Source organism: Arachis stenosperma, chromosome 3 (assembly GCF_014773155.1).
Source record: "Arachis stenosperma cultivar V10309 chromosome 3, arast.V10309.gnm1.PFL2, whole genome shotgun sequence".
NCBI lineage: Eukaryota > Viridiplantae > Streptophyta > Magnoliopsida > Fabales > Fabaceae > Arachis > Arachis stenosperma.
Window position 1 is genome coordinate 156119248 of NC_080379.1, and position 66813 is coordinate 156186060.

At 36.7% G+C, this 66813-nt stretch overlaps 2 protein-coding genes and 2 non-coding genes across 4 annotated transcripts; all 4 read left to right on the top strand.

Moving 5' to 3' along the window:
- Positions 1-6992: 6992 nt before the first annotated feature.
- TRNAG-GCC (transfer RNA glycine (anticodon GCC)) lies at positions 6993-7063 on the top strand. The gene has a single exon. It is a non-coding gene; the product is annotated as a tRNA-Gly (tRNA).
- A 15342-nt stretch (positions 7064-22405) lies between these two features.
- LOC130972224 (small nucleolar RNA R71) lies at positions 22406-22513 on the top strand. The gene has a single exon (XR_009083417.1). It is a non-coding gene; the product is annotated as a small nucleolar RNA R71 (small nucleolar RNA).
- A 9014-nt stretch (positions 22514-31527) lies between these two features.
- Positions 31528-35521, top strand: LOC130966983 (uncharacterized). Its single transcript, XM_057891803.1, has 5 exons — positions 31528-31614; positions 31698-31968; positions 32032-32258; positions 32380-35134; positions 35193-35521. Exons 1-5 carry the CDS (start codon positions 31528-31530, stop codon positions 35519-35521), a joined length of 3669 nt encoding a protein of 1222 aa, XP_057747786.1.
- An 18258-nt stretch (positions 35522-53779) lies between these two features.
- Positions 53780-56246, top strand: LOC130967581 (uncharacterized). The gene is made up of 3 exons (XM_057892505.1): positions 53780-54289; positions 54573-54813; positions 55669-56246. Exons 1-3 carry the CDS (start codon positions 53921-53923, stop codon positions 56091-56093), a joined length of 1035 nt encoding a protein of 344 aa, XP_057748488.1. The 5' UTR covers positions 53780-53920; the 3' UTR covers positions 56094-56246.
- The last annotated feature ends 10567 nt before the right edge of the window (positions 56247-66813 follow it).

Below are 66813 nucleotides of genomic sequence, written 5' to 3' on the forward strand. Positions count from 1 at the left end.
GTTGGTAATTCTATTTAAAGTATTATGTTCTTATTTATTCTGTCCCTATTATTTATGGATAGTTTAAATATGATTACTTGGAATATTAGGATGCTTTTAATAAGTTAGCCTGGGTGCATTGTAAAGAACTTGTTAGAAAATTTAGACCAGCTTTTCTTATTGTGGTTGAAACTTATTCCCCTTTTCAGCATTTAAAATTGTTCTGGAAAAAGTTGAGGTATCACTCTATTGGTATAGTAGAAGCAGAGGTGCATAAGGGGGTATTTGGTTTCTATCCTCTATGCAAGGTATTTGTTGTAAGGTCATTGATGCCTTTGATAAAGGTGTTACTGTTGAGGTTAAATCTGATCATTTAATTTAGAGGGGTAGTGGTATTTATGGTAGCCCTCAATTTAATAAAAGGGTTCTCCTTTGCGATTATCTTGTTGCACAATCTATGGTTTTTCAAGGACCTTGGATTGTTTTTAGTGATTTTAATGAAGTCATATTTTTTCATGAATCTAAGGGCTGTCAATTTTCTCATCAAATAGTAGACAGGTTTGCTACTTTATTAGGGGATAGTGGTTTGTTTGATCTGAAGACTATTGGGAGACGATTTTCTTAGTACAAGAGGGTGAAAAATTATGTTGATGTGGCAAAAATGCTTGATCGAGTCTGTATAAATAGTGGTTGGTTATCTATCTTTTCAGAGGCTTATGCAGAAGTTTAAATAGGTTTCAGTCTGATCATTGCCCTATTCTAGTGCGTTGTAAATGTCATTCTTAGCCTAAAGAGAATCGGCCTTTCTGGTTTGTTACTGCTTGCGCTACTCATCCCGGGTATAAGGATATTGTGAATCAGTCATGGTGGTCAAGTAATAGAGGGATTCATGGCAAACTTTTAGAAGTGTAAAAGAATTCATTAGAGTTTAAGTTGAAGGTGTTTGGTAATATTTTTGCTAAGAAATATGAATTAGAGCAGCAGATTAATTATTTACAAAAGTGTTTGGAAGTGGTGGATAGCATTTATTTGTGTCAGAAAGAGCTACAATTGCTTGATGATTATAATAATATACTAGTGCAAGAAGAGCTCCTATGGTTCCAAAAGTCCAAAGAGCAGTGGGTAAGGTTCGAGGATAGGAATACAAGATTCTTTCATGTTCAAACTCTTGTGCGAAGGAAGCATAATAAGATTCATGGCCTTTTTCTCAAGGATGGAGTGTGAAAAACTAATCCGGAAGTTCTGAGTCGAGAAGCAGAGTCTTTCTACGAAAGTTTATTCTGTCATTTAGATGATGTTGATTTGAGTTGCCTTGGTGATGTGCCTTTTCCTTCTCTGAATGAGGAAGCTTGCAATAATCTTATGGCACCAGTTACTATGGGGAAGTCAGAACAGCTATTTTTCACATGAACTCTTTTAAAGCTCCGGGTCTTGATGGGTTTCAAGCTTTCTTCTTCAAGGAATATTGGGAGATCATTGGTCTTGATATTTGGAAGATGGTTAAGCAGGCATTCTCTGGTGTTGCTCTTGATCCGAGAATGATGGAGACTTTACTGGTTCTTATTCCAAAGGTTGAATCGCCGGTATCTATGAAAGATTTTAGGTCGATTAGTCTATGCAATGTAGTTTACAAGATCATCACGAAGGTCCTTGTTAATAGGCTTCGTTCTCATCTTGCGGAGATTGTTGGCCCGCTTCAAGAAGGACTTATTCCGGGACGAAGAACTCCTGACAACATCATTATTGCTCAAGAGGTCCTCTACTTTATGAAGAAGACTAAATCAAAGAAAGGCACACTGGCCTTTAAGATTGATCTAGAGAAAGTTTATGACAGAGTTTACTGGAGGTTTTTAGCCCATATCCTTAAGAGTTTTGGTTTTTCCAATTCTACAACTAATTTGATTATGAATTGTGTCTCTGCTTCCTCCTTATCTATTCTTTGGAATGTGAATCATCTGAATTACTTTACTCCTAGCCGAGGTCTTAGATAAGGAGACCCTATGTCACCCTATCTTTTTGTGTTGTGTATGGAGAGATTGGCATACTTTATTAGTCATAAGGTTTATTTGGGCTTGTAGGAGCTGGTTGCTGTTTCTAGAGGGGGACCAAGAATATCCCACTTAAAGTTTGCGGATGACTTGCTTTTATTCTGTAAAGCTACAAAGAGACAAGTTCAAAATGTTATGTTGGTTTTAGAGACTTTTTGCAAAGCATCTGGGATGAAGATTAATGTGGAGAAGTCTAAAGTGCTTTGCTCCAAGAATGTCTCTGCAACAAGGAAAGAGGTTTTCACTGGGGTGTCTTCTATCAGATTTGTCCAGGATTTGGGCAAGTATCTTGGAATTACCCTTAGCCATTCTAAGGTGACCCATTCAGCTTTCAATGGTGTCCTAGATAAGATTCAGGGTAGACTAGCAAGCTGGAAAGGGAGTTTACTCAATCGGGCTGGTAGACTCTGCTAGGTTAATTCCGTTGTAGTCGCTATTTCCACATACCAGATGCAGGTATCTATTTTTCTCAAAGGAATCATTAGTAAATTGGAGTCTATGATGAGGAATTTTCTTTGGAAAGGACAAGTTGATGGAAGAGGGTTGCATCTTGTTAGTTGGAAGGTACTGGTTACTCCAAAAACCCATGGAGACTTGGGAATTAGAGATCCTTATTGTGTGAATATTGCTCTTCTTGGGAAGCTAGTTTGAACTCTTTTCCAACAGTCTGGCAAGTTATGGGTCCAATTGTTGAATGCCAAATACCGATCATCTCTATATGACTGTTTTGGTTGTCCTAAGAACAAAGACTCTCCCATTTAGATGAGTCTTTGCAAGACTTGGGAAGTGTTGAAGGATGACTTTGCTTGGTGTATTGGGGATTTGAACAAGAATTTTTGGTTTTCTAGCTGGAGGAGAGAAGGGCAGTTATCTAATGAGATGGATTATGTTCACATTTCTGATTCGAACCTCCGGATACAAGATATCTAATCGGTTGGTAGGTGGCATTTGGATACTCTTTATTCTCCTTTATCTCAAAATATGAAAGCTAATATTATTTCTTACAATCCAGATGTGCAAGCAGGCTCGGAAGTGGGTTGGTATTGGTCTGGGTCTGCTGCCAAAGTCTATGATTCACACAATGATTACTTGTGGTTGTGTAAGCAGTTGTTTGGTTAGGAGAAGCCGGAGAATTGGCTTTGCCTTTGGTGCCAGCTTGTTCCGGAAAAGCACAAGTTTTTAGCTTGACTGTGTCTTAAGGAGGCTATTCCTACTGCAAGTTTTTGGTTTTTGGGATTATAACGTACGTCTCTTCCCTCTATTCTAAATGGTTTTTGGAATCCTCCATCCATTGGTACTTTCAAGATTAATTGTGATGCTAGTTATCCTGATTCGGGTGATAGTGTTGGTTTTGCTTGCGTTATTAGATATTGTAATGGGAGTTAGCAAAGGGGATGTTTGGCAATAACTGAGAGTAATAGTATTCTTCAAGAAGAATTGTTTGCTATTTGGAGAGGATATCTCTTAGTTTGGGATGTAGGCCAACGAGATGTTATTTGTGAGACGAATTGTGTGTAAGCGTTTAATCTTGTTATTAATCACCAAGATGGTTTTAGGTTTATTCATCTGTTGCTACTCAAAATAAGGGATATCATGCATTGAAATTGACGTGTTGACTTTCGTTTGATTATGAGAGATACAAATATAATGGTAGACACTATGACAAAGATGGCAATAAGATTACAACTTCATTATGTGAAACTTTTTTCTTTTTAAAAAAGATTTAAGAATAATCTTAAAAGAGACTATTATTCTATTTAAACAATTTTTTATTTTTATTAATTTTTTTTGTTTAGTTTATTTAAACAACAAGAAAATCTAATCTAACCTGTAATTGCTCCCAAATAGTGGTTAAATTGTGGTACAATACGGAAAGTCGGCAGGCTATCCTCATTTAATTAGGCTTGAGCTGCTACCAACTTACTAATTAATGTATTGAATTAAACATGTTGATGTCAATCACACATTAAAGAATGATGCATCAATGAAATTGAGTATAAAAGGGGCTATTATACAATTTCATAGGCTTCTGAATCTGTAAAATAAGGGTATTGCATTAAAGTTACTTAACATTAAAAAATAATATAGATTCATTTTTAAGAAACTTTTAGTCAACGTTTTAGGTTTTAATAAAATTTAATCATTTACCTTTAACTTTTTATTTCGTTAGACAAATTAATTTTATATAAAAAGATTCATATGAAAATTCTAAAATTTTTTACAAATTATTTATTTTTATTAAATAATAATAAAGATTAATTTGTCTATTTTTTATTAAAATATAATGTGATGATTAATTTATTTGATAAAATAAAATATTAAAGACTATATTAATTTGGTAACTAAAATTTATTAAAAAGTAAAGCATTTGATTTAAAAAATTAAGAATTAATTTGGAGTATTATTAAGGGGAAAAAAAGAAAGAAAGAAAGTCCCAAAAGGTCTTATAAATAGTAGTAAGACTTAGATAAAGTGTCCTTCAAGGGGTAAAGATAAAGAGAATAAAAGTAAATATTCTTTTTAATTATAATTTATATGTATTAATTTAATCTTTTATTTTCAAATAAATGTTTGTTATTTAATTGACTTTTTCTCATCTATCCTTAAAATAATTATCAAAATCTGCTAGATGTTGATATTATGGATAAATGACAAATGTGCGATATTCAAAGTTTGGGCTTTATAAAATTCAACACCAATTAATATGAACTTTTAGAAATAAAAATAAATGCTTCTGCAGTAAAACCGAATTTGATAAGTAAATAGTAAAGGTTTAATTATTTTATTCGTCATTATAGTTTTAAATTTTTATATTTTTTAATTAAATTAAAATATTAAAATTAACATAATATTTTTAAAAAAATATATAATTAAATATTTAATTAAATTTTTAATTGAAAATATTTTGAATTTATAAAAAAATATTCAGTTAATTTTAATATTTTTTTACAGTAAAAAATTTAATTATAAAATTAAAAATAGTATAAGAATTTAATTAAAAAATATAAATATCTAATTAAAAATTAAATAAATTTATAAAGAAATAGAATAATTAAACCAAAGATAAATCACCACGGGGGCGATTTTCACTCTGGCAGTTTGGCTTCCAAGCATCTACTTCATTATGTAATGTAACTAAACTACTAATAATATACTGAATATAAAAATGTATTAATAGACTGTAGACATGTAGACTACTAGTAAATTATAATTGTACTAGAATTAGTATTATTAATAAGCTAAAAAGGTTAAGTAAGGCAGATGTGAAATGTAAAAATGCTTTCTGACTTAGCTTGGCGAAAATTCAAAGCAACTGAATATTATATATACTAGCTACTAGCTAGTTCAATGGATTCTGACTTCGCTGAATATTGAGCATGGCATTATTGACCTTCACCAACCCAATATCACAGCTTCTTAATTTCTTCTCCTTCCATACTCGAGAACAATTAGTAATGTTGATGGAGGATCGATCCGGTGTTTTGAACTATATGTGATGTGTGAAATTTTGAAGATTCAGCAGTTGAGTCTATTTGAAGAGAGTCATAGAGAGTGCGATAAATTTTATCTCGTAAGGCCAGTATTATTATGAATCGGCAATCCAAAATTGCCGCATATACAATGTAAAATTCGAATTTTTTATATTTATTTAAACATATTAGTGAACTAACTACTAAATTAACCTAACTTATTGGCTAAGTGGATTAATTGTAGGGTTTCTTAGCTACACCGAGTCCCTTAGTTGGGCTTGAGTTTCAATTTTATTGGGCTTTAATCCTGTAATAATATTTTATTCGAAGTTTTGATTGTATAAGCTAATACAAAAAAAAAAAAAGCTGATCATGGAATCAATATAGCTATTGGCCTATAAGCCTATTGCCAGTTCGCACTTTGCAACATCAGTTTTTTTTTTAATATATATATAAACAAAATCAGTTAATATTATATGAAATTTTCGTCTTTCAGAAAGTATTGTATGTTGGCAGTTTTGATGGGACTTGTCGAAAAAAGATCCTCTTAATTTCTTTTTATAATAATTAATTAATTAATTATTAATATTTTTATTATTGTAAAATTATATTTAATAGTATAAAATTATTTATTTTTTATTAATTAAATACTCATCCTTTAAACTTTTTCTTATTTTAATTGTCGGATAAAATATAACTTTTCTTATTTTACTCATCCTAACTTAGTCAATCTAAGGGAGTTAATTGAACTATATTTTTTCTTAGCTATTAAATTAAACTTGCTCTAATCATGTATATTCAATAATAAAATATTACACTTTACTAAATAACTAAACAAAAAAATTGAAAAATTCACTCTCTCTTACTAACAGGGCTTTGGGATTTTGGATGGCATGATATGTCGGCCTGCATGACTTAGTAACGACTGACGTCCCACACAAAGACTAGACTTTGAAATGAAAATACATGATTAACCTTGACTAACAGCAACCGCTCAATATCTTCATTCTTCCTTGCAAAAGGTACTTACAGTTTCATAATATGAAGCGACATCATCAGGATTAAGTTGTACAACACATAAGGGGTTTTGCTTCACCACCTAGAAAATACAAGTACAGAAGCTACCATAACTTAGTAAGCGATGATTACAGCACGCACCAAAAGAAAACACAAACGGAAAAAGAGAACAAAATAACCAAGAGAACAAATATAACGTGATACTAGTGATGGTAAAAATTACCTAAAGAACTCTGTAGCTGTATCGTTAGTGTCCTTTGTAAGTTGAGACCCTCAAAAACATTACCACTATATTATGTGTACACTTTAGTTATTAATATAAATTATATGTTAAAATATAAATATACATTAAAAATAAATTAAATTACATATATATTTATACACAAATATATTTGATTTATTTTATTAGTTAATTTTGGTGTTTGGATAAAAACATTATAAGTTAATATAATATCCTTAAAAAAAGGGTGTCCATCAAGCACCAGTGGTCTAGTGGTAGAATAGTACCCTGCCACGGTACAGACCCGGGTTCGATTCCCGGCTGGTGCATATTTTTGCAGGTTCTCTTTTTTTTTTTCTGGGTTAACATAAGCTCTTGTTCGTTTTATTTTTTGAGTTTTTGGTGGTCAGAGCCTTTAACCATTTTGTAAATACAAAACTTCAGTTGGGCCAAATCATTTTTTCAAGCTTAGCTCCAACTGTAATTCGCATAGTAATTGGTCCAAGCCTTTCTTCCATTACTGATCCAAAGAAGAAGAATAATAAAAATCTAGTTATCATGTATTTTAAGGATATATTTTAATAGTATAATAATAGGTATTTTTTAATTTTTTTTACGTATTTAATACATTAAAAATATAAAAATTTATTTTAAATAACATTTAGCAAAATATTTTTTGTGATATTCTTAAAATATATCATTAAAACAGATGTAAGCAAGATTCTAGTAATAAATATGCTTATTAGGTGTTACTAAATACTAAGGTGATGGTGTGATGCAGCATATATAGAAACACTAGAAGTTACTTTGTAAAATATCTAATTAAGATTTTCTTTTATTGGTGAACGTGGACATAGTCCACAGAGTTCAGGATTACTCCATAAATGTTTAATATTTTGTTTCATATATTATGCACAGCATACTGAGATATATAGAATAATTCCAAAATATTTTGTTTCATAAATACCGTTTCTCTTTCGAAGATTATTTCAGTCGATTTCGAGACAGTCTCTTATGTTTAGAAGAATATATATAAAATTTAGAATCTTTTAAAAAATAATTTTATTTGGTGTGTTAGGAATTTAAACTAAAATTTTTATAATAGAAGTTGATAATAAGACTATTTAAAAATAATTAAGAATCATAATATTTTATAAAAAATTATTTATTATTTGAAGAAGATATATTTTAATTTGGGACCTGAAATAAAAAAAAAATATTATTTGTGAAATAAATTGCGTGAATATTTTTATTCTTGTCAATAATTTATAGAATAATTCTGATTTTATTGATCTTTTAGTAAAATTCTGGATATCACGTACTACAAGAGAACCTTCTTTTAGCTGCGCCAAATTACCAACGTTCTCAGAAAACGCCGCAGGTCAAGTGAGCTGCGCGGTTCTTGTTGCGTTTCCAGGCTCCGCTCCTAATGACTCCGAATTGGTGGCTGTTTTGAACCCCAACCGCATCTAATAACCTGTTGGGGGAGGGGTTGTTCCATTTAGATACCCCCACCAAAATAATTTGGCGGCCGAGAAATTAAAAAGGAAGGCAGTGGAGGATGAAGTAGCAGCCGAGAAGACAAAAAAACAGGCAATGGAGGATGAAGTAGCAGCTGGGAAGATAAGGATGCAGGCAATGGAGAGTGCTCTGATATGTCTACTTCAAGGATAAGGTGAGAAGCTTCCATAAGAAGTTGTCTCATGGATGAATTCGTTGGAGGGACAGATTAGAAAGTAGATCTTAGGATTGTGAAATTTCTTTTTTTTTTTTAAATATACACTTTTTTTGTGTTGACTATGCAACTCTTAGTGAGAAGTACACTTTATTGATATTTGGATAATTATATGAATTTTATATTTAGTTTTGCTAATGTCGTTTCCCCATTAGTTTATTTTTCATATATAAAATAATTTAACATACTAATATTAAAAAATATTCCAAAAATAACCAAAAAAAAATAAAAGAAAAATTCTAGTACATTCAAATTAAAAAGAGCATTGATTGCCAGCGTACAATACAATATTTTTGCGGCCATTTAACCGAAACATAGCAATGATTGTAAAATAACAGTAGAAAATTTGAAAAAAGTGATATGAGATAGCGGCGGTTTCTAACCGCCGCCAAATATATTTGAAGAAAACAACGGTTGTCAACTAGCAGCAGTTTCAAACTGCCGCCAAATTTGTGCTGAAATCAACCTTTAACAGATAGCGGCGGTTTTAAACCACTTCCAAACCCTGCGCCGCTATTTCATGGTTTTGCGGCGGTTGTGCCAGCGATTCTTTAGAATTGCCGCAAAATCAGATTACCACCCTCTAACAGGCGTCGCTTAACAAACCGCTGGAATTTCGTTTCACGGCGGTTTAATCCACAAAAGAACTGCTGCAATTTTGCACTTCCGTTGTCGTACGGTTGATCTTGAGAGATAAAAATAAAGTGATAAATATTATGACAAAGACTACAACGAAGACTCGTACTCATCAAACAAAATTTTTGTTGTCTTAAAAAGAATTTGAGAATAGCATCCAACGAAACTGTTTTACGTTTTAAGTAATTTTTTGCTTTTTTTTTTATATTTTATTTGTTTTGTTATTACTTTTCAATAAAAAAAACATAGTGATCTTGCCTGGGAAATAGATCGGCTTCAATTCCTCGAAATCAGCCGAGCTATGTGCTGCAAGGTTGAACGTCCGTCTCTTGGAATCCGAGCTTCTTGTGTTCGTTGTTTGTATGAGAGCACGAGCAATACAAAGGGGGTGGAATGTACCCGCAAAGGCACTCCGAAGCTTAAGTCAGTGTGTATTCTAGCTTACTTGAAAGAAAACCTAGGTATCTAGAGACGTTCTACTTCCCTTTTATATGATGAGTTCCTCATCTGTTACATTTCTCGGTACTAACGTTCGAGTAATTGATATCGTAACCAACCTTATTTTGTCGTTGGAACGTCGGTTACGATAGAAATATTAATATCGCCGAGTTATGGCTCATAATTCCGAATAGTAACAGAAAATGACGAGCTATATTGTACGTTGGTAATGGCTATGGGGCCGAGTTATAATCGTGCAATAATGACGACCATATCACAGGCCCCAAGCTTAGCCTGAGGAGAATTTTAATGAAGCAGGTTGAGCTTATGGATGAGTTATAACTCGGCTTACGTGGGTTAGAGGGTGAGCCCCCAGGTCAACTTACTTCATTAAAAGAGGGTGTTTTGTTTTATATTTTTATTTTGTACGTGGGGAGTCGTGTCCGTTAGTTTCTGATGAGAGAGAAAGAGTAATGGCTTTATTTAATTTTGCCGGTTTCCAATGTTGGGTTCGCTATTTGATGTGGCTTTGGGAGTGGGAGTTATCATTTGGAACATTTGTGGTTTTAATAGCTTTGATCTTTGGAGATTTTTGTTGGCTGTTTTTGGCGATTGGTTATCTGCTTGTTTTTTTGCAGAATGAATAAGAGATGTATGATTCTGCTTCTTCATTTCTGATCTGTTTCTTCATCCTTCTCCCTCTTCCCTCTTCTTTCTTTCGTTTGTATGCTGTTTGGTGGGATGATGGGGTTCGAGAAAGAGAAAAAGGATAAGGTGGATTGGTCTTATGATTGGGTAGGAGAGGATGTGAAATCGCGTGTGTCATTGTTCTCTGATGAAGCGACGGTGAAGGAGGTTGATGTGACTAAAATAGTGAGGGTGGGTTTTGGAGTTAAGGTAGAGTTGTTACCATGCAGTTTTGATGATAGAGTGTACCACCGGGAATGGGGGTTTGGATTTTTCTACATGCATAGTTGTGTGCTTGAAGAATTGCGGGTGAGGCTACCGTTTACGGAGTTTGAATGTCAGATTTTGAAGCAGTTAAACTGCGCTCCATCACAGCTTCACCCAAATGGGTGGGCTTTCCTTCGATCTTTTGAGGTTCTGATGGAATTCCTTGAGGAGGTGCCATCCGTTGATCTGTTATTTTCCTTATTCCAAGCTAAAGGGGTGTGGAAGGGGGGTTAGGTGAACTTTAACAGTACTCCGGGTTTTGGGATTTTCAAGCTATATAAGTCGTCATTTAAAGACTTTAAGGAGATGTATTTTAAAGTCAGAGGTTCGGAGAAGGATTTCCCGTTTTTCATTGATGAAAATCTCGCTGAGAAATTTCCACTGTTTTGGTGCTCGGAGCCCCAAAATATACTCGGCCCAAAGGTGATATCCCCGAGGAATGAATGTCTGATAGAGTTTTTAGTGGAAAATGTTGATCGTAAAAATTTAATATCGATGTATGAGTTGCTGAAGTGGGAGGAGGATAAAGATGCTGTTGTAGAGTACTTGGGTGAGTGTTAGGTTTTATGCCGATTTCTATGTTATTCTGTTAAAAATGTTTAACATGAATTGTTTTTTGTAGGCGGGAAGTATCCTGGTGTCTCGGCTGCATCTTTAAGGTCGCGTTTTAAGACCAAGAATTTGGACAAAGAAGTGTCTTCTTCTAATGCTGAAAAAGGAGCTGGAACTGGAGAGGTTACTCAACCTCCGCGTGGTCGGACTAAGGTAATTTTAAAAAAGAGGAAGTCGGATGTTGTTGAACTTTCTGAGAATTCTGATGAGAAGGAACATTTAGTTCCTTTAGAAGAAATACAAGCTTTTATGGGTAACCATAAAAAACTTCATGAGATATCTGAGCATAGTGAGTGCTTTTCTGTGTGGGGAAAGGAGTATCCGTATATGGCTGTGGTTGACGAGTATTGCCAGTCTTCCGCTGATGTTTCTCTTGCCAAGGAAGTTGGTGATATGGCTATTGGGCAGTATATGCAGGTAATTACCGAATTTGTTTTTGTTTTCATTTGTTTTCTGAGTTGGTGTAAGATTTATTTTTTATTGATTTTGTCTTAGGTTGTCGGACTGCGCCTTGCCAGTCTTGGACGGAGCCAAGAGTTGAAGTATAAGAAGGTTTCAGGGGAGAAGAGTGAAATTTCTTTGTTAAAGGAAGAGCTGAGCAAGGAAAAAGGTGCTTCTGCCGAGCTTCAGAGTCGGTTAACTGAGACCGAGAAATTATTAAAAGAGACAAAAGAAAGTTTTGTCAGAGACGTCGAAGATTTGAAGAAGAAGGAAAGTGATTTGGCGAGCATGCAATCTCGTCTTATTGAGGTCACTGCTCAATTTAAGGATATGGAGAAGAAAAAGGCGGATGAGATATTGGATTCTTTTGTTGAAGGTTTTGAAAGGGCAAGGTTGCATGTAGGGTTTTTGGTACCAGATGCCGATCTCTCTGGTATGGACCCCGGAAAGATAGTGTGGGATGGTCAGCTAATCGAGGATGATGGTGACGCAGAAGATGAAGCGAATAATGCTTAATGTGTGTTTGTTAAAAACTTTTTGAATTTGTTTTGCATATGTAATAGTTTGTGGTGGTGTAGAACTTTTGAATTGACTTGTTTGTTTGAATTTTGAATGTGGTACTTTTTATTTAAGAAAAAGCTGTTTCTGATTGTTCGGAAAGTGTTCCGAGTTTATTGGCTTTGCGGTTGATGAGATTGTCTGTTATTGGTAGTTCGTAGCTTAGACGAGTATTGGCGTTTGTCTGAGCTGTATGGATAGAGTTATGTTTGATTGACAATATCATTCACACAGTTATTTGATAGAGGGTAAGATAATATTCGTCTTATATTCAGAGTCTTTTTGAACCTTTAAATACAAAGGTGCAGGTAGGCTAGCCTCGTTAAAACCTCTCCAAGCAAAACCCCTTGGGATAAAATCTTGGTAGTAGGAAAAAGAGTACAAGCCTGTCCCTGCTTTTTAACTATAAAATTTCTTTAGGGAAGACACATTCCATGTATTAGGCAAGAGTTTACCATCTAGTGATTCTAGCTTGTATGCTCCTTGGCCGAGTACTTCTGATACTCGGTATGGACCGTCCCAGTTAGCTGCGAGCTTTCCATGTGTTGGTGGTTTCCGAGCAGTTTCTGTTTTCCGAAGTATCAAGTCTCCTTTTGAAAATGATCTATTCTTGACCGTTCTGTTGTATTGGCGAGCTAGTGCGTGTTGTGCCGCTCTTTGACGTAGTGTAGTGAGGTCTCGTATTTCTTCTATGGTATCGAGTTCGGCCTTCCGAGCTTCGTCATGATTGCCGAGTTGTGTTCTGAATGAGCTTTGGGATATCTCCAGAGGTACCATAGCTTCCGAGCCATATACCAGCTTGAATGGTGTTTCTTTTGTTGATATTTGTGGGGTGGTGTTGTACCCCCAAAGGACTTTAGGTATTAGCTCGGCCCAGAGCCCCTTGGCGTCATCTAGTTTCTTCTTTAGTGCATGTAGGATGACTTTATTTGCGGCCTCAGCTAGTCCGTTCGTCTGAGGATGCTCAACAGAGGCGAAATGCTGCTTTATTTTGAGATTCTGCAAAAAAGTTTGAAATTTCTGATCGGCGAACTGGCGACCATTGTCAATTATGATATGTTGAGGTATGCCGAAACGGCAAATAATGTTTTTCCAAACGAATGATATCATTTGCTGGGATGTGATTTTTGCCAAAGGTTGGGCTTCCATCCATTTGGAGAAATAATCAATGCCGACAATGAGAAATTTTACCTGGCCCGGTGCCGTAGGGAACGGACGAGTATATCTAAACCCCATTGGTTAAATGGCCAACTGATGTCTGAATGATGCAATTGCTCGGCGGGTATGTGTATCAGTGGTGCGTGTCTTTGGCAATTGTTGCAGGACCGGATTTTTTGTTGGCTGTCCTGTTTCAATGTAGGCTAGAAGAATCCAGCTCGGAGGATCTTGGATGCTAAGCTCCGAGCCCCTGTATGTGTGCCACAGATTCCTTCATGTGCCTCGGCTAATGCTATGTCAGCTTTTGACTTGTTAAGGCATTTGAGTAGAGGGCGAGTATGACCTCGTCGATACAGTATTCCATTGAATATTGTGAAGGAGGATGCTTGTCGTCGGAACTTTTTATTATTCTCAACCCCTTCTGGTATATCACCTGTTTGTAGATAGTGTATAAAGTCGTCCCTCCAATCTTTTTCCTGTGTAACACTTAACACGTTTGTCAGAGTAACAGTGGGTGATGTTATGGTAAACTGTTGTAGTGTAGATAACTCGGACTGTGTACTGCCGAGTTTAGATAAGATGTCGGCTCTTTGATTTTGTTCGCGTGGTATATGTTGTATTTCAAATTTGGCAAATTTTGTTGATAATTTCTTTACTAATAGCAGATATTTAGAGAGGAGAGGATATTTTACCTGAAAAAGGTCATTTACTTGCTGTACCACTAATAGTGAATCACAATATACCTTGATCGCCGAGATTTGGAGATCTAGACAAAGTCAGAGTCCGGCGATCAGTGCTTCGTATTCGGATTGGTTGTTGCTGGCTTTGAAAGCTAGGTGTATTGAATGTTCCAGTATGAATCCGTCCTCGGCCTCCAGACGGACTCCTGCTCCACAGCCCTCATTATTTGAAGATCCGTCTACATATAAGGTCCATTGTTTTGTATGATCTTCTTCTGATGGCATTGTAAGCTCGGCGATAAAATCTGCCAGAAATTGAGACTTGATCGGTCCTTTGGATTGGTATCTGATATCGAACTCAGATAATTCAACTACCCATTTTATAAGTCGTCCTGCAATTTCTGGTTTGTGTAATACTTGTCTTAGTGGGTGATTGGTTCTGACGTGTATAACATGGCTCTGGAAGTAAGGTCGGAGACGCCGGGCCGAGAATATTAGTGCTAGTGCGAGCTTCTCTATCCTCGGATAATTGAGCTCGGCATGCTGGAGAGTCTTACTAACAAAATATATCGGATGCTGAACTTTGTTTCTTTCTGTAACAAGGTCCGAACTTATCGCCCAGTCAGTAACTGACAGATATAGAAATAAATCTTCCCCTTGTAAAGGCTTTTGCAAAATCGGCAGTTGTGAGAGAGTTGTTTTTAATTTTGAAAAGGCTTTCTCACAATCGTCGTTACACTCAAATCTGTTTTTCTTTTTTGTTGTTTGGAAAAAAGGAATAGAAGTTGATGCTAGGCAAGGAACAAATCTGGAAAGTGCGGCAAGTCGTCCTGTGAGGCGCTGAACTTCTTTGACTGTTTTAGGGCTGGCCATGTCCAGCACTGCTCTGCATTTGTCTGGATTGGCTTCTATTCCCCTGCATGTTAGTAAAAACCCTAAAAACTTACCCCCTTAAACAGCGAATGCACATTTCTCGGGGTTGAGGCGCATGTTGTACTGGCGAATCTGGCCGAATATTTCTATAAGGTCGCTGATGTGATTATGTCCGATTTGTGTTTTGGCGACCATATCATCGACGTAGACTTCGATATTTCTGCCGATCTGTTTGGCGAACACTTTATCCATAAGGTGTTGGTAAGTTGCTCCTGCGTTCTTTAATCCAAATGGCATAACTTTATAACAATAGTTACCGAAGTCAGTGATAAAAGTTGTTTTATTTTGATCGGAGGGGTGCATGAGTATTTGATTATACCCCGAATACGCATCCATAAAACTTAAAGTAGCATAACCTGATGCGTTGTCTACTAAAGAGTCTATGGATGGTAGAGGGTAAGAGTCCTTTGGGCATGCTTTGTTTAAATCAGTGAAGTCGACGCACATGCGCCACTTACCATTTTGTTTTCTTACCATTACCACATTGGCTAACCAGGTAGTAAATCTGGTTTCTTTGATAAATTCTGCGTTGATGAGCTTTTGGGTTTCTTCTAGTGACGCTCTCTTTTTCTCCTCTCCGAGCTTTCTTTTCTTCTGCTGTACTGGTCGGACCGCCGAGTTTATTGCTAGTTTGTGACTGATAATTTGTGGGTCAATTCCGGACATGTCTGAAGGTGTCCACGCAAAAAGGTCGGCGTGTTCTTGCAGGAAGATCGTTATGGCCTGTAACTCAGATGTGTTGATCGATGTACCTACGTAAGTAAATTTGTTAGGATCATTATTTAAATACACTTTTTGTAGGTCATCGTAAGGTTTTGGGCGTTCGAGAAAATCAGCTCTTGGGTCAAGGTCGGCCAGTGCGTGGTCCTTTTGTTTGAGGTCGACATTGTTGACTTATAGCGTTGAGCGGTTTTGGAATTTCATGCTGATGTTGTAGCATTGTCGTTCCTCTTTATGATCTCCGTGGATTGTTACGACTTGATCGTCCTGTAGTGGAAACTTAACACACAGATGAACGGTAGAAACAATGGCGCCGAACTTGTTCAAAAAAGGTCAGCCAAGAATAAGGTTATATGAACTGAAACAATCAACTACTAAATATTGAATATCATTAGTTTTTGAAAGAGGATGCTCACTCAGTGTGGTTTGTAACCACACTGATCCGAGTATTGGAACTCGTTCTCCTGAGAAGCCGACTGGTGCATGAAATTGTGATCAATACTTTTCACAGCTCAAATAATCCCTAGTAATGGCTCCAAAGACTTGGTGCACAATACCATGGCATAAGCACAACTTCGCACAACTAACCAGCAAGTGCACTGGGTCGTCCAAGTAATAAACCTTACGTGAGTAAGGGTCGATCCCACGGAGATTGTTGCTATGAAGCAAGCTATGGTCACCTTGTAAATCTCAGTCAGGCAGACTCAAATGGGTATAGATGATGAATAAAGCATAAAGATAAAGATAGAGATACTTATGTATATCATTGGTGAGAGCTTCAGATAAGCGAATGAAGATGCCTTCCCTTCCGTCTCTCTGCTTTCCTACAGTCTTCATCCAATCCTTCTTACTCCTTTCCATGGCAAGCTCATGTAGGGTTTCACCGTTGTCAATGGCTACCTCCCATCCTCTCAGTGAAAATGTTCCCATGCTCTGTCACAGCATATGGCTAATCAGCTGTCGGTTCTCGGTCAGGCCGGAATAAAATCCATCGATCCTTTTGCGTCTGTCACTAACGCCCCGCCTGCTAGGAGTTTGAAGCACGTCACAGTCATTCAATCATTGAATCCTACTCAGAATACCACAGACAAGGTTAGACCTTCCGGATTCTCTTGAATGCCGCCATCAGTTCTCGCCTATACCACGAAGACTCTGATCTCACGGAATGGCTGGCTCGTTTGTCAGGCGAGCACTCGGTTGTCAGGCGATCAACCATGCATCGTGTATCAGGAATCCAAGAGATATTCACTAAGCCTCGGATGCTTGTAGAACAAGAGTGGTTGTCAGTCACTTTGTTCATAAGTGAGAATGGTGATGATCCGTGACAATCATCACCTTCATCAAGTTGAAGAATAAGTGATATCTTGGACAAAGAACAAGCGGAATTGAATAGAGGAACAATAGTAATTGCATTAATACTCGAGGTACAGCAGAGCTCCACACCTTAATCTATGGTGTGTAGAAACTCCACCGTTGAAAATACATAAGAACAAGGTCTAGACATGGCCGTGAGGCCAGCCTCCCAGTGATCTAAGATAGCATAAAACTCAAAGATAGCTACTAAGATGTCAAATACAATAGTAAAAGGTCCTACTTATAGAAAACTAGTAGCCTAAGGTGTACTAAGATGAGTAAATGACATAAAAATCCACTTCCGGGCCCACTTGGTGTGTGCTTGGGCTGAGCAAATGAAGCTTTTTCGTGTAGAGACTCCTCTTGGAGTTAAACGCCAGCTTTTATGCCAGTTTGGGCGTTTAACTCCCATTTGGGTGCCAGTTCCGGCGTTTAACGCTGGAATTTCTTGAGGTGACTTTGAACGCCGGTTTGGGCCATCAAATCTTGGGCAAAGTATGGACTATCATATATTGCTGGAAAGCCCAGGATGTCTACTTTCCAACGCCGTTGAGAGCGCGCCAATTGGGCTTCTGTAGCTCCAGAAAATCCACTTCGAGTGCAGGGAGGTCAGAATCCAACAGCATCTGCAGTCCTTTTGAGTCTCTGGATCAGATTTTTGCTCAGATCCCTCAATTTCAGCCAGAAAATACCTGAAATCACAGAAAAACACACAAACTCATAGTAAAGTCCAGAAAAGTGAATTTTGATTAAAAACTAATAAAAATATACTAAAAACTAACTAGATCACACTAAAAACATACTAAAAACAATGCCAAAAAGCGTACAAATTATCCGCTCATCACAACACCAGCCTTAAATTGTTGCTTGTCCCCAAGCAACTGAAGATCAAATAGGATAAAAGGAAGAGAATATGCAATGAACTCCAAAAACATCTATGAAGATCAGTATTAATTAGATGAGCGGGGCTTTTAGCTTTTTGCCTCTGAATAGTTTTGGCATCTCACTTTATCCTTTGGAACTCAGAATGATTGGCTTCTTTAGGAACTCAGAATCCAGATAGTGTTATTGATTCTCCTAGTTAAATATGATGATTCTTGAACACAGCTACTTATTGAGTCTTGGCTGTGGCCCAAAGCACTCTGTCTTCCAGTATTACCACCGGATACATACATGCCACAGACACATAATTGGGTGAACCTTTTCAGATTGTGACTCAGCTTTGCTAAAGTCCCCAATTAGAGGTGTCCAGGGTTCTTAAGCACACTCTTATTGCCTTGGATCACAACTTAATTTCTTTCTTTTTCTTTCTCTCTTTTTTTCTTTTTCGGTTTTTTTTTTCGGTTTCTTTTTTTTTTTGTATTCACTGCTTTTTTTCTTGCTTCAAGAATCATTTTTATGATTTTTCAGATCCTCAGTAACATGTCTCCTTTTTCATCATTCTTTCAAGAGCCAATATTCATGAACCACAAATTCAAAAGACATATGCACTGTTCAAGCATACATTCAGAGAACAAAAAGTGTTGCCACCACATCAAGATAATTAAACTGTTATAAAATTCAAAATTCATGCAATTCTTTTCTTTTTTAATTAAGAACAATCTTAAGAAAGGTGATGGATTCATAGGACATTCATAACTTTAAGGCATAGACACTAAGACACTAATGATCATAAGACACAAACATGGATAATATAAAGCACTAAAATCCGAAAAACAGAAAATTAAAGATCAAGGAGATTAAAGAACGGGTCCACCTTAGTGATGGCGGCTTGTTCTTCCTCTTGAAGGTCTTATGGAGTGCTTGAGCTCCTCAATGTCTCTTCCTTGTCTTTGTTGCTCCTCTCTCATGATTCTTTGATCTTCTCTAATTTCATGGAGGAGAATGGAATGCTCTTGGTGCTCCACCCTTAGTTGTCCCATGTTGGAACTCAATTCTCCTAGGGAGGTGTTTACTTGCTCCCAATAGTTTTGTGGAGGGAAGTGCATCCCTTGAGGTATCTCAGGGATCTCATGATGAGAGGGGTCTCTTGTTTGCTCCATCCTTTTCTTGGTGATGGGCTTGTCCTCATCAATGGGGGTGTCTCCTTCTATGTCCACTCCAACTGAATAACAGAGGTGACAAATGAGATGAGGAAAGGCTAGTCTTGCCAAGGTGGAGGACTTGTCCGCCACTTTGTAGAGTTCTTGGGCTATGACCTCATGAATTTCCACTTCTTCTCCAATCATGATGCTATGAATCATGATGGCCCGGTCTAGAGTAACTTCGGACCGGTTGCTAGTGGGAATGATTGAGCGTTGGATGAACTCCAACCATCCTCTAGCCACGGGTTTGAGGTCATGCCTTCTCAATTGAACCGGCTTGCCTCTTGAATCTCTCTTCCATTGTGCGCCCTCTTCACATATGACTGTGAGGACTTGGTCCAACCTTTGATCAAAGTTGACCCTTCTAGTGTAAGGATGTTCATCTCCTTGCATCATGGGCAAGTTGAATGCTAACCTTTCATTTTCCGGACTAAAATCCAAGTATTTCCCCCGAACCATAGTAAGATAATTCTTTGGATCCGGGTTCACACTTTGATCATGGTTCTTGGTGATCCATGCATTGGCATAGAACTCTTGAACCATCAAGATTCCGACTTGTTGAATGGGGTTGGTAAGCACTTCCCAACCTCTTCTTCGGATCTCATGGCGGATCTCCGGATATTCACCCTTTTTGAGTGAAAAGGGGACCTCGGGGATCACCTTCTTCAAGGCCACAACATCATAGAAGTGGTCTTGATGCACCCTTGAGATGAATCTATCCATCTCCCATGACTCGGAGGTGGAAGCTTTTGCCTTCCCTTTCCTCTTTCTAGAGGTTTCTCCGGCCTTGGATGCCATAAATGGTTATGGAAAAACGAAAAAGCAACGCTTTTACCACACCAAACTTAAAAGGTTTGCTCGTCCTCGAGCAAAAGAAGAAAGAAGAGAGTAGAAGAAGAAGAAATGAGGAAGAAGGAGATGGCTTTATGTTTTCGGCCAAGGAGGGGGGAAGTGGTGTTTAGGTTGTGTGAAAATGAAGGATTGAAGAAGGGTATTTATAGGAGAGAGGGGAGTTGGGGTTCGGCCATTATGGGTGGGTTTGGGAGGGAAAGTGGTTTGAATTTGAAGGGTGAGGTTGGTGGGGTTTTATGAAAGATGGATGTGAGTGGTGAAGAGAAAGATGGGATTTGATAGGTGAAGGGGTTTTGGGGAAGAGGTATTGAGGTGATTGGTGAATGGGGGGAGAAGAGAGAGAGTGGTGGTGGGGTTGGTGGGGATCCTGTGGGGTCCACAGATCCTGTGGTGTCAAGGAAAAGTCATCCCTGCACCAAATGTTGCTCAAAATCACGTTTTGAGCCATTTCTGGCGTTAAACGCCGGGCTGATGCCCATTCCTGGCGTTTAACGCCAGGTTCTTGCCCTTTTCTGGCGTTTAACGCCAGTCTGGTGCCCCTTTCTGGCGTTAAACGCCCAGAATGGTGCCAGACTGGGCGTTAAACACCCAACTGCTAGGTTTACTGGCGTTTGAACGCCAGCAACATCTTCCTCCAGGGTGTGCTGTTTTTCTTTCTGTTTTTCATTTTGTTTTTGCTTTTTCAATGGATTTTGTGACTTCTTATGATCATCAACCTACAAAAAACATAAAATAACAAAAGGAACTATATAAAATATAATCATTGGGTTGCCTCCCAACAAGCGCTTCTTTAATGTCAGTAGCTTGACAGAGGGCTCTCATGGAGCCTCACAGATACTCAGAGCAATGTTGGAACCTCCCAACACCAAACTTAGAGTTTGAATGTGGGGGTTCAACACCAAACTTAGAGTTTGGTTGTGGCCTCCCAACACCAAACTTAGAGTTTGACTGTGGGGGCTCTGTTTGTCTCTGATTTGAGAGAAGCTCTTCATGCTTCTTCTCCATGGTGACAGAGGGATATCCTTGAGCCTTAAACACATAGGATTCTTCATCCACTTGAATGATCAGTTCACCTCCATCAACATCAATCACAGCCTTTGCTGTGGCTAGGAAGGGTCTGCCAAGGATGATGGATTCATCCATGCACTTCCCAGCCTCTAGGACTATGAAATCAGTAGGGATGTAATGGTCTTCAACTTTCACCAAAACACTCTCTACAAGTCCATGAGCTTGTTTTCTGGAGTTGTCTGCCATCTCTAGTGAGATTCTTGCAGCTTGTACCTCAAAGATTCCTAGCTTCTCTATTACAGAGAGAGGCATGAGGTTTACACTTGACCCTAAGTCACACAGAGCCTTCTTGAAGGTCATGGTGCCTATGGTACAAGGTATTGAAAACTTCCCAGGATCTTGTTTCTTTTGAGGTAATTTCTGCCTAGACAAGTCATCCAGTTCTTTGGTGAGCAAAGGAGGTTCATTCTCCCAAGTCTCATTTCCAAATAACTTGTCATTTAGCTTCATGATTGCTCCAAGGTGTTTAGCAACTTGCTCTTCAGTGACATACTCATCCTCTTCAGAGGAAGAATACTCATCAAAGCTCATGAAAGGCAGAAGTAAGTCCAATGGAATCTCTATGGTCTCATTTTGAGCCTCAGATTCCCATGGTTCCTCATTGGGGAACTCATTGGAGGTTGGTGCACGCCCATTGAGGCCTTCCTCAGTGGCGTTCACTTCCTCCCCTTCCTCTCCAAATTCGGCCATATTGATGGCCTTGCACTCTCCTTTTGGATTTTCTTCTATATTACTTGGGAGAGTACTAGGAGGGAGTTCAGTAACTTTCTTGCTCAGCTGTCCCACTTGTCCTTCCAAATTCCTAATGGAGGACCTTGTTTCAGTCATGAAACTTTGAGTGGTTTTGATTAGATCAGAGACCATGGTTGCTAAGTCAGAGGGGTTCTGCTTAGAATTCTCTGTCTGTTGCTGAGAAGAAGATGGAAAAGGCTTGCCATTGCTAAACCTGTTTCTTCCACCATTATTGTTGTTGAAACCTTGTTGAGGTCTCTCTTGATTCTTCCATGAGAAATTTGGGTGATTTCTCCATGAAGAATTATAAGTGTTTCCATAGGGTTCTCCTAGGTAATTCACCTCTTCCATTGAAGGGTTCTCAGGATCATAAGCTTCTTCCTCAGATGAAGCATCCTTAGTACTGCTTGGTGCATTTTGCATTCCAGACAGACTTTGAGAAATCAAATTGACTTGTTGAGTCAATATCTTATTCTGAGCCAATATGGCATTCAGAGTATCAATCTCAAGAACGCCTTTCTTCTGACTTGTCCCATTGTTCATAGGATTCCTTTCAGAAGTGTACATGAATTGGTTATTTGCAACCATTTCAATTAGCTCTTGAGCTTCTGTAGGCGTCTTCTTCAGATGAAGAGATCCTCCAGCAGAGCTATCCAAAGACATCTTGGATAGTTCAGAGAGACCATCATAGAAAATACCTATGATGCTCCATTCAGAAAGCATGTCTGAGGGACACTTTCTGATTAATTGTTTGTATCTTTCCCAAGCTTCATAGAGGGATTCTCCATCCTTCTGTCTGAAGGTTTGGACTTCCACTCTAAGCTTACTCCATTTTTGAGGTGGAAAGAACTTTGCCAAGAAGGCATTGACTAGCTTTTCCCAAGAGTCCAGGCTGTCTTTAGGTTGTGAGTCCAACCATATTCTAGCTCTGTCTCTTACAGCAAAAGGGAATAGCATCAGTCTGTAGACCTCAGGGTCAACCCCATTAGTCTTGACTGTGTCACAGATTTGCAAGAATTCAGCTAAAAACTGATGAGGATCTTCCATTGGAAGTCCATGGAACTTGCAATTCTGTTGTAGTAGAGAAACCAACTGAGGCTTAAGCTCAAAGTTGTTTGCTCCAATGGCAGGGATAGAGATGCTTCTCCCATAGAAGTCGGGAGTAGGTGCAGTAAAGTCACCCAGCACCTTCCTTGCATTGTTGGCATTGTTGTTATTTTCGGCTGCCATGTCTTCTTCTTCTTTGAAGATTTCTGTTAGGTCCTCTACAGAGAGTTGTGCCTTAGCTTCTCTTAGCTTTCGCTTCAAGGTCCTTTCAGGTTCAGGGTCAGCTTCAACAAGAATGCCTTTGTCTTTGTTCCTGCTCATATGAAAGAGAAGAAAACAAGAAAATATGGAATCCTCTATGTCACAGTATAGAGATTCCTTGAGGTGTCAGAGGAAAAGAAAAATAGAAGAAAGAAGAAGGAGAAGAATTCGAACTTTAATTAGATGGAGTTCGAATTGTGCATTAAGAAGGAGTAGTACTCCATAAATAGAAGGATGTGAGAAGGAGGGAAGAGAATTTTCGAAAATTCAATTGAAAAGATTTTTGAAAACATTTTGAAAAATTGATTGATAATTTTCGAAAATTCAAAGTGAAAAAGAAATCAAGTGATTTTTGAAAAAAAAAATTTGATTGAAAACTTATTTTGAAAAAGATATGATTAAAAAGTCATGATTGAAAAGATATGATTTGAAAACAATTTTAAAAGATATGTTTTGAAAACAATTAAAAAAAAAGATATGATTTTAAAAAATGATGACTTGCCTAACAAGAAAAGATATGATTCAAGCATTAAACCTTTCTCAACAGAAAAGGCAACAATCTTGAGATGTTCAATCAAATCATTAATTGTTAGTAAGTATCTTTGAAAAAGGAAAGAAATTGATTTTGAAAACATTTGATTGAAAAGATATGATTTGAAAAAGATTTGATTTTGAAAAACTTTGAAAACTTGAAAAAAATTGATTTTGAAAACAAAATCTTCCCCCTTTGCCATCCTGGCGTTAAACGCCCAGAATGGTATCCATTCTGGCGTTTAACGCCCAAAATGCACCCTTTTTGGGCGTTAAACGCCCAACCAGGTACCCTGGCTGGCGTTTAAACGCCAGTCTGTCCTTCTTCACTGGGCGTTTTGAACGCCCAGCTTTTTCTGTATAATTCCTCTGCAGTATGTTCTGAATCTTCAATTCTTTGTATTATTGACTTGAAAAGACACAAATTAAAAATATTTTTGGATTTTTAATAATCAAAATGCAACAAGAATCAAATAACAATGCATGCAAGACACCAAACTTAGCAGTTTGTATACTACTGACACTATATGAGACACATAAACACTCAAGTCAAAAGAATTCAAAGATCAGAGTAAGAAATCATCAAGAATTACTTGAAGATCCTTTGAGACACATGAATGAATGTATGCAATTGACACCAAACTTAAGATGAGACACTAGACTCAAGCAAGAAACATCAAATATTTTTGGTTTTTATGATTTTGTGAATTTTTTTGTGATTTTCAAAAATTAAGTGGAAAAAGATATCAAAATTCTTAATGAGAATTCCAGGAATCAGTGCAATGCTAGTCTAAGACTCCGGTCCAGGAATTAGACATGGCTTCACAGCCAGCCAAGCTTTCAAAGAAAGCTTCGGTCCAAAACACTAGACATGGCCAAAGGCCAGCCAAGCCTTAGCAGATCACTGCTCCAAAAGCAAGATTGATAAAAAAAAATCAACAAGCTTCTGTGATGATAAGTTGAAACCTCGGTCCAATGAGATTAGACATGGCTTCTCAGCCAGCCAGATTTCAACAAATCATCATGAAACTCTAGAATTCATCTTCAAGAATTTCGAAAAAAATAAATACCTAATCTAAGCAACAAGATGAACCGTCAGTTGTCCATACACAAACAATCCCCGGCAACGGCGCCAAAAACTTGGTGCACGAAATTGTGATCAATACTTTTCACAGCTCAAATAATCCCTAGTAATGGCTCCAAAGACTTGGTGCACAATACCATGGCATAAGCACAACTTCGCACAACTAACCAGCAAGTGCACTGGGTCGTCCAAGTAATAAACCTTACGTGAGTAAGGGTCGATCCCACAGAGATTGTTGCTATGAAGCAAGCTATGGTCACCTTGTAAATCTCAGTCAGGCAGACTCAAATGGGTATAGATGATGAATAAAGCATAAAGATAAAGATAGAGATACTTATGTATATCATTGGTGAGAGCTTCAGATAAGCGAATGAAGATGCCTTCCCTTCCGTCTCTCTGCTTTCCTACAGTCTTCATCCAATCCTTCTTACTCCTTTCCATGGCAAGCTCATGTAGGGTTTCACCGTTGTCAATGGCTACCTCCCATCCTCTCAGTGAAAATGTTCCCATGCTCTGTCACAGCATATGGCTAATCAGCTGTCGGTTCTCGGTCAGGCCGGAATAAAATCCATCGATCCTTTTGCGTCTGTCACTAACGCCCCGCCTGCTAGGAGTTTGAAGCACGTCACAGTCATTCAATCATTGAATCCTACTCAGAATACCACAGACAAGGTTAGACCTTCCGGATTCTCTTGAATGCCGCCATCAGTTCTCGCCTATACCACGAAGACTCTGATCTCACGGAATGGCTGGCTCGTTTGTCAGGCGAGCACTCAGTTGTCAGGCGATCAACCATGCATCGTGTATCAGGAATCCAAGAGATATTCACTAAGCCTCGGATGCTTGTAGAACAAGAGTGGTTGTCAGTCACTTTTTTCATAAGTGTGAATGGTGATGATCCGTGACAATCATCACCTTCATCAAGTTGAAGAACAAGTGATATCTTGGACAAAGAACAAGCGGAATTGAATAGAGGAACAATAGTAATTGCATTAATACTCGAGGTACAGCAGAGCTCCACACCTTAATCTATGGTGTGTAGAAACTCCACCGTTGAAAATACATAAGAACAAGGTCTAGGCATGGCCGTGAGGCCAGCCTCCCAGTGATCTAAGATAGCATAAAACTCAAAGATAGCTATTAAGATGTCAAATACAATAGTAAAAGGTCCTACTTATAGAAAACTAGTAGCCTAAGGTGTACTAAGATGAGTAAATGACATAAAAATCCACTTCCGGGCCCACTTGGTGTGTGCTTGGGCTGAGCAAATGAAGCTTTTTCGTGTAGAGACTCCTCTTGGAGTTAAACGCCAGCTTTTATGCCAGTTTGGGCGTTTAACTCCCATTTGGGTGCCAGTTCCGGCGTTTAACGCTGGAATTTCTTGAGGTGACTTTGAACGCCGGTTTGGGCCATCAAATCTTGGGCAAAGTATGGACTATCATATATTGCTGGAAAGCCCAGGATGTCTACTTTCCAACGCCGTTGAGAGCGCGCCAATTGGGCTTCTGTAGCTCCAGAAAATCCACTTCGAGTGCAGGGAGGTCAGAATCCAACAGCATCTGCAGTCCTTTTGAGTCTCTGGATCAGATTTTTGCTCAGATCCCTCAATTTCAGCCAGAAAATACCTGAAATCACAGAAAAACACACAAACTCATAGTAAAGTCCAGAAAAGTGAATTTTGATTAAAAACTAATAAAAATATACTAAAAACTAACTAGATCACACTAAAAACATACTAAAAACAATGCCAAAAAGCGTACAAATTATCCGCTCATCACCGACCAAGTCTCCTCCTGTGGATTGTAGCATGTTGTCGCTGAGCTTCATTTTTTGAAATGTGGAGTAGAACAGAACATCAGCACTGCTTCCGGGATCCAAGAGTACTTTTTTTACTAACAGATCCCCTAGCTGAAGGGTGACTACCACAGGGTCGTCCAGATTTTGTATACTGGAGTTGAAGTCGGCGTGTGTGAAAGTGACTTCTAGTTGTTGATTAGTAATTGCTACATCTTGCTGTGGTCCGTTTACCGAGCATATTGCTCTGAACGATCTTTTCCTTGCCGAATTCGAGTATCCTCCACTAGCGTATCCTCCTGAAATGCAATTGATTATACCTCGTGGTCTTTCATATTGGCTTGAAGATGCCTTCTCTTTTCCTCGGTTTTGTTCAGAGAGGTCGGTTGTTGTGGAACTAGGGCCGCGTTTTTGGATGTGACCACCAATGTATTTGTCGAGGTGTCCTTGCCTTGCTAGTCGTTCTAAAAGGTCTTTGGCGACCACGCAGTCATCAGTATTGTGGCCGTGTTTCTGGTGGAAAGCGCAGTACTTCGACTTGTCCACGTTCTTTGCATCTTGGTAGGTACCGGCTTTTCTTGGTGGCTTGATCAGTTTTGAATTCAAGATCTCTTTGATGATGTCTTCTCTCTTAGTGTTAAACTGCGTATAAGAATCAAATCGAGGTGTTAGTTTAAAACTTTTCTTAGTAGTTAAGCTCTTATCATCTTCGCGGAGATGTGACTTGTCAGACTTCCGAGCTTGTCTGAGCTCCTCTATATCAATTTGTCCCTTTGCCTTCTCACGAAATTCTGCTAGAGTCTTCGGCTTGGCTACTGCGATTGTCTCCTGGAACTTTTCGGGTCGAAGGCCACTTTTAATTGCGTGTAGATGGACCTCGGGGTGAAGGTCTGGTATGCTGATTGCCACCTTGGTGAAGCGGGTCATGTAGTCCTTTAAGCTTTCGTTTGGTCCTTGCTTGATAGTATTCAAGTAATCGGAATCGTGCAAGTATATTGCGGATCCGGCGAAATGCTCTTCAAATAACTTCGCCAACTGGTGAAACCGCGAAATGGAACCTGCAAGCAAAGCACACAACCAATCAAGTGCAGGGCCGTCTAAATAATTCGGAAAACAACGACATAAAACTATATCTTATGCACCATTGAAGATCATTATTGATCGGAATTTTTTTAGAAACTTCCTCGGGTCTCCGAGTCCATCATAAGGCGTGAGGGTCAGCGGCAGTGTGAACCTCTTCGGTAGTTCGAAGTTCATCACTTCTTCTGTGAAGGGACCTACAAGGTCGTCGGCCTCTTCTTTTTCATCTTCGGGCTGTTGCTCTTCGCCTCGAGCAGTCTCCGAGACATGAGAAGGTTGGGACTAATGTTCCTCGTCTTCTGCTTGCTGGCGATGAGCAACGTTGTGCTCAATCCGAGCATGATTTAGTTCAGCGATTTGGGCAGCCATTATTTGGTTCTCGTCGGCCATTCGTTGATTAGCTTGTTATAGCTCAGCTACCATTCGCATGAGTTCAGACAGTGAAGGAGGCGGTACGTTAGCCATGGACGCAGATGGAGGTGATGGGACCAAAAGAAAAATATGATTTTCTCGGTCCCACGGTGGGCGCCAATTGATCTTGCTTGGGAAATAGATCGGCTTCAATTCCTCGAAATCAGCCGAGCTATGAGCTGCAAGGTTGAACGTCCGTCTCTTGGAATCCGAGCTTCTTGTGTTCGTTGTTTGTATGAGAGCACGAGCAATACAAAGGGGGTGGAATGTACCTGCAAAGGCACTCCGAAGTTTAAGTCAGTGTGTACTCTAGCTTACTTGTAAGAAAACCTAGGTATCTAGAGACGTTCTACTTCCCTTTTATATGATGAGTTCCTCATCTGTTATATTTCTCGATACTAACGTTCGAGTAATTGATATCGTAACCGACCTTATTTTGTCGTTGGAACGTCGGTTACGATAGAAATATTAATATCGCCGAGTTATGGCTCATAATTCCGAATAGTAACGAAAAATGACGAGCTATATTGTACGTTGATAAATGCTATGGGGCCGAGTTATAATCGTGCAATAATGACGACCATATCACATAGAATAACTCTAACAGACATGAGTTATTTACTTAATTAATAGCAAAATCATATATCAATTCAAATTTCAACATGATTTTCATGCCCATATATAATTGTAATTTTTTTAAGCTGTGGAATTATTTGAGTTTTATAGTTTTCACGATTGAAAAAATATAAGTGTTATTTGATAGCTAGAAAAATGTTTTTTTTTTTAATTTAAAAACAAAATCTCAATAAGCTAAGGCATGTACCTATATATCCTTGGTGAGTTGATAGCTGAATGCAACCACACATGTAAACAATTGCCCAAGCTATAGGCGTATATAGTATAACGTACCAGTAATCCAAATAAACTAATTAATATAAGTACATAAGTGATTGTTATGGTGCGTAAAAAAATAGTGTTTTTATTAAAAAATAAAAAATAAATATTTAATTTAAAAATAAAAAATAATTTTAAATATTTAAAATTTATTATAAAAAATAAATTAGAGTTAAAAAGGACCAGGTGTCCAATGTATGTTATCTGTTTTGTGCCATGTTATATATATCCTCTATATATTAAGAGTTATATCTTCTACCAGGTGGCAACTTATTTGATATACGCAAATAGATAGGTTCTAGTGTGAGATTCAGATATGCATCGTAAAAATGAAGAAAAAAGAGAGTTCTAGCTAGCATGGAACTCAGCATGAAACTCAGATATGTGTGTGAACTGTGATTTGATTACTCCATCAAATTAAATAAAGAAGATTGTTCCTTGCAATTCATCAACTAATAATTTTTCGTAGTGTAATAATAATAAAGGGACAAGTATGATATTCAATTGAACATACAATAGATAAAGACTATTTAATCAGTGAATTGACTACTGGCGTTGCTGATTTCAAAAATGCTCTCTCTGAATGCAGCAACAATTAGCCCTGAACTTGAAAAAAGATCACCAAAAGAGGAGGATCAGATAGAAAGGAGCACAAAGAAAGTAAAAATGAACGGTAAAGAGCTATCGAAAAACACTATGAAGGTTACTCAAGAAGAAGAGGCACCAGAAATTACTATGGAGGAATCAAAAGGTACACCTATGGGAGGGATACAGGTTGATAATATTGCAACAACCAGCATTAAACCTTCCTATAAGGATAGGCTTATGAGTGATGGCTTGGATAAGCTAAACCCGTATGAAATTGTTGAGATGATCACTGAAGATTACATCTCCGATGAAGACCCCATGGAGCATATGGAGAGCCAGCAGACTCCCTTCACTCCCAACCCAGTTATAGATATCTCTCTAGAAGAATATGATGAATGGTGTAGACCATGGAAGCAAGCACTCATCATCAAACCTCTAGGAAAGAATCTGAATCTTCAAACAATAGAGAGATGGATAAATAGGAGATGGTCAAAGAAAGAAGCAGTTCGAGTAATGGATCTTGTGGGGGGTTACTTCCTAGTTCGTTTCTCGAGTCAGGAGGACTATTCTCATGCCTTATTCGAGGGTCCCTGGATGATTGCTGATCACTACCTTTTGGTGCAAAGATGGAGACCCCTGTTTATTCCCCAAGAATGCGAGGTCCAGAAAGTGGCAGTCTGGGTAAGAATACCTAATCTTCCAGCAGAATTGTATAACAGGTATTTTCTATGGAAAGTAGGAAAAATGCTTGGAACAATGTTAAAAGTGGATGAACACACATCTATACACTCAAGGGGTAAATTTGCTCGTATTTGCGTGGAAATTGATTTGAGGAAAAAATTGGTGCCAACATTCACAGCTTTGGGAAAAGAATTCAGGCTTGAATATGAAGGTCTTCACCAAATCTGCTTCAAATGTGGAAGATATGGACACAAGAGTGATGGATGCCCTGAAACAGCAAAGAATGCTACGGAGAACAGCCAAAATCAGACAGCAACGACACATCAGAACGGCCGGAACACCAACGGTGCAGCCGCAGCACAGAACCAGACAACTCGGGAAGACCAGGGTAACCAAATCAGGAAAGATATTAATGGGATGGATCTTCAGGGATTAACAGAATCAGAGGGTAGTAATACTAATAATAGAAACAAACAACAATCAGGAGCCAAAATTTCAGGAATAAAATCTGATATTTATGAGGAAAGTCCTTATGGCCCGTGGATGGTTGTCAAAAAGCCTCCAAGAAGATACAAACAAGGATCAGGAAATATAAATGGAGAGAATAAAAAAGGCAACTTTAATACCAGATTTGACGCTCTACAGGGAGTGGAGGAAGATCAGGCAAGAGAAGAAAGTAAAGGAAACATCAATCAGGCGAGTCAAAAGAGTAGAGTACAAAAGAAAGAGGGGTTTCCTAAAGCAAATCAGTCTCATGACAGACTAGACACCAAAAATCAAAGCAAAAAAGGAGCACAAAAATCAAACCCTCCAAACAAGAACACAAAAGGAAAGGACCTAGAAATTCCCAAAAAACAGAACCAGGATAATCTGATTCCGTGGAGCAATAATCAAAACAAACAGAAAGCTATCATTATTGCGGAAGCCAACCAACACTCACATGAAACTAACAAAAAAGATCAAGAACAAAGACATCAGGAATACTGGAGGCAGTTCAATAGAATGGCCAAGGAAATCTACCTAAGCCACAAAGAAGGAAACTATATTTCTACAAATGGTTTTGGCAATGCAGTATCAGATGCTCTTATTGCGAAAATTATGGGTGGAGGAATTTCAACACAAGGCAATGATTATTCAAAGGATAAACCACCAGAAGATGGGAACATGAGCAGTGAAGCTAATAAAATGGCTATTGATATGTATAAAATTGAAGAATCTGCTATTAATGCAAATGCAGCTGGAAAGGCTGAGGAACCAAAGGACATGGAAGCCTAGACTGACCTTCTCTAAACCAGGGAGTTTTGGTTTTCTATATCTCCATGACTTTAATTTTTTTTTCTTGTTTTATTGTTATCCATGAATATTTTAATTTGGAATTGTCGAGGAGCCTCGGCTAAAGGCTTCAAATCTATTATTAATGACCTTAGGATCAGATATAAAACTGATTTCTGTGTTTTGTTGGAAACCCATGTCTCAGGTTCAAAAGCTGAATCAATTATTAGGAAATTGGGGTTTGACTCTTGGTGCATTAGTGATGCAGAAGGATATTCCGGGGGTATTTGGTGTCTCTAGAAACAAAATTATTGGAATATTAAGCCGTTGCTCATTCATAGACAATTTATTCACCTTGAAGTCCAGTGGCAAAATAGCAATCCTTGGTTCTATACAGCGGTTTATGGAAGTCCAAGGGTGGGAGAACGGAAAGAGCTTTGGACTAAGTTAAAAGATATTGCCACTAATTTAAGTGGTCCTTGGTGCCTAGGAGGGGACTTCAACTCTATTCTCTCCCTAAATGACATAGGAGGATCCTATAACCTATCTCTCGACACTGATAAGTTTAACGATTGTTTAAATTATTGTGATCTTAAAGATTTAGGCTTTATTGGACCCCCTTTCACTTGGCAAAGGGGTAACACAAAGAGAAGACTTGACCGTTTCTTAAGTAACGTTAAGTTTTCTGATGTTTTTTCAGATGTGGGTGTTAAGCACTTACCCAAGCTGAAGTCAGATCACTTGCCCATTTTGTTGGATTTTTGTTTGGCCTACAGGGATAAAGGACCTAAACCTTTCAAATTCCTTGCTCCTTGGGTTTTACATGAAGACTACAACAATTTGGTTAAAAAGAGCTGGTTGGAAGAAAGTGATTTCTTACATAATATAACAGGTTTCATTGAGAAGGCAAAGATATGGAACAAAGAGGTCTTTGGAAACATTTTCAAGAAAAAACAACGCATCCTATCAAGACTGGAAGACATCAACAATAAGCACTCTTTTAATCACAATCCCTTTTTGGATAAATTACAAAAAAAAATTGTGGAAGGAGTATGAGCTCATAGCGATTCAGGAGGAAACATATTGGCAGCAAATGTCTAGATGTGACACCATTCTCTTCGGGGACAAGAACTCAAAATACTTTCACTTAAAAGCTAACGGGAGGAGGAAGAGAAATAGAATAACCTCGCTTAAAAGTGAAGAAGGAGATTGGGTGGAAGATGCAGATACATTAAAAAATTGGGGTGTCGATTTCTTCAAGACTCTTTATTGCTCTGATTTTGTCTCTAATCCTTTTGGTATCTCTAACCAGTTTCCCAGATTGCAAGATAGGGATTATGAAGAAATTGCAAGAGAGGTGACGAACGAGGAAATTAAGAATGCTGTCTTTTCTATGGGAAGCTGGAAGGCACCCGGAAGTGATGGCCTCCCAGCAAAATTTTATCAACAAGCATGGGATGTGGTGGCTACCTCTCTCACAACATGGGTGAAGGGAGTGTTTAGTGAACCAAACAATATTGCAGAAGTTAACAAAACTCTAATTGCCTTAATTCCTAAGATTCCTTCACCGGAAAATTTTGGGCATTTTAGGCCGATTAGTCTTTGTAACGTCTGTTATAAGTTTGTAACTAAAATTATTGCTTCAAGACTGAAAAAATTTATGCCCACACTTATCTCTAACACCCAATCTAGTTTTGTGCCTGGCAGGGTAAGCGCAGATAATATTTTAGTCGCCCAAGAGGTGGTTCACACTATGAGGAACAAAAAGCATGGGAAGGGTTTTATGGCTATAAAAATTGACTTCGAAAAAGCCTATGATAGACTAAATTGGGCGTTCATAATGGACACTCTTAAGGATGCCGGTATACCGGACAATATCATTAAAGTCATCAGCTATTGCATATCAACGACTTTCATGAATATTCTTTGGAATGGCTCTCCTTCAGAAACCTTCAGGCCTACCAGAGGAATACGACAGGGAGACCCCTTATCCCCCTATATTTTTGTTCTTTGTATTGAACGCTTATCTCACTTGATAAATAAATTAATTCATGAAAAACAATGGGAACCTATCATGCTTTCAAGGGGTGGACCTAAAATTTCTCATCTCTGTTTTGCAGATGACCTAGTACTTTTTGCTAAAGCGGATATGAAGCAAGTCCAGATCATCAAGAATGCTCTCTCCCTTTTTTGCGGTTGCTCGGGTCAAAAGGTCAATCTTGGAAAGTCTTGTGTATTCTTCTCTAGTAACGTCAACCATAACACTAGACATCATTTGAGTCAGGAGCTAGGAATCAACCTCACAGTCAACTTGGGAAAGTATTTGGGAGTCCCACTCATTCACGAACGGTGTAACAAACAACACTTTCAGTTTATCATTGACAAGATGCAAAGCAAGCTGTCTAGCTGGAACAGGAAGACTCTCTCTTTAGCAGGAAGATGTACACTCATACAATCGATTCTTGCAACGATTCCAAGCTATTGCATGCAGACCATGAAGATCCCAGCAGCAGTGTGTCAAAAAATTGACAAGATTTGTAAAGACTTTCTATGGGAAAGCAGTGAAGGGGAAAGAAAAATTCACTTGCTAAATTGGGATAATATATGCAAGCCCAAAGAGAAAGGCGGGTTGGGTTTGAGGAAGGCTCAGGATTCAAACTCACTTTTTCTCATGAAACTCGCCTGGAGTCTAATTCACAACAGAGATAAGCTTTGGGTGAAAGTCATGAGAGCCAAATACGGCTGCGGTGAAGATATCTTACCAAAGATTCAACATAGATCAAGTAACTCAAATGCCTGGCTCGGAATTAACAAGGTTTGGGAGAAGTTCAAGACCAATCTCATCTGGAGACTAGGAGATGGGAATAAAGCCCTTTTTTGGAAGGAGCAATGGATCCCTGGGTTTACTAATCTGAAAGAGGTTGCATTAACTAATCTGGAAGAGGACAAACTCAATGAAAAGGTTGTAGACTATGTCAACGAAAATGGAGACTGGGATTGGGAAGCACTAAATCGTGTTCTACCCGAGGAAGTCATAGATATTCTATATACAATCAAAGCTCCTAATTTGCAAATCGGGGAAGACTCCATCAGTTGGATGTCCTGCCCAAATGGCGTGTTCTCAATAAAATCAGCCTATGAAACTTTTTATATTGAAGATGGAGAGGAGCAGTCTCTATACAAACAGATTTGGAAAGCCAAATTACCACAAAGACTTAGATCTTTTTGCTGGCTATTCACTCATGAGGCATTGTTGACAAATCATAAAAGAAGAAGGAGAGGACTTACCGAAGATGGTAACTGCCCAAGATGCCAAGGAGAAGAAGAGACTTTGCTCCATACACTGCGTGATTTCCCTTTTATCCGCACTGTTTGGAACAGCATTGTCAATAGTAGTTTACAACAAGAATTTTTTAGCCTTTCCTATTCAGAATGGCTTAAAAATAACTTGGGTAAACATACTCCAACCCAGAATGGTACTCCGTGGACCATTACCTTCGTGACAACCTGTAACCTAGCTTGGCAATGCAGGAATGAATTAGTGTTTAACAACTTAATTACCCAGAATAATCAGATGCATCACAAGATTCAAAATTTGGCAGAGAACTACAACCACATTCTAGATATCACAGAACATAGTAGAAGAGCACTTCGTCTTACCAGAACAGTTTGGATTGGGTGGAAGCCGCCGGAAAGAGGATGGGCCAAGCTTAACGTTGATGGTTCTGTGTTTCAACCTGATAGCAAAGGAGCAAGCGGAGGCATAATCAGAGATTTCAGAGGACGATTCGTCGCTGGTTTCAGTATGAACATTGGAAAATGTACAATCACTATAGCTGAGCTTTGGAGTTTTTTTTATAGGAATGAAATTAGCAGTAGATTTGCATATCCCCTACCTGGAAGTTGAATCTGACTCGAGCTGTGCTATTAATCTCATCCGAAGTACCGCGGCTGAGACTCACATTGGAGCTTCCCTAGTGAGATCGATCAAGGAGTTGCTGACAAAACCACAGAAGGTGGTGATTCGGCACATCTTCAAAGAGGCGAATCAATGTGCCGATGCTTTAGCCAAATATGGGCAAGGAATGGAAAAAGGAATTACCTTGTTTGAAGAAGTCCCAGCTATGATGGTGCTCTTGGTGGAAGCTGATGAGCGTGGAGTGGAGTTCTGCAGAACTACCCCTGTTTAGTGTGTTTTTTGTTTTTGGGCTTTAAGCCCGTTTAAGATAAAAAAAAAAGGGACAAGTATGATTTTGGTCCCTAACGTAGGGGTCGAAAATTTATTTCGTTTCCAGTCTTTTTCGTTACAAAATGGTCCCCAAAATTTCAGTTTGTTTCAAAATCGTTTTTCGGACAAAAATACCCCTCTCATTCTTTCCCAAATCAACCAAAAGCAAAGCTGAACCCAGAAGCTAAACCTAAAAGCTGAAGCAGATAAGAAGCAGAAGCAAAAACAACACCAATAAACTCAGAATTTAAAAAATCATCATCATAAAAACTCATAAAATCATCATCTGAACTCAAACAAACAACAATAAAAGAAGAACAACAATAACAAAAGAACAACAAGAACCCAGAACTCAAAATTATCGTCGTTGTTAAAACTCAGAACCCAAAATCAGATAAACGAAAACCCATAACTCAGAACTCAGAAAAATCAATTGATAATGGAATAAGAAGAACAACAACAATACAGAAACTAAATTGATAATCATAAGCATGCAGAAGCAGCAGAAACCACAAAAAACCAGAAACCAGAAACTGGCAAGGAGCAGCGACACCAGCGGCCGAGCGAGGAGGAGGAACAGAAACGGCGACCGGCGCACGACATCCACCCCTCGCGGATCTGCTGGCGCCGACGTCGAGCCAGGAAGAGGAGCAGCGGCAACATCTGGCGGTGAGATCCAGCGGAGATAATGAGGAGCAGCAGTGGTGGCGGCAACGAAGAGCGGCGGCGGCGAGGATCCTTCCCCTTCCCCCTCTTCTTCCCGAAACCCCCTCCCCATCTTCTCCCTTCGTGTTCCCTTCCCCCTTTCCTCGAGGAGCAGAGCAGCGGCGGTGGTTATGAAGACCGGTGGCGGCGGCGAGGACCCTTCTCCTTCCTCCTCTTCCTCCTGATCCCCCCTCCCCTCTTCTCCCTTTGCGTTCCCTTTCCCCTTTCTACTTTACGCTTTAAGAAGAAGAAGAAGAAGCGGCGGGCGGCGGGCAGCGGTGCGGCGGCATGACTTCTCCTTTCTCTCTCCTCTCCACCCTCTCCGAGGACAAAATAAATTTTCGACATCTACATTAGGGACCAAAATCATACTTATCCCTAATAATAAACGAATACAGTTACTCATCCCTTTTGGAATAATATAACATATTCTAGACATACTCGTCAAACTAATTAAAGGCCGAGAGAAAAAAAAAAACACATCATGTTCTGCATTTAACATAAGCATGTTCCACCTGCCTTTAATTTGTCCAGTCTATCATCCACAAAGTCGTACTTTACTTTATTTTACATTTTGCAATATATACTAAGTTAAATATATATAAGTGTTTGAATAGTAGCCATAAATAAAATAATATACCAAATTATTCCGCATGTCAATAATTAAACAATAATATTATATGAATAATAAATATTATTAATTTAAATTAATATTTGTTCACTAATAATTTATACTCATGTTTATAAAAATTTATATACATAAATTAATATCATTTATATTTATATTTATTAAATTTACATACATAAATTAATATAATTTATTATTTATTAAAAAAATTGAATATTTATATTTATCAAATACTAATTACAATTATTAAAAATTATTACTTTATAATATTTTTTATAATTAAAATGGGAAGAGGCATATATAAGAATTTAATCAATTATATTATGTATATACTATAAAATTAGTTATTAAAATTAATTATAAATATAAAATATATATTAAAATATAAATATATATTAAAAATAAATTAAATTATATATATTTATATATAAATATATTAATAATTAATTTTAGTATAGGAATAAAATTTTTATTTATTATATTATAAAAGATACACCCTGATGATTGGCTATTTATGTATAAAACGGAGAGTGGCTACAGTGAATACACGTATCGTATTCGTACCTTATTAACATGAAAACGACAAAGCAGCGAGGTAGTTGATTGTCAATGTTTGTGTTTGGATCGCACCGATTAATAATTTAATATGGATGTCACATTCACATTCTAATAGACATTCATTCAGCCATCGCATTTGAAGTGGTCCTAATTTAATTTTCGAACATATAAATTAAATTATTATTATATTGAAGCTGAAGAAAATACCAACTGCAGTTGATTCGCCCGTATTCACACAAGTTGCGCGAGGTAGTATAAAATAAATGGATAATTTTTGTCCTCATTTTGGTGACTCTAACTGATGATCGTATATGTTTGAGATTTGGATGAGAATAGATGGAGACTAATGAAAGAGTGAAGACCAACGTGTCGATCTTATTGTTCATGATTGAGGACAATATAGATCTTAATCATCTACGTGTATGGTCAAAGAAACAACGCATATCAACGGTAGAACATTCAACATTGTTTTATCCAAAATTGTTTGTTTTTACTTCTTATAATAATATATCGTGGTGATTCTAGGAGTCTGAAATGTGTTGATTTTCTTGCATTATATTCGTTTATTTAACTTGCAGGAATGTACCCGAAAAACTTGGAGTCCATCAGAGGAATTTTCTTTTAGAAACAGTTTTATTAACTAGTTATAGCAGTTACTTTTATTTTCACTTTTCAAAGGTGTGTTTTTAACCCATTTTTCTTAAAAATTTTAATAACAGGAGATACACGAACAATTATAATTTTATATTTTTTTTAAATAAAAATTTTTTGAATTTGTTTAAATTTTTATATAAATATTTATTTTTATTTTTCTTTGTTTTATATTATTTTTTTTCTTTTGAAGAATAACAAATATCAGATTTTAAAACTTTTGGTCATAGAACTATTTTTTTCACAAATTTAAATTGATAAAAGGAGATACATAAATTATTATATCTCTAACTATATTAATTGCATATTTTATATTTACTTTTAAATTGGTATAAAGATAAATATTTTAAGTTGATATTCAATAATCGTGTATTCGTAAAAGTAACTATTATTATTAGTATTATTATTATAGTTATTATTTGAATAATCATTTAAAAAAATTATTTGATTATTGATTGATATAAAATGTAGAAAAGCAATTTAAAAAAAAAAGAAATTGATAAAGTAATAACATGATAATTATTTATCATTATTGAATATGTGATTTTTATTATATGTAAGTCTTATATACTATAATTATTTAAGACTGGTTAAATTTTTTTTTTCTGTGTTACTATAATTTTCTTATTTTAACAGAGGTTATCCTATAATATATATAAAAATTTTGATATATTGTTAGGTATTAAAATTAAACTTTATCGTCTTTAAAAATAATATATTGAATAAATATTTTGTAAATCAAATTTAAATATATGTAAATTGTACGTGACGAAAAGATGTTGATTTAAGGCTCTAAATTATTATTTTGAGCATTATATATCTGCCTTTTCATTTGAATATAATAATGGTTTCCATGATAGTCAATACTTAGTTTTTGTGATATGTTTATTAATTATGTTACTAATAATAGTTTATACCCATGAAAACTTCTGTATCATTTTTTTTATGGTTGCCTAGCTATACAATGGATTCCCAAAATATTTTAAACGTACTCATTAATGGTTGACATTTGACATTATCATATTAGTTAGCGTTTATCACACTTTTAATAAAAATATAATAATAATTAAATAATGGATTAATCAAAGAGTGTTGGCGTCATAAAATCATGAGAAATTCTAACCAAACACCACTAGAAATACATAAAGGGTTAATTTTGTTAGCATGTGTGTAACCAAACCTTAAATTCTTATCTATCACACAGTAGTATATATTACCGGCGGTAAAACTAACACACACTGATATAGGTGGATCGGAATAACTTTAGTTTGAGAAACGACCATCCAAACACACACTAATATATTTAATTTTAAGAAAAGTACGAGGAGCCAATGAAATATTTGTACAATATGTATAATGGAAGTTTATAGAGTATTAGAGATATAACCATTAGTGTTATCTTTTTCCATGAGCTGAACCTTTTGGGATGAGTGGTATGATGACTTGGTAATAGAACGCTAGATCCGAAAGGTCAAGAGTTTGATCCTTGATGAACCCCAAAATCAGTTTAATTTTTTGGGAAGATGTTTATTATCCCTAATACTCGAATGGTTATTCTAGATAGTATAGGGGGATGTTCATTTTGTAACTCAATAGCCCATTATACAAATAGTTCATTGTCTCCCTAGTGGGATCCTTAATTCTAATAGGACAAATATGAGGAGGCAATAGAGGTATTGTACAATGCATACAATAAGATTAAATTAAAAGTTTAAATATATTATAGGTAATTAATTAATTTTAAATTGTTTGAAACAAATTAAGATTACCGTAAGTTATAGAATCAAAACAACGAACCACTCTCTCAATACGCCGTTATCTCCTTTCTCTCCATCGCTTCTTCTCTACCCAACCCTTATCTCTCTTCTTCATTTTTTCAACCCAGATCACCCCAACCATCACCCCCAAGCCAACCAACCACCGTCACCCACCCTCTCTCTCTTCGCTTTCTTTCCTCTTTCCACATTTCTCTCTGCTGTGTTCGCTGTCCCACGCCCCTGTTCGCGCCTGCCAGCTCCGGGGAGCAACACCCGGTGCAACCCAGTAGCGGCTAAATTCTGTGCCGCAGCGACACCATCACTGCCTCTGTTCTTCCTTCTCTCCTTCATTAATGCAGCTTCCATCCCTTTCCTTGTCCCTGGTTCTTTCTATTTTATTTATTTCATTGCTTTTAATTTTGGTTTCTACATATAGATTAGGCTTAGGACTAGTTAATATGTGTTGCTAGATTGAATGTGTTTGCTGGCTGAATTTTATGGGTTGATTGTTGGTTCTATTGAACTGAATGCTCTGTTTACACATGATGCACACCATATGCTCGATGAAATGCCTAAATAAAATCTTTTTGTTTCAATCTTATGTATAGCTAGCATTTGACTTAAATTCTATTCTCATGAGGCATTATAATTCACATTTGTGATTTTTTATTAAAAAATCAATTTGGTTAAAAATTCAGATGTTATCAATTGTTTGGTATATTTTTAAGAGGTGCATATCATGTTTTATTGAGTGATTTGAATGAAATGATTTATTCATGTTGGTTTTGAACATAAATGATCACATGCGTTATCACTCGTTCTTTAAAATTTTTGAGCAATTAAAATTGGTTTTCATCAAAATTATTGCTTTTTGAACAAAGGGCTGTGTTTATGTGATTATTTTATATTCTTTGACATGAATAAGTGGGCTTCTTTATTATTGCCTTGATTATTGTCTTTGTGCTAATTTTGATTAACTCTTGCAAATTCAATATACAATTGCAATAACCAAGCTTTCCAGCCTCAATTCACTCTAAATTGCTTTAGTCTAAGTTGTTTGCGCGTTAATTGCATTTATTCCTTTATTAGTTACTTAAGCTCCTTAATTGTGGAAAACCTCACTTTCTTTTGAGCATATTACATATTTTCAACCCGTTTTCCTCAACATTTTACATATTAGGTTTGTCTTAATATTATCACTCCGCAAAAGTTCTTTAATGGAGTCCAATTTGGTTGAACCGCTGTGTCGTGTTCCATCTTCCGGCGACAATGAGAATTCATCACATACACATGAACGCGTAGCAAACCATGGTGAGCAACGTTCGTTGAATGCATAGATAATGAATGGTTATTTTCATGTGAAATAGATGTTCATACTCAATGCAAGTGGCGTGTTTATTTTTATGTTTAATGCTTACCCAAATAATACATCATAAACATTCATGATTCAACCAAATTTATGAAGGTTTTATGTTCATGGTATGCTTTTATATGTGAGAACTTTGTATGTGTTAATTAAGCATCTCATATTAATGTGACGCTGGATGAAACTAGGTCTTTCTTGAACTAACTTTTATTGGTATATGAATTTATATGACTTAATGTCAATTGCATGTATAAGCATGAGATTGTTGAATATGAAAAACAGCGAATATTATTATCATCATTAAGATTTAATTTGATAATGAAAATTAAATAGTCAAGAGTTAGTTATCAATGGATGGGCGACTTAATATGCTTCCTACTTGTTCAGTTTAGAATATACATATGATCTAACATGATAAACCCTAAATGAATAAAAAAACAACTCCAGTCACCATTAGCTCTGAAATCGATGTCTGGACTATGTGCTTGGTAGTTGTATCTACTGCATGTTCATGTATGTGATGTATAGTGACATTGTTTGTGCTGGTTAGTGAGGTTTTTTTTTTGTCTACGTGCTTGGTAGAATGATTGACTTGATTTCTTTTTTATGGTCGCATTGTTTGTGCTGGTTAGTGAAGTTTCAAGCAAATGATATATACTAAGGATTTATCTTTTTTTTAGAATTGTAGGCCATGCAACTGTCAAATGTTAATGAGGTTGGAAGTGAATAGACGGATCTTGGTTATGAGGTTTGGACTCTAGAGGTGGGTGCTCATGTTGGTCGCAATGAGCCCCACCAATTTGGTGGGTTCATGTCTTTGTTAAGCTCATTCGACAATAGTTAGTTTTTGTTGGACATGACTTTCAGTACATAATTCATACTATAGACGAAAACGGTTATCTGGTCCAGAAAAAATGGGTTTATTTAAAAAAAATTTGGATGTTCGTTTCTAAATATTAATTATGTTCACCGTTATTGTATCCGTCCGGATGGTTAATTTATTAGACAAGATGGATGTTCATTCTGATTATACGATCCCACTTATTGATTATACGATTATCGCTACTCACAAATGTTGGATGTTCATCTTTACATATAATTGGATGTTCAGACCGTGGTCACTATAGCGTCTATTCAGGACGCTTCGTGAAATCTTGGCTCAATGTCAAAATTCAAGAACTCAATGCTTAACAAATTCAAGTCATTTGACTTTGGAAAAGTAAACATAAATCTCTCGATAAAGACTGGATGTTCATTATAATAAGAATCTAGATGGTTATTTTCACAGAAAAAATGGATGTTCACTTTCGTTGTAACATTTGTTCAGAACGCTTCATGAAAACTCGACTCAAGTTCAAATTTCAAGAACTCGATGCTTAACAATTTCAAGTCGTTTAACTTTGGAAAACTAAAGATAAATCCCTGAATAAAAACATAGTTAGACGGATGTTCGTTTTAGCTAGAATATGGATGGTTCCTTTCACAGAGAAAATGAATGTTCATTTTCATGCATTTTTTAGAATGTCATGCCTGAGTGAATGAAGACCAACATATTCACAAAATTACAAAAGGTAAAAGTGGGTCCACAGTTACGTTCTCCTAGTTTCACATAAATAAATTCCCAAGACTAGAACCAGTGTATAAGCAAAACAAGCATATCAAAAGTTACACTCTAGTATGAGTATGCTAATTTTTCCTGCCTTTGACCTTTTTCACAGGTGGTAATCCTTCAGTTCATCGCGTCAACGTCCTCGTGCTAGGTGCTCTGAGTATGCTAACACCTAATCACACAATTGGTCTTCTGCAATTTAATGCAAGGTTATTTTCACTTTATAACAAGGAAAAAAAAATATAACATGACAAATTAATAATTAAATAATCCAACTGCTACTTTTGACCCAAACCACATTCCCTACAAAAATAAGTAGAAACAATGCACAAACCCATCTAGTGCGCACATTAAACATTGATCACTATTTCACCATTGCATGTTTAAATAAGTTGCTAGACATCGTAACTACACTATATAAGTCATTGCAATATTATAACAAGAACAACTCAAACAACGGTCACGCCAAATGGCTTAATAAACAATTAACATAATAGAGGGAGTAGCACAGCAATAAAAAAGATCTACATAGAGCACTCTTACATGCCAACAAAAGGTACTCATATACAAGAGCCAGCAACTATAACAAAAAATTGAGTACATATTATTCTTTCTGCGCTAAATTTAAATCAATTACAACCATCTAAACTAACATATTATTCTACATGTTCAAACTTACTGAAACTGCAACTGTTGAGTACATAAGAAATAAGGCTCAATCATCTCAGCAAAATAATCTGAATCTATAATGAGATGAAATAGAAACAGGAACCATACACACAAGAAATTGACCCACTAACTGTAGATTTTTGACGACACTCGGGGTTAGGTTGCCGTAACAGATCTGAGACTGTGACCCTTCCAATGGTCACGGCTTCAACTAGCAGGCGCAGGAAACAAGACCCAGGCCTCAGGCAGACACCAAGATGTCGCGCACTAGGGGGTTCGGTGCTGCAATTCGTGTCGGCGATGATGGATGTTGACTCTTCAGCAGACGGATGTTCAGCCGCGTGAGGAGCAATGGAGTTCCTTCCTGCGAGGGCGTAAGCGCGACGAAGCTGGGCGCTATAGCTCTGGTTAGAGGAAATAGAGGCTCCACGTTGCACAGGAGCGGATCGGTTGGCTGCAGGTTGCTGCGCGGACAGCTGGGCGGCGGCTGGAGTGGGTGGGGTCTTGCCGAATGAACAATGGGATCTGGGGGGGCTAGGATCACGACGGGGTAGAAGGGTTAAACGGAAAAATTTTGAATTATGAAAAAATTTAGGATAAAAGGCCATATGAAATGAGGGTTACTGATGGTTAAATTATATTATTAATTCATATTAGGATAAATAAACAGTCCATTGTACGTATTGTATAGATATCTCATTGTCTCAGTAGCGAGATTTATTTTAGGGTTAACCACCAATTATACCCCTGAATTTTGTAAACGCTGACAATAATGCCCCTCACTTGTATTATCGACAAAAATATCGTTGGATAATTTAAAAACGTGCACCAAATGCCCGTCCGGCAAGTGATGCTTTTTCCGTTGATGGAAGTGTGTGATGTGGCAAATGGAAAAGCTTGTGTGGCAAACGGAAAGCTTACCTGGATTCATTCCCAATTTTCCTAATTCAATAACCCTAATTCCTAATTAATAACCTAATTTCAACTAATGTATTAAGAAGTTAAAAGATTTTAACACTGTGAAAGAGGGTCAAAAAGAGTAAAAGAGTTAACACTGGAGTCATAGTAGCCTCTCCATCTTCTCCTCTTCAAGTTACCGTCCAAGATGATCGTCAGTCTATTGTCGCCGCAACGCTGGTTTGGAGGGACATTGTTGCATGTTGGTGGTTGTTCATCTGACAAGGTAAGCGTAATATCTTTGCCTCTTTGCCATTAGGAACTTTGTCTTCGTTCATGTTGTTGTGGCTATATGGTCTTTGATGGGAAAAAATGACAACTAAGTATGTGACAATTTGGATTTCCGGGCATTAAAGTTTTGTCACTTGATGCATGCGTTGTTTGCTGTATTGCGTTGGTTTAGGGTTTAGTCAGGGTTTTTTTTCTATTTTGGATGAACAATTTTAGTAGTTGATTGGTGATGTACTAGTATTAAAATGTGTATTTTTTCTGTTTGAAATTTCAGATGTCAGCACTCATAACATTTGTGATACACCACATGGGTAGGTTAGAAAGCAATCAAAAGGGTGGAATGTAATATTCTGGGGGTACTGTTAGCAACATTGACAGGGTATGTGTGGATCTTTGTAATTTATTTCTGGTAGAAGGGTTGTTTCTCGATTTAGGTTACACAGGGTTTAAAGACGTTCATTGGTTGGAACCTGGTTTTGACTTATCAAATGGTTTAAGGCCGCTTAAAATGGATGCTGATGTTGTTAGTATGTGTGATGCTGCTATGAAAAATGGTAACAGGGTTCACTTGTATTTTGAGCATCCTGTTCTAGAAAATCCTGAGTATGTAGATGAAGTCGAGGTATCTGATGATGAGGTAGAAGTTGTAGAGGTAGACGATGAGGATGTGTATCGTGATGAAGAAAGGCAGAGAGAAGATGAGGTGATGGAAGATCAGTACAATGGTAATAAAAAAGTGGGTCAAGACAAGGGTAATGTTGATTCTGAGGTGTATGATGAAAACAACAATAGTGTTAAGACCACTAATGTACTACCAACTGAGGCACCCCAAGTTGAAGGAGATCAAACTGCTGCACATGAAACCAATGAGGAGCAAAATTAGGAGAGCCAAGCGGCAGTAGTTGGTGACTCAACCACCGAGGATGTCGGTAGATATAGTAGAAAGAGAATTAGAAAGAAACATACAAGGCCACCACCATCGAGAACCACCAAAGTAGTAGGGGAACCACCAGTTGAAGAAGCTAGAGGAGAAGCAGAATTTGCGCAGAATGTGTCAAATGAAGATGTGAATCCACATGTTGAACCTGCAGTAGAAGGTAATTTCATTTAGAAAATTATGCAATTTAGGTTTCATAAAAATACTAAACTGTGATGTTGTTAACAACGAATTATTTTATTTTATGTTATTGTAGAAGAGAATCATAATAAGGAGGTAGACGGTAATTTAAGACAATCAGGAAGAAGGAATAGACACTCAAGGCCACAACCATCAGGTCAGAGAATTATTCCTCCCAGGGACAATGAGGCCCCAACAGTGATTGTGCCTGTACATGAAGGTAATGCTGATGGAGTTGATAAGGGTGGGGAAAATGAGTTCCAGTACGAGTCTGAGGATCTTCACAGTTTACCTGAATCAGATGATGAAAACTGGGTTTCGATATTTCCACAACACAATCCTCAAGCACGCTTTGGCCAAGTTAGACTCGAACTGGGCATGGAGTTTGCAACGATGCAAGAGTTCAAGGATGCTGTTAAGAAGTTTAACATTCAAATGGGGAGGGAAGTGTTCTTTTTAAAGGTGGAGCCTTTAAGATGCAGAGTAATTTGTTATAATCAAGACTGTCCGTGGGAGGTGTACTATTCAAGGAGAAATTTCCCACCAAGTTTTCAAATCAAGACGCTAGTTGACGAGCACACATGTCCAAGGAGTAACAAATCTAGATCAGTAACGTGTAAATGGGTGGCAGGAGAATTAGTTAACAAGCTTAGAATTTCTCCTAATTTGATACAAAGGGAGGCAGAATAGTGGTTCAAGGTAGAATATGACATAAGTGTAGGTGAGCGAATGGTGTATAGGGCAATGGAGATGGCAAAGGACATCATTGAAGGGACGGAGAACGAACATTATGGGAAGCTATGCAATTATTTATCAGAGCTGCTTAAGGCTAATCTTGGTTCTACATGTACTATGAGCACACATCCACAGCCAGAGGGTTTGCCTAAGTTCAGAAGTTTATATATATGCTTAGAGGCATGTAAGAGAGGATTTAAATATGGTTGTAGGCCTTTTATTTGCCTTGATGGAACCTTTCTTAAAGGGTATTTTAGGGGTCAACTACTCACAGTTGTAGGACAAGACGCGAATAATCATCTATTTCCTATAGCATATGATGTGGTTAATGCTAAAACAAAGGAAAATTGGAAATGGTTCTTGCATTTACTTCATGAAGATATCGGAGATTACAAGGAATTTGGGTGGAACTTCATGAGTGACAAGCAAAAGGTAATTTATAAATCTTGTCCAACTTACTTATTTGTATTTATGCACCTATGTTGTACTGTTGAATGTTGTACTATTGAATGTTGGGTTTTCGCCATGTGGTTTAGGGACTGGTTCTAGCACTCCAAGAAGTCATGCCAAGAGTTTCACATAGATTTTGTGTGATGCACATATGGCAGAACTTGAACAAGAGATGGAAGGACAAAGAGTTAAAAGGAGCTCTGTGGCAGTGTGCTCGGACAATGACAGACTTAGAATTCAAGAATGCAATGGCATATGTCAAGCGGATCAATGTAGGAGCTTGGGAGTACCTGTCAAGTTATGAACAATCATCATGGTCGAAATCAGGATTTTCTAAATGGCCTAAAGTGGATAATGTTGCCAACAACAATGCTGAATCATTTAATGCAACAATAGTAGGCATAAGGGGAAAAAGTATCCTAACAATGCTAGAAGAGATGAGGTTCTACATCATGAGGGTTATGGCACAGCACAAAGATGCTTTATCATCATACACAGGAAAGCTGGCACCTATTCAGATGAGTAGGTTGGAAAGGAGAAAAAAGAGGGTAATTACTGGGAGGCCCAGTGGGTTGGGGACGATGAGCATAACATATTTGAGGTGAGGAGACATGGACACAGGGTTACTGTTAACACTCTTGAAAGAACATGTACCTGCAGAAAGTGGCAACTGACTGAATTGTCCTGTTGTCATGGAGTGGCTGCTATCCAAAGGAAGAATCACCAGCCTGGAGACTATGTGCATCACTGGTTGTGTATGGAGCACTATAACAGGGCATATCAGTTCCACATTAACTCTGTACCTAGTGAAGAGTATTGGGTTGACTATGAAGGTTATCCTTGTCTACCTCCTCCATACAAAAGATCAATCGGAAGACCTACAAAAAAGAGGGCACGTCATGAATTTGAGCATCAGGGTAATAACCAATACAAAATGCCGCAAAAGTATGGTCAAACTACTTGTAATTGGTGCAAAAAGGTAAACACCTCACTTGATATTAACCCATTGGTTTTGTAATCTAAATTAGTGTATACATGACTTGTTACATTTGTATTCTAAATGTCTACTAACCTGTTGTATATGCTGCAGCAAGGACACAATGCAAGGACATGTGAAGAGAAGAAAAAAAAGTCTTAAAGGACAAACTAGTGAAGCAGCCGAAACTACATTTGGAGCAGCAAATGAACAAGAAGATGCTGCTGATCTATCAGATAGAGAGCAAGAAATGTACTATGAGGAGACTCTTGAGGCAGCAGATGAACAACAAGTTACACAAGGGCACCCCCAATCTCAAATTGATAATGAGGTTAGCTTCATAGTTACACATTTGTACTTGTTTTTTCTGCAACATACACAGACTTCTGGAATTTGTGTTTTGATTTTGTAGCAAGTCCAAGGGTTGGAATCAAACCCTGCAGCAGCATCTGATTCAACCACTGCTATCAACAAGTCAGCTCCACCAATGGTTGCTGGTGTTGTAGCTGCTGCTCCAAGATTCGTGAGGAGGGGTGCATCTAGTGCTAGGGCAAAGATCCCCATTATGAGATCACCATGCACTATTGCACCAGCACATGATCTAATTAGGCCACCACAGGTCAAGCCCAGTGTGGCTGCTGCTCCCACTGCAAGGGCTACCTCAGTGAGGCCCAATGTACCTTTTAGACCACCACAGGTCAGGCCCAATGTGGCTGGAAGGCCCAATATTCCTGTGAAGCCCAATACTTCAGCCCAAGTGCATGTGCCAAATTCTAGCTCCAGTGCTCCCTCATTGGTTTCTCACCAAACAATGAATGCAGCAAGGGTACCACAAAAAGATTCATGGAATTCATGCCCACACCTGCACCTTCAAAACCTTCACAAAAACCAAAGAAGAAGCCATGATGAATGTGTTGTTATATGGTCTTTTGACATTGTAGAACTGATTTAGGAAACCTTTGTTTTGAGTGTTAATGAGTTTTTTGGCTGACTTGTTTAAGTTGTTTTCAGAGTTATTGAACTAAGTTGTGTTTGACTCTGTTTAGTACTTTTTGTTTTCAGAGTTATTGAACTCTGTTGACTTGTTTAATTTCTTTTCAGAGTTATTGTCACTTGATCACAGGTTATGCTTGAATTACAGGCAATGTTTATTTACTTTTTGGGGATTGCTATAAATGTTATGTAACATGTTATGGTCAATGTGATCAGATATAGTACATTTAAATGTTAATTACCAAGTTTGTACTACAAGTATTCTATTTGGTTTTACTGCACTTCGCAAAACACAACACATATCAGGTTCTCATCAAATTTATAGTCCAATAATTTGGTACACTCTTAATACACATCAGGTTCCATGAAAATACAATACAAGAGTTGTGATTCCCTATTTCAACCAAATTTGGCACATTCACAGTTATCAAAATACACACTAATTATTCACATTTACTCTTCATCCACTATTTAACATTATTCCAACTCAGTTCTTAAACAGAGCAAAGAAATTAATGAAGACACCAATTGCAACCCCAATGCACATCATGATTAGAAAAATTTCAATCCTCCTCAATTTCTCATTCAATTCTTTTCTAAGAACAGGTAGCACCATGGGGTCAATGTCCTCATATTGCATTGATTCGGACAGCTTCCTGGTGCTCTTCTGTTTGAGTTTTCCACCTGAAGATAGCCTGGGTTTGTTGTTCCAAGAACATTCCTCCTCTTCAACCATGTCTTGCTCTTCCAATTCATCAATCCATTGAAAATATTTGCAATCCTGGTTTTTATTATGTCAAGAACAAAAATTGAAAATCCATGAAGAACAGATCAATCATAACGTGCGAAACACATATTAAAACAGGAATAATAACAAAGACCCATTAGAGGGCAAAACTCAGTCATGCTTACCTTTCATAATGGGCACCGAAAGAACCACCTCCCTGGGTTAGCATTCGTCTTCGATCTCAGAGCAACAACAGCAAGAGAACAGCGACACATACCGTCGTACTGCTTCATACCAAAGTCTTCGCACCTATCGTTGCCGCCTTCTACCATTGATGCAGACCTTCGCTTCATACCTGCTGCATCTATGGTTGAACGGCTCTTCAGATGCATCACGTTCTCATTTTGCAATTGGGGATTAGGGTTAATGAATTGGAAAATTGGGAAGCAGGTCCAGCTAAGCTCTCTATTTGCCACACAAGCTTTTCCATTTGCCACATCACACACTTCCGTCAACGGAAAAAGTATCACTTGCCGGACGGGCATTTGATGCACGTTTTTAAATTATCCAACGATATTTTTGTCAATAATAAAAGTGAGGGACATTATTGTCAACGTTTACAAAATTCGGGGATATAATTGGTGGTTAACCCTTTATTTTAATAAGAGCAATGCTAGGGAACCAAAAGGGTATTAGTCAAAAACCAGCCAAATACCTTTGGGTGAATTCAAAATCTCTACGAGTTAATATATATAGATGTTTCTTCTATTAAGTATTAGAATGTTTCTTTTTCATACTAAATGGATGTTCTTTTATATTTAATTATTTTTACTAAAATATAATTGGATGTTTCTTTTGTTAAGTATTAGGATATTTTTTTCTTATTAAATGAATGTTTTTTATAATTAATATTGACAAATAGCAATTTTTCATAAAATCGAAGCTCAATTCACACCCGAAAGACCGTATGTTGGCTTTCTCCCTAGTCCAGGTCTAGGCCATGTCACACCCCTCTTTGAGCTAGCAAAGATCCTTGTGACCAACCATGGCTTCCATGCCACATTCCTCAACATCACCACCGAAGTTTCTTCAGCTCAAAACAGTCTTCTTCACTCACCAAACCTTCCACCCCATTTCGACATTGTTGACCTCCCAACCATTGATATATCCAACTTGGTCAATAGCAAAATTCTGGGCGTAACCCACCTTTGTATCAACACAAATGAAAGTTTAAAATGTCTGAACAAAGTACTAAATCAATTACCAAACAAGCCACAAGTGCTTATCATAGACATATTTTGTACGCAAGCATTTGAAGCATGTAAGAATGTTATTCCCAACATTCCGGTTTTCACCTTTTTCACTGCCTTCGCTCGACTTCTTGCACTCTCCTTGTTCCTTCCTCAACTAGAACGTGACGTGGAGGGAGAGTTTGTGGACCTTCTACACCTGATTCAGGTACCGAATTACAAGCCGGTTGAAATCAAAGACTTGTTGGACTAAATCAAGAACCGGAACGTCAGTCTCTGACGTCGTTGACGAAGTCAAAGGTGGACTTCGTGTTGCATGCGCTTATTGAGGGTCGCGAAGAACATGGAAATTGTCGGTGCTTCCAGCAGCATTAGTGAAAAAGAGATATGTGTGTATGATTGTTAGAGGTGGATAGGTTAATGTGAGAAAGAAGATGAAGACTTTTATAAATTTTAATTAGATTTACTTATTTAATTTTAAATTTTAATTTTAAAAATTTAAAATTAATTATTAATATAAATTAATGTGCTTTTATTTAATTTTTAGCTGATAACTTTTTGGTTCTATATACTTTTTCTTTTAATAATGATCAGGATTAAGATCAGATGAAAAAGCAAGGAATGAATTAAGAATTTAAGATAAAGATTTTGACAAGTTTGGCAATTGTATATATCGTTACACGGAAAGAAACGACACATGCCAAAAGCAAGAGAAACGTTTGCTTTCAAGTCTCAACTCAACTGCGACGACACGACGCGACGAGGCGTCATTGAATTGATCCCATGGAATTACAAACAAGCCCTTCGGCCTAGCCACCTAATTAAGTACCTTGCATATTTATCAAGAGAAAATAATATTATATGGGTTTACCTTATATATATATATATATATATATAGAGGATACGGCTTAAGATGAGTACAAGTAAAAGGTTTTAATTTTTTATTTTAATAAATATACAATAATTATATTAAAAACTCAATTTTGTATATTTTTTTATAATAATTTTTTTATTTATAATTTTAACATATGTCTTAAGAACACATGTTAATTAAATTCATATTATAGATACTATTATTGTATATAATTTTATTGTTGTATATAATTTTTTTTATTAAGAGAAGATAATACATATATATCATACTTGTTAGAAAATTATTTTTTTTAGTAATAATTAATGAGCAATATAATGAATAACTAAATGGTTAGGTTTCATACGTCGTATTTTGCTTTTAAAAAATAATTTGTCATTTAAAAAAATCTATGAAGCACGGATATTTTGTTAAGTTGTCGTATTCGCGTGTCGGACACATTTTAGATATGATATTTATCGATACTCGTTCGATACGCATGTCTGTTGCGTCTAACTGTGTCTTGATAAAAAAAATAAAAAATTTTTTTTTGAACACAATTAAACATACCTAAATACCATCACATATCAGCGTGTCTAATCTTATTATTAACATGTATTTTTAAAATGAGTTTAGAAATAATATATATTATTATTTATTAAAACAAAAAATATTTTAAATACTTTTATATAATTAAAAGAAGACATTAAAAATAGTTAAAAAAATTATTTTATATTTTAATACCAATAAAATATAAAAAATTCATTGTAATTTATTTAAAAAATATTTTATATTTTATATATATATATATATATATATATATATATATATATATATATATATATATATATATTGTGTCTCCGTGTTTTATAAGATTTTAAAATTTATGTGTCCGCGTGTCACATGTCGTGTCATATCTTGTGTCTATGTCAATATCCGTATATTATAGAAAAAAAATAGATATAGAGTTTGAATTTGGATCCTCTAAAGTTTGAATTTCACTTTAGAGAGTAAAGTGTGATCTTCTACCCTTGAATAGTTTCTCTTTCATATTTATTCTTGGTCCCACCTATGAAATCAATGGTGAGAGATCACACTTTACTCTCTAAAGTGAAATTCAAACTTTAGAAAATCTAAATCCTAGAGTTTGGGTGTGGGATTTTAATCAAGATATATATTAATTGAAAACAAAGTTGAGTTTTATTAAACTTTAGAAAATTATGGTAATTTAGTTTTTAAAACTCTATAGAATTATAACGTAAATACCGTAAATTTAAACTAAATTATTATCATATCTTTAAAAGAGACTAAAAAAAGCATTTAACTTTATTATTATATGGACAAAAAATCAATCTAAACATGTATAAAGAATTAGAATTTAATCAAATATTAGAAAATTTTTAACTGAAAACGAAAATTCACTATATTTATGAGAAAACAAGGACATATAGATTTCAATTAAAAATATTTATTTATTTTTATGCAGTTTAAACTGTAACTATTCTATAATAAACAAGCTAAAATATATATAATAACAACAAATTAAAGTTTAAAGAAGGTACAGGTATTATATATTATGTTTGAATAAAAAAATAGCATAATTCGGGGCAATAATCCAGAATCTAGAATTTACCATAATTAGGGAATAATTAAGACAGAGAGGGAGGAATGAAGGCCCACTGAGGCAAAGGATAAGCCTAAATGAGCTTGCAAAGAACGTTGCTTTTCTCTCTCATCACATAGATTAGGATATAGGATTGGGTTTTGGATCGAAATTATTGAAACTAACTGACGTGGATCCGTGCTGTATAGAACAAAGTTTATTACCAGAAAATAAATAAAATACAAATAATATAGCAAGGTATAATGCATCGATCCTAATGAGCCAGTGAGTCCGTGCCACGTGTGACTATCACATGGCCGCGGCGATCAGAGATTGTTGCCCCCAATCCGTTTCGCTTCTGTTATAAAACCCACCATATTCCACAATCATGCCATGAAACAAATTAAACAGCACACAACAATACAGCATTTTGTTGTGAGAAACAGTCAACAAATAAAGACCTAATTCATCCATTTTTATAAATAATAGTAAATACTAAATAGTAATCATACTATTATTCATTTTAGATATGGGTGCTACGTCGATGGTTCGAGGTGGAGGCACCAGGTTTCTCCCTTTGGGTTTCAGCATGGAACCGTTGTCGCCGGGGTGTGACAGCAGCAGCAGGGTCAATTCTTCTTCCTATGCAGAGAAACCTTCAGATCAAGATATTAATGCAACTAGATTTGGCGATGTGGAGTTTGAGTTTCTTGGTGATATTTCCCTCCTTGATAATAATAATGGTCATCATGATGATGACCTCTCTCACCGCCATAACAATGATCCTATGCAGTTTGACGACGATGAAGAAGAAGAAGAAGACGGTGATAGTAACAACAATAACGGTGACGCTAACGAGAGCATAACCTTCTGGCAAAACCAGTACCAGCTCTTGCAGGTATAAATATAATAATTCATTTAATTTAATTTAATTTAAGAATATTGTTTCTGTGTTTTAGTTCCTTTTGTTCATCGGATTTTTGTGCATTCAGGCACAGCTTTGTTATTTATCCTTTTTGTGTTCTTTTCGAATTTCAAGTTGAGATCTGAAAATTGAGGTTTCGTCAATTCGACAAAAGAAATTAATTATTACCAGGCAGGGGAATGGATTCGTTTATAAAAAGTGTATGTTGCGTTATTTTGGGGGTTTTGACGAATTGAATTTGTAATTTGGAGCGCAGGCGAACATACAGAGAACAAGTTCGTTGGAATCGCGGATAAGGAATGAGGCGAAAGAGGCGGTTGAGGAGCTAAGGAGGTCGCCGGAGATGGTGTGCAGTTGCAGCGGGAGCGGGAGACAGGTGGATGCCAGCTCATGCCGTAATTGCCTCATGAGACAAGTCTCCAGGCGCCTCCACGGTGCCGGTTTTGACAGTGCTATTTGCAAAACCAAATGGAGAACCTCGCCCAACCTTCCAGCAGGTTCAATTCTAAATTCTACTAAAATTTATTTCTAACGCTTTTTCTATTCATTATTGTCTTTCTAATAATAATTAAAAATAAAGGGACCTTCGTATAGGATAAGATACTATGATCTATCTAGATCTAATATATATGATAAAGATATGAAAAGAGATTTAGTGTATAATTAACTAATATCATTACTGCATATATTTGGTTAATGAAAACGTAATACCTTAGTATCTATTAATTAGTATATATATAGTTGTTAATTGGTTATTTAAAATTTTTAACAACCTTATCCCATCTTTATAATTTTATTTTTTCCATAGAAGTTAACCAAATGTCACTTTCAAATCCCTAGCCTATCGTTCTTATTACTTTCACTGTACAATCGCAGTTTTTAATTTGGTGAATTTTAAGATGACTATCTTATGTGTTTATGGTAATTATGTAAGTGTTATTAAAATTAAAATTATATTTTTTAATATTTTAATAATATTTTTTAAAATATCATCATTACTGTAACATAGTCATATTAGAATAATCTTTTTAATTTATGTCGATCATCAACTTTGTTCGATCATCATTAGCTGTATCAATTAATAATCAACTACGCTCTATTAACAAAAGTATTAGGTGCACGTTGAAAATTATAAAATGTATTATAGCTGCTTTGGGTTAAATTTTCAATGGCAACTTGTTCTGTTGAATATTCAAGGTACTAATTAGGTTATATGTACAAATGTTTCCAAACATCGTATACCATGTAACGAGGATAGTGATGAAGCGCGTGTGTGTGTGTTACATTAAAATAAATCAAGAAATTAATAGATATCAAAATCTAACTGTATATTGTGATAACTACCTATGCAGGAGAGCACACTTTTGTGGACGTGATAGATAATACAAGCTCCAAGAGAGGAGACATTATTAGGGTGATCATAGAAGTGAACTTCCGAGCAGAGTTTGAGATGGCGAAGACTTGTGAGGAATACAACCGCCTGGTGCAGCGGCTGCCGGAGGTTTTCGTGGGGAAGGTGGAGAGACTAAATAACATAATCAAAGTGTTGTGCATGGGAGCAAAGAGGTGCATGAAGGAGAACAAAATGCACATGGGACCATGGAGGAAGCAAAGATACATGAGTGCTAAGTGGCTGGGTCCATGTGATAGGAACACTTCAACAACACCGCTTTCAATGGGACACTCTCAGTCTAAGAGAATGCCTAAGCCAAAGGCAAAGGCATCCATGCTGACAGTGGATCTGCACCACCTAACGCCGGCTGTTAAAGTTCTCTAAACAATTTTGTTTAAGGAGTAATCAAATTATTTAATTTGATTTGATTATATATTTATGTATTGGTGGTATTTGGGGCAGCACCTCATTTTTTTTTCTATATTCATATATGTATATCATACATTTTTTTTAATATAAAGGTATTATTAGTGATTCTTGAAAAGTAATAATAATTTGTCAATTATTCTTTACATACAACTATACAAGTCATTTTACCATACAAGTCTATACAAGTCATTTTACTTTAAATTATATCACGCGCGCGACTTAAACTCTCATATTCCACCCGCCTTTTAATTTAAGAGATTTTTCAATTAACGCGCGAATATATAACTTCCTTTTTCGAAAGGCTTTTCATTTCTCTTTTTGAATTTCGTTTGCGTTTTCTTCCTTCGTTTTCGTGCGTTCTCTTTTTTCGTTTTTTCGATTTACTTTGTTCTCTACGTTCGTTTTTTAAATCAAGCTCTGAAATCTCTTTGAAGATAATGAATGATTCAAGTTCAAATTGTCAGCTGAATCAGAGCGAAGTGGATTATTGTTTTGAATCCAATGAAGTGCCTGAAGTGTGGTTGAATTCCAGTTAATGTTTTCGTTAGTAGTTTATGATTATCTAGGTGAATAATATTGTAAACCTTGCTTGTGAAAATTGTTGTTCATTGTTGATTATTTGAATTGAATGTAATGTAGTTGTTCCGATAAATCTGTCCATTGCTGTCCATTTTATATTAGATTTTTCGGGGTAAATCAGACATATTTTGGAGTAATAGGGGAGATTTTCGGTATATTTACAGGTTCTGACTTTTTCAATTGAACGATGGTGAATTGTATTATTGTTTTGAATGGAATCAAGTAGTGAGGTGTGGTTTGAATCTAGACAATTTAGTTTGTTTATAGTTTAAGATTTTATAGTTGAATTGTTTTAGTTGATGTTTGATGTTGATTCTATAGTTGTTGTTGCATTCTATAATTTATTTCAAATGTCGTGTTGCATCATTCACATTTTTACTATACAAATCAAGCAAAGATGGTTAAACAGCACAGGAAACTAAATATATCCGTGCATCGTACAATAAAAAATAACGAGGAAGCTGAAATCAGACCAAGCAAAACATACCAATCATTTGTCACAGCACCATGAGTTAAATTTTATCGAAAAAGACGTAAGAAATTACATCACAAGAGAAGTGCTGAATGTTTCGGAACTAGAGGATGCAAAAGAATTCGGAAAATACTTATTAAGAATGAAAGAGAAGAATCATAATTTCTTTTTCGAGGTCGATCAATCGATTAAGATTGCCTTTTGGGCAGACGCAAGGAGCAGGGCTTCCTGTGAGTATTTCGGAGATATTATTTCATTCGGTACCACTTACAATACAAACAGGTAACATTCAGTTCTGGTTTATGCTGTTCATATAATATTGTTTTCTAAATCTGCAGCAGAGGTATACATTGCATGTTTTTGGGTGTAGAGAGTTATTATTTCGGTGGATTTAACAATTTTTTTCTGTTTTGTCATATTCAGGCATAATCTGATTTTTTGTTCTTTTGTCGGGGTGAATTACCACGGTCAGTCAACACTTCTCGGATGTACTTTGATAAAAAAAAATGAAGATACTCAATCATTCAAATGGTTATTTGTATGTTGGCTTTGTTGCAAAGGAGAAAATGCTCTGAAAGGCATTCTTACTAACCAATGTGCATCGATACAAAGGGCTATCGAGGCTTGTATGACCACATCAATTCACCGATGGTGTATTTGGCACATCATGAAGAAGATTCCAAGCAAATTAAACAGCTACAAGTAACACCAAGAAATCGAACAAGAGATGAGCCATGTTATTTGGAACTCTCTTACAAAAGAATCATTCGATAGGAATTGGAATGATTTTCTGATGAAGTACGGTCTTAGGGACAACAAGTGGCTTTTAGGCAATGTTGTTTTTTAAATCTGCAGCAAAGGTGTACATTGCATGTTTTTTGGTGTATGCTAGTTCTGATTTAAGTGTTTTTGCAGAGCTTTTTGAAAGCTGTCATTTATGGATTCCATTTTATCTCGATCACCACTTCTGGGCCAGGATGAGAAGCACACAAAGGAGCGAGAGCATGCATGCTTTTTTTAACAAGTTCATTACACGGAACAGCTTACTAATTCAATTCTTCAAAAAATACGATAATTGCTTAGGAAGCAGGGAGCAAAAAGAGAGAGAATCAGATGCTGCAGATTTTCATACAGTCATACTGTGTTCAATAAAATCTTCAATAGAAGCTCAATTTCAACACGTGTATACTCACGAGAAGTTTAGGGAAGTCCAAGCACAATTCAGAGGAAAGGTGGATTGCATCATAGAATCAAAGCACTTCGCTCTAGGCTATACGGTATACGAAGTTGTAGAACAAGTTTCCAACTCAACATTCAACAAGTTTGCAGTTACATACAACACGGTAGCAGCCAAAGTTAAAAGCCAATGCTTATTATTCGAGTCAAGAGGGATATTGTGCCGTCATGCTCTAAGCGTGTTAAGCTTTGAACGAGTAAACAAACTATCACCGAGATAGATATTGGAACGATGGAGCAAGAACATAAAGTGGAGACACACACATATCAAAAGCAGTCACGACGAGCCTCTGTTGGAGCCAAGGAGCAAGATATTTGACGAATTGGTGTTTTGTTCATAGAATATATGTGAATTTGCATCAGAATTCGAGAAGTTGACTGCAATTCTGCACCGCGCTTATGATAATGTCATGGTTGAGATGCAAGAACACAAAGCCAAAAGCAAGGGGACATATTCGTTATCTCACGAAGATACTAACTTGGAGGCTATTAACGAGCTTCAAAGTCATCCACGGGTGAAAACAAGAGGACGTCCCAAAAATAGACTAGGTTCAAAGGCAAAAAAACAGATTGCAAATGCTTCAAAGAAAAAGAAAACGAAAGCTCTAAGCAAGAAAAAAGTGATAATGTTCTTTAACAGGGGTAATTAAATTTATTTTTGTTAATAGTTTTGCTAATATGTGAGTTTATTTTTTCGCAGTTGAACTTTTTTTATGGCAGATCATTGGTGCAATCAAATTCAAGCCAATATCATAGACATATTATAAATTATCAATTCAGAGATTCAGTAGCACATGATAGGTTTTGGGGTGTAGAGTGACACTATTTCGGTGTACGATGAATGTTTTTGGGTGTATTCTGCATGCTCTTATTTTTGACATTTTCTTTTATATATATATATTTGAGATGTTACTATTTGTGTTGGAAATTAGTGTCTTGAACTATCTGAACAAATTTGTTTGTTTTTAATTTACAATACGTATACAACTCAATACCTAAGAAGGGTAACAATTCAAATTTCTGAATTGCCATAACTCCTGGTTAGATTTTAAAGAGAAATATGTAAGCATGCAATTCTGGTGTATTCCAGGTATTTTTCAGCGTATTATAAAAGGAATTTAGCGTATTAGAATATTTGATCTTGTTTTCCTTGATTTTTGTGAACCTGTAATTAACAGCTTTTAAATACAGCATAGACAACTTCATAGAATTTTATTTATGCAAACAAAATTTATAATAAGATTGAATTAAATATTCACAAACTATACAAAAAGTATGTGTTCAAACTAATCACAAACTACACAACATTCAAACACAGTAAAACTAATCACTGTCAATATCATCTGAACCTAATTGACAATATGGGCTCAACAATGCTGCAGACGGCTTGGACAATCTGATTGTTTCGCTTTCTCGAATGACTCTATCTCTTTCTTGATTCTTCTCATCAAACAAAATCTGCGAAGCGTATTCAACTATGAAATGGTCCACCTCTGCCTATAGTTTAAAGAAATTTCTTTTTACTAAACTCCGTTAATTTAGTAAAGTAATACAGAGTTATATATTTTTAAACATAATTACCTGCGTCCAATTCTGCCAGTCATATTTTCCCTTTTTAATGTTTTCCGGTTCGATTATTTTGAGCCATTTCATTACATAAACCACGCAATCAAAGCTAAAAACAAAAATAAATTATCAAAATAAAATATGATAGTAAGAAAAAACACAATTTCTCATAGAGAAAGATTTATACCTCATTTTCTGGCCCACAATGTTGACATATGGCGGTTCAATTTGATCATCTTTTTTAACGAAAGGTTGCCCCCGGCAAATACCCTCATTCTAGAAATCACATAGCCCTAAAAACCAAAAAACGCAAAATATAAGAGACTACATTTAAAACCTGACTACACCCAAATGATCTAATAATACACCTTATTTTAAACAACACTACACCTAATTCTTATATTGCTAACAACATACAAAAACCAATGAATTTATAGAGAAAACAGAATCAACTTATAACAAATCTATTAAGTTTCATTCTTTCTTCTGAGGGACACTTCTTGTGATACGGGTCAATGACACAAAATTTTCACTTTTTAATATCCGTCATCCATATCCACCAATGTTCTCCATAGTAAATCGGGGCAAACATCTGAAGTTTGACCAGACAGAACAATATTTTAGTTTAATTGGCACCTAATGAAAGAATTGTGATAAGAAGTTTTAGAAATGAAAATTTACATATGGATGAGAAGCCAACTTTTTCAAGTCCAAATAAGGGATGAACATTTTGTAGTCCTGAATGTCGAAAGGCTTTTTTATTTTTAAATATAAGAACTCGCCACCGCCATGATTCCATATTCTGCAGAATTTGTATAACATCGAAAGAAATAGCTACTACACACAATACATTACATAAATTTGCTGAAATTTGAGCTTAATACACCTTACCACAATATCAGGAGGGAGACAGTAAACTTGTTCTTCAAATATTTTAATTCTTTTTTTATTGAGAATTAGACACATTGCAGTTACAATATAGAAAAACAAAAAACTCAAATTAATTACATCAACATTACAGTCACAACTAATAATAAAATCATTAATCTTATTCTAAGATTACCTGAGTTTCAATATGTGTACCAGCTTTTAAAGACGCAAAGTGAATTTTTGACATCTCCATTGGTTGTTTGAGTACTGAGGATGCACATTGTCTCCCACTCATTAGTGCTTCCATCGTCATAGGTCTTTATATTTGTGGCGCAGAGGAAGCACTTTTCTTTAAGGTCGCTCGACACTTCACTCCTCCTCGCAGGAGTTTCAAAGTATTCAAAAAAGTGCTCGGCAGGCTGCACCTTTTGGAGCGGGAGACTTCTATTTTTTGCAAAATTCAAGGCCGACGCAATTCCAGTGTTTGCAACTTGCTCTACCAGCTCCTCTAAATATTCAACCAGTATCAGACTCTCTTGACTCTTTTCCTTTTCAGACGCCGGTCGCCCCTCCTGAGTCAGTGTCTCTTCCTGACTCGAATCAGTAAAGTCAAGACTGAATGATGGCGTAGAAAATTCTTTCGATACAAAAGAATGATGTCCTGGCCATGATCATCAATGTAGCAGTGGCTTGAGGGGGGTGGTTGACTGCATGTTGACATATAAAATACTATAGGAATAAGAATAGACGAATGATATCGAAAGAGAGTTATATTATGTAGAGCATATATTTTAGAGGGAGCTGCCAGCTTTGTGAGTGTGCCATTAGCAGATTGATGGGGTTGTGGAGTGCTGCAGGGTTAAAGAAAAGGTTTTAAATTAGAAAAAAACAAATTCCACCTCAATTCACAAGAGATACACCGAAATAAGAACCAAATACACCTCTATAAAAAAGACATGTAATAAAATATTATTCATTACCCCTTAATTGTTTCTTCTCTAATTTTCTCGCTTGAAGAATTTTGAGGGGTTGGTTGACTCTACAGAGGGCTTGATGCTCTTGTCTCTGACGAAAGTAGACATACTTGAAGCAGAACTCTAACCAAGACAAAAATAAAAATTTAATAAACTCTCTTAAAATAGAATATTAGAAGGTTGAAATTTAGTTAGAAAACTTACATTTCGAGCGGTTTAGATTGCGAATGTGTCTCTTTCCGACAACAATCATTTTTTAGTGAGTTGGGTCATTGAATGATTCTTCTTCTACACCCAACATGAAATCCACCTAAATCATGTCAGAATACACCTCAAGCATTGAATAGAAACACAACCTCTGTTTTATGAGAACTTACACAGTTGCAGATTTTTCTATTTTTTGTGCCTTTTTTTCTTGAATAAAACATAAAGGACTTTTTTTTCTAAAATAAAATATATATAGAATCAGAAGCAGAAGTTGGTAACACAAGAACTAAGCAAATGGCAATAGAAATAGAAATTACATGCTATCACTTGGTTTGTTACACTGTTTTGATCTGTCTGTATTTGAAACACATAATCATTTTCACTTCCCAAGTTCATCTCCAACATTTTAAGGACAAAATAAATATCATTCAGTAAAAGTAGACTATTTAATTACATCAGGCTCTACGAAATTTTATCAAATAAAGGATCTTACATTTCGGATGAACCATAGTGAGCTTCCGTCGAGGGGAGCCCAACTTCAATATGTCTGCCCTTTTTTCCTGCATCTTGGAAAAGCTAAAACAATCATCAGCAACAAAAACCTCTTAAAATCGGCAATATACACCCAAATTCAACATACCCTTGTGTAGCATTTTCTTTTTTTTTTTCTTTTTTGATTCTCTACAAAATTATTGTATTTTTTCAGTTAGACACTAGTTCTAACATTACATGCAAAAGAATAAGTTAACAAATAAAATTTTGATGAAAAAGAGTAAGATAGCTTTACAATGTATCTTACAGATCATCGCATTTAGTTTCTTTTTTAGATGATGAATCCTCAACAACGTGCTTTCTTTTTCTGGATTGCATCCTGAAAATCAAAGAAGTATCAATCAAACAAACACAACAAAATTGATGATAAAATACCCCCGAATGCAACGCATACTTTTTTGGTGGAGTCTGAACTTTTTTTTTCGATTTTTGTTTTATTATTGACTCCGATTCTTCACTTCTGACAATAAATGAGAAACACTCTTTTAATACATAAAATTTCGATATAAACAGAAAATATAGCAATGCAATGATAATTTCAGAATCGTACTCATCATCAGATTCAGTTTTGCTTTCCAAAGAGGAATCCTCTACAATCCGCTTCCTCTTTTTTGATACCCTTCTGGACAGCAAATAATCATTAACAAAGAACACCAAAAAAATGACAAAATACACCCAAAAATATTACTAACGTTTTTGCTATTCTGGTTGGTTGTTTCTTATTTTTGTTGGTTCCTCTGAGTCTTGTTCAAACTCAGACTCAGAAAAAACAAGGGATCAGTATGATTTTGGTCCCTAAGGTAGAGGGCAAAAATTTATTTCATCCCTGACCTTTTTTTCGCTATAAAATGGTCCCAAGGTTTCAGTTTGTTTTAAAACCGTCCTTCGGACCAAAATGCCCATATCCCTTCCCTTCTTCCCCAAAATCATGCAAAGCACCAGCAAAAGCACCAGAAGCGCAAGCAGAAGCACCAGCAGAAACAACAACAGTTATCAATTAAACAAAGCAACAGCAGAATAACAACAACAACAACAACAATAAAACACCAATGAAACAACAATAGAATCAAGTAGAAACAAAAGAAGTAAGAGCAGAAACAGAACAACAACAACAATAATAATGTAACAATATAATCAATCAAGCAACCAGAAACAACAATAATAAAAAATTAACAACATAATTAAAGCAAAAGCAGAATGAAAGAAGAAGAAGAAGAAGCAGCGGGCGGGCAGTGGCGGGATTAGAGACGGTAGGGTGATGAGCGGATAATTTGTATGCTTTTTGGCATTGTTTTTAGTATGTTTTTGATATGATCTAGTTAGTTTTTAGTATATTTTTATTAGTTTTTAGTTAAAATTCACTTTTCTGGACTTTACTATGAGTTTGTGTGTTTTTCTGTGATTTCAGGTATTTTCTGGCTGAAATTGAGGGACCTGAGCAAAAATCTGATCCAGAGACTCAAAAGGACTGCAGATGTTGTTGGATTCTGACCTCCCTGCACTCGAAGCGGATTTTCTGGAGCTACAGAAGCCCAATTGGCGCGCTCTCAACGGCGTTGGAAAATAGACATCCTGGGCTTTCCAGCAATATATGATAGTCCATACTTTGCTCAAGATTTGATGGCCCAAACCGGCGTTCAAAATCACCTCAAGAAATCCCAGCGTTAAACGCTGGAACTGGCACCCAAATGGGAGTTAAACGCCCAAACTGGCACTAAAGCTGGCGTTTAACTCCAAGGAGAGTCTCTACACGAAATTTCTTCATTGCTCAGCCCAAGCACACACCAAGTGGGCCCGGAAGTGGATTTTTATGTCATTTACTCATCTATGTACTAGTTTTCTATAAGTAGGACCTTTTACTATTGTAAAAAAACACATCTTGGTAGCTATCTTTGAGTTTTATGCTATCTTAGATCATTGGGAGGCTGGCCATTCGGCCATGCCTAGACCTTATGCTTATGTATTTTCAACGGTGGAGTTTCTACACACCATAGATTAAGGTGTGGAGCTCTGCTGTACCTCGAGTATTAATGCAATTACTATTGTTCTTCCATTCAATTCCGCTTGTTCTTTATCCAAGATATCACTTGTTCTTCAACATGATGAAGGTGATGATTGACGCCCATCACCATTCTCACCCATGAACAAGGTGACTGACAACCATTCTTGTTCTACAAGCATCTGAGGCTTAGTGAATATCTCTTGGATTTCTGATTGCACGATGCATGGTTGATCGCCTGACAACCAAGTGCTCGCCTGACAAACGAGCCAACCATTCCGTGAGATCAGAGTCTTCGTGGTATAGGCAAGAACTGATGGCAGCATTCAAGAGAATCCGGAAGGTCTAACCTTGTCTGTGGTATTCTGAGTAGGATTCAATGATTGAATGACTGTGACGTGCTTCAAACCTGTAACCTACTGGGCGTTAGTGACAGATGCAAAAGAGTTATTCTATTCCGGTAGGGGAGGGAACCAAACCGGTGATTGGCAGCACTGTGACAGAGTGTGTGCATTAGCTTTCACTGCGCGGATGGGAGGTAGCCGCTGACAACAGTGAGACCTTACACGAGCTTGCCATGGAAAGGAGTAAGAAAGGACTGGATGAAGGCATTAGGAAAGCAGAGAGACGGAAGGGAAGGCATCTTCATACACTTGTCTGAAGCTCTTACACCAATGATATACATAAGTATCTCTATCCTTATCTTTTATGTTATTTTCGTTCATCACCATATACATCTGAGTTTGCCTGACTAAGATTTACAAGATGACCATAGCTTGCTTCAATACTAACAATCTCCGTGGGATCGACCCTTACTCACGTAAGGTTTATTACTTGGACGACCCAGTGCACTTGCTGGTTAGTTGTGCGAAGTTGTGTAATGCCATGGTATTGAGCCACCAAGTTCTTGGAGCCATTACCGGGGATTATTTGAGTTGTGAAAAAGTATTGTTCACAATTTCGCGCACCAAGTTTTTGGCGCCGTTGCCGGGGATTGTTCAAGTTTTGAGCAAGCTTTTGGTAACATCAGTGCCAAGATCCGGCAACAACATCAAGTTTTTGGTGTTATTGCCCGGGATTGTTTAGGCTGGACAACTGACGGTTCATCTTGTTGCTTAGATTAGGTATTTTTTTTTTCGAAATTCTTGAAGATGAATTCTAGAGTTTCATGATGATTTGTTGAAATCTGGCTGGCTGAAAAGCCATGTCTAATCTCATTGGACCGAGGTTTCAACTTATCACCACAAGAGCTTGTTGATTCTCATCAATTTTGCTTTTGGAGCAGTGATCTGCTAAGGCTTGGCTGACCTTTGGTCATGTCTAGTGTTTTGGACCGAAGCTTTCTTTGAAAGCTTGGCTGGCTGTGAAGCCATGTCTAATTCCTGGACCGGAGTCTTAGACTAGCATTGCACTGATTCCTGGAATTCTCATTAAGAATTTTGATACCTTTTCCTACTTAATTTTCGAAAAACACAAAAAAATTTACAAAACCAAAAAGACCAAAAATATTTGATGTTTCTTGCATAAGTTTAGTGTCTCATCCTAAGTTTGGTGTCAAATGCATGTTTTTGTTATAATTTTCGAATCCATGCATATATTTCTTTGTTTTGATCTTTGAATTCTATTGACTTGAAGTATTTTGTGTGTCTCATATGCATTCTCATATTGTTAGTGTCAGTAGTATACAAACTGCTAAGTTTGGTGTCTTGCATGCATTGTTATTTGATTCATTTTGCATTTTGATTATTAAAAATCCAAAAAATATTTTTAATTTGTGTCTTTTCAAGTCAATGATACAAAGAATTGAAGATTCAGAACATACTGCAGAGGAATTACACAGAAAAAGCTGAGCATTCAAAAATGCCCAGTGAAGAAGGCAGACTGGCGTTTAAACGCCAGCCAGGGCACCTGGTTGGGCGTTTAACGCCCAAAGAGGTAGCATTTTGGGCGTTAAACGCCAGAATGTATACCATTCTGGGCGTTTAACGCCAGGATGGTGCTAGGGGGAAGATTTTGTTTTCAAATCAATTTTCTTAGTTTTTCAAAATCAAATCTTTTTCAAATCAAATCTTTTCAATCAAATGTTTTCAAAATCAATTTCTTTCCTTTTTAAAAGATACTTACTAACAATTAATGATTTGATTGAACATCTCAAAAATTGTTGCCTTTTCTGTTGAGGAAGGTTTTATGTTTGAATCATATCTTTTCTTGTTAGGCAAG

Excerpts from the sequence above, each read along its gene's own strand:
- LOC130966983 (XM_057891803.1), top strand. The coding sequence starts at position 31,528 with ATGTCTCAGGTTCAAAAGCTGAATCAATTATTAGGAAATTGGGGTTTG. Across the intron at positions 32,259-32,379 it reads CAAAGATATGGAACAAAGAG|GAGTATGAGCTCATAGCGAT; the intron begins GTCTTTGGAAAC and ends AAATTGTGGAAG. Across the intron at positions 35,135-35,192 it reads ACGATTCGTCGCTGGTTTCA|GAATGAAATTAGCAGTAGAT; the intron begins GTATGAACATTG and ends TTTTTTTTATAG.
- LOC130967581 (XM_057892505.1), top strand. The coding sequence starts at position 53,921 with ATGGGTGCTACGTCGATGGTTCGAGGTGGAGGCACCAGGTTTCTCCCT. Across the intron at positions 54,290-54,572 it reads ACCAGTACCAGCTCTTGCAG|GCGAACATACAGAGAACAAG; the intron begins GTATAAATATAA and ends TTTGGAGCGCAG. Across the intron at positions 54,814-55,668 it reads CTCGCCCAACCTTCCAGCAG|GAGAGCACACTTTTGTGGAC; the intron begins GTTCAATTCTAA and ends CTACCTATGCAG.